The sequence below is a fragment of the Arachis ipaensis genome, chromosome B2, assembly GCF_059453495.1.
Source record: "Arachis ipaensis isolate K30076 ecotype BB chromosome B2, ASM5945349v1, whole genome shotgun sequence".
NCBI lineage: Eukaryota > Viridiplantae > Streptophyta > Magnoliopsida > Fabales > Fabaceae > Arachis > Arachis ipaensis.
The window spans coordinates 96,937,930-96,999,334 of NC_142437.1; the positions used below are offsets into that span (position 1 = coordinate 96,937,930).

General features: G+C 36.8%; 2 protein-coding genes and 2 pseudogenes across 2 annotated transcripts; 2 read left to right on the forward strand and 2 right to left on the reverse strand.

Annotated features, from left to right (window-relative positions):
* Positions 1 to 31,692: 31,692 nt before the first annotated feature.
* LOC148574935 (protein FAR1-RELATED SEQUENCE 5-like) lies at positions 31,693 to 33,580 on the forward strand (annotated as a pseudogene).
* A 4,943-nt stretch (positions 33,581 to 38,523) lies between these two features.
* On the forward strand, positions 38,524 to 40,468 carry LOC148574936 (uncharacterized). Its single transcript, XM_088505990.1, has 9 exons — positions 38,524 to 38,733; positions 38,821 to 38,921; positions 39,008 to 39,089; positions 39,194 to 39,283; positions 39,495 to 39,587; positions 39,666 to 39,810; positions 39,953 to 40,073; positions 40,179 to 40,248; positions 40,331 to 40,468. The coding sequence occupies exons 1-9, from the start codon at positions 38,524 to 38,526 to the stop codon at positions 40,466 to 40,468; spliced, it is 1,050 nt and encodes a 349-aa protein (XP_088362116.1).
* Positions 40,469 to 41,179: 711 nt separating this feature from the next.
* LOC107628414 (vacuolar protein sorting-associated protein 55 homolog) lies at positions 41,180 to 42,701 on the reverse strand (annotated as a pseudogene).
* A 17,328-nt stretch (positions 42,702 to 60,029) lies between these two features.
* Positions 60,030 to 60,596, reverse strand: LOC148574937 (uncharacterized). The gene is made up of 2 exons (XM_088505991.1): positions 60,505 to 60,596; positions 60,030 to 60,393 (listed from the first exon to the last, which is right to left on the reverse strand). Exons 1-2 carry the CDS (start codon positions 60,594 to 60,596, stop codon positions 60,030 to 60,032), a joined length of 456 nt encoding a protein of 151 aa, XP_088362117.1.
* Between the last annotated feature and the right edge of the window lie 809 nt (positions 60,597 to 61,405).

The window sequence follows — 61,405 nt, forward strand, 5'->3', positions numbered from 1 at the left end:
GTTCAACATCCTCAATTATCTATTACATTTCTATATTTCTTCTTTTACATATATTCATCATCAATTTCTTTTATAACCCTCAATAATTCCAGGAACATCCTTAAAAAAATAGCCAAAGAGAACTACAATTGAAGATCTTATATATATATATATATAATATTAAAAAATCTATAATAATAACATCCATAGCACATTTGATTAAATTTGCATAATCTTTTAGAATTATTTTAGATGTTTACTCTAATTATGGTTACGTTTAAAAGTATTTTATTATCATATATTAATAAGTTTAGTATTATACTAGTAGTTTTACCTGTAATACTATTACGGGAATATAAATTTTTTATAATTATGTCGGTCTTGATATTATAAATTATGATACAAAAAATTTTATAGTATTAAACTACATTTAAAAAATGGTCATAAGGGACAAAAGTCTCCGTCAGCTAAGAAGACCAGGGTCTCTGTAAATAAAAATAAAATTAAATAATAAGTTTTTAATTATTATTTTTATATGAAAGAGTTTAATTTTTTACTAATAATTAATTTTAACATTCGTTATCTAAAATTTGAAAGGATTTAACGTGTATATTTTTATGTTTGATTAGGTGTTAAGTTTGTTACACAAATAGAAATAATTAATTTTTATGCTTGCTATTTAAAAATAATATTTTTTCTATATATATAAAAATATAATTAGATATTAGCATAAAAAAGTTTTATATTGATAGTTATAAATTTTTTTTAAAACAATTGAATTTTGATTATAACTTTTAATCATTACATTAGTATTTTTTTCAAATTATATATAATAAATATTTGAAAGAAAAAAATATAGATTAGAAAGATAAGTAGTAAAAATTTAAAAACTAAATAAAAAAATATGTATATAATAATATTTTTTATTTAAATTATATTATATGGCCATGGATTCCTTACTCCTACTTTTATGTAGGAGTATGATTAACCATAGGAAAAATAATTACAAAATATACCCTGTTTTTTTTTTTTTGGAAAAAATTACTAATTGAATTTTGATCCCTCAAATTTTTTGTTTTTTAACTTTTTCTCTTTTCTTTTTGATTTCAGATTAGAAGCATTCAGAGAAGAGAAGCATGTGCTAGGTTTTTCATCCAATTTCAATTTCTGCCTTTCTCTCATCATCTTCCTCTGCTGCAAATCTCATTCGCATATCCTTGCCGCCGCAACACGCCTCAGACGCCGCCGCCGCAACCTGCTGCCGCCATCGCGCAACCTACTACTGCCGTCGCCGCGCAAGACTCTGCCTCAGGTTAGTTAATCATTATGTCTTTTCAATTCATTATTTCGTATGTTTTTTCCTTGTTCTTTGCACTGTTACTTCTTCAATTTCTTTGACCCTCTCTCTGACTTTGACATCCACACACACGCACTTTCTATGTTGTAAATGGTTAACACACGTGGTTGTTGATGGTGGTAGTAATGGTGGTGTTTCTCATGTCAACTCTCTCCATTTGCTACTATATTTATTAGTTTTCCGTGTTTTATTGGCTTATTCATATGGTAGTTGTAACCTTGGCAGAGTAAAACGGAACAAAAACCATGTTTCATTCGGTGAGTGTTCAACAAGAACATGGTCTTGTCCATGATTTTGTATCCCATATTGGTCGATTTGCCTTTGATTCCAGGTTCTTCACCTTTGGCTCTGATAAATGCGCTTTAGCTTTATCAAATTACTTGCACTTCAATGTCACAAAGCAAAGTGTGTGTTCTGCTGCTTCTCTTAGCTTGAAACTTGGAGGCAGAGGGGATTCGAATTTGAATTTCAGGAGGTTTTTTAATGATTTCAACACAGCTATTAGGTTCCACACTCAGAAATTGCCAATTGGATTTGATTCTCTCAGCCTTGATTCTAGGGATAATAATGATGATATTGCTGTGCTACTCAGTAGTTAGGAGGAATGTTGTTGCCATGAAAACAAAACAAAATTGAGTGTAAAGGCCAATCAAATATGAACTTTGAGCATGAGGGGATCACATCCTTGTTGAAACATTCCCTTTTCAACGTCAAAACCTCAGCTAGCAAAGTAGATGATTGAATCAAAGAATTTTATCTTTATAACAATAATGATTGCATGTCTATATAAATTTGTTTCCAATAAAGTTATAATTAAATTCTTGTGCAGATGTGTGAATGTGATTCCATACAAATTGAATTTAACACTATTGAAATTTATATCAATTGCTGCTCTAAAAAAAATTAAGACTGTTGATAAATCACTATTTTATGGTTTATCTTGTACTAATTTGAGTGGTTTTTATCAATTCTTTGCATACTTATTCATACTATTTGCATGATTTTACAAATCCTTCCCAACTTTGTTCTATGGTTGAAAACTTGCTTTCCAAGCCTTTAAATTATGTATTTTTAATTCCCCTTTATACCATTCAATGTCGTGATCTGTGTGTTAAGTATTTTCAGGCTATATAGGGCAGGAATGGCTTAGAGGATGGAGAGGAAGCTTGCAAAAATAGAAGGAACACAAGAAATAACGGAGATAACCAGTGAGGATCGACGCGCACGCATGGCTCACGCGTGCACGTGATTTGAATCTTTTCACAGCGACGCGTACGCGTACCTGACGCGTACGCGTGACACACGAAGAGGACCATCGATGCGTACATGACGTGCGCCACGTGCAGAAAGTGCAGAAGACGCTGGGGGCGATTTTGGGCTGAGTTTGGACCCAGTTTTCGGCCTAGAAACACAGACTAGAGCCAGGGGACAAGCAGAGACTCAACACACATTCACATTTACACAATTTTAGTTTTTAGTTTTGGATCCGAGAGAGAAAATACTACTTCCTCTAGGGTTCTTCACATTCATAGTTTTTTCCAATTTTATGCTTTTGATTGGGATATTGAGAAGAGTTACTACCTCCGTTGAAGTTTCTATCATTCTAGTTTGTTTCCTTATTTCCTTACTCTTTTATCACCCATTTACCCTGTTCAGAGTTACATATGGATATCTTTGATTTTGGAATTTATTAATGCAAGAATTATTTTTATATTTAATTTTATTATTGGCTTGAGTATCATCTTTCCTTAATTTATTATTTCAAAATTAGCTTTTATCAATTTAATTTTAGTTACCATGTCTCTTCTCTATTCTCTTTACATATCTGTGAAATTGGCATCCATGTCAATGGAGTAGGCTCTTAACTTGACCTTGGAATTGATTAATAGGAGACCCTAGAGTTGGAATACTCAAGTGTTAATTTGCAATTGGAAGTTGTTGGCTAATTCTCGAGTCACTAATGCTAATCCTTCCATAGGAGAGGATTAGGACTTGTGAATTAGAGTTGGCTCAATTACTTGATTTTCTTTTATTCGGTAAAGGTTAACTAAGTAAAAACAACAACCTCTTACTATTACACTTGGAAAAATTCAACAAGGATAAAACTTCCGATTAATCTTCTCCTGGTCAAGGATTTTTTCTTTTGATTACACAAAACCTCTTGTTAATTTTCATTGCTTTAATTTATAATCATTTATTTTTCTGTTCTCCAACTCTAAATTTTCTCAGAAAATTTCTGACGAATAAAATAGCACTCTTTTGTCAACTCGTTGGGAGATGACCTGGGAATTCTACTCCCAGTATTTTATTCTTAAATTGTGACAACTCTTTTTAAATTGATAAGCGAAATTTTTGTCGGTTAAGAAATGTACTTGCAACGCTGTTCTTATTATAAATTCTTAATCGGAAATTTTTTGCTCGTCAAATGTTGAAATTAAAGCTTTACCAAATTGAATTTAAGATTTCTGTTATGATTGAATTTGTTTGTTTGCCATGCACAGGGGTGACCACACAGTAAAGATAATTGATTGTGAAACTGGAAGTTGCGTAAAAGTGCTAGGTGGTCATAGAAGGACGCCTTGTGTAAGACCCTGGATTTTCGGAAATTAAATAATAAGTTATTGTATGTTTTAATATATTTACTCAAAATTATTTTTTTCAGAGAATTTTATATACTATATTTTGAATAATTAGATTTTTAACCTTATTCTATAAATAAAAGAAAATTAATTTAATTATCTTCATTGAATTAGTAAATATTTGAAAATAATTTACAAGTTGATAATAAAATGGTATTTTAAAGATAATTTTGTATTTAATTTGGTTTTAGATTTATACTCTATCCCTTAATTTTATTAAAAATCCCAAATTTTACTATTACCCTAATTTCACAAACCCTAATTTACACTCATTAACCTAAACCCTAACACACAATGCCCACCCTCTAACCCTAACTCAGTGCTGCCTTCCCTCACTCTCATCTTCCTCACTATGCGACACACACACACCATGAAAAAGAAAAGAAAGAAAGAAAAAGAGAGATAGAGACCCGAGAGAAAGCAGAGGAGATCAGAGCAGAAGGAAGCGAGGGGGACCTTGCCGCCACCGATCTACTGCCGGACGGCCGCACGTGAGGAGCCTGGTCTGCTGCCGCTATCGCACATGCTCCCATCATCGTCATGGCCGCACGCAAGGAAGCTTCGCGATCACAAAAACCCAAGATGGAGAGGAGAGAGTGCGAGGAGGAGCCGTTTACGTCGGTTGCTACGACCTCGCCGTCAGGATCCCTACCATCGTGCACCGCCATTGTTGTGGAGAAGTCGCCATCAAGCCCATGTCCAGAGGAGAGAGAAAGAGGCTATCGCGAATCAGAGCTGAGGAAAGGGGGAGAACCATCGCGAAAGAGGAGGGGAGGACGCTGTCTCACCGTGCGCCGTCGTTGCAGGAGCCGACCTCGCCGTCGCCACTGCAATCTCCTCCCCCGGCTGTGGTAGTTTTGGTTCTGTTCTAGCCATGGTTTTCGAGGAATACCGCTGTTGTCGTTGAGGTTTTTCCGCTATCATCAGAACCACTACGGATGTTACTGTCGCTCTATTTCTCACGATTTCCCTTTATTACAATAAGCATCTCTATTCCAAAACCCTCACATCTAGTGTATATGTGTTATATTAAGAATTTGGTGAAATTCTGAGATGTTGGTTACGTAGGGTCAGGTTCCGGGTCTTGCATGTTGAGTTTTATGGTTGTCGCATGTAACACCTAGCTACTGCGTCGCCATCGGAGCTCTCTGCCACTGTGCGGATCGTTGGGAGTTGTCACCGGAGTTGCTATAGTTCCATTCTCTTGTTCCTCTGGTAAGGCTAATTTAGTTGTACCTTGTGCCGCTATAATATTTTATTAATTAACTCTGTCCTACCTTGCAAAAATGTTCCTTCACATCCTTGCTCCGAACTCCTTCAATTACTGTTCTGTTATAGATTATTGAGTTTTAGGCAACGATAATATCTCAGGGTGGAGTTACTGTTGTTAGCTGGTGCCTTTGTGGCTGTTGCCGCCGCGAAATCTAGTTGAGGTTGACACCGTTGTTTTCGAGCTGAGGGAAAGGAGTTCAATTGATGCATTAGGTTCGGGTTTCGACTATTTGAGGTAGGAGTTTCTCATAAAATTTATTTACATTACAGAGTTGTTATAAATAGATACTCAGGTGAAAAATATATTTCTATGAGTATGTTTGTCTTTTGAATGTGGCTGTTTGCTGGTTTGAAATACTGATTACTGAGGGTGTGTGTGGTTGATGATGAAAACTTGATTTGTAAAGTCATCTGGTTGAATATTATGAAAGGTAGTTTTCTTTGAGTTTGGAGTTAAGTTAATAATGTAAATGAATCGGTTTTGAGAATGATTTGAGATATGAAATGAATTGATTTTAAAAATAGTTTGATTTTATAAATGATTTAATATTAGAGTTGGTTTAACTTTAGAAGAGATTTATTGATGGGATTGATTCAATTGGAAAATAATTTGATATTAGAATTGGTTGAATTTTGGAAAATGATTAAGATTTGGGAATGGTTGAGGAATGTTTGGATAGGACCCGAAAAGGGTGGCAGTGTCCGAGTTTTAGAGGAGATGCTGCCAAAATTTTTTTAAAATTGAAAGTTTTGTTTGAAGTAATTATCTGAAAAGATTTGGTTTTAAACATTAAACGTTTTAAGATTGATTTATTTACTAAAGAAAGAATTATGCTTTGAATTGGGATTGTTAATGAATAAAATGAGAAGAAGGATGATGAGGATTGACTTTGAAATATGATTTTCGAATGAGTTTGGAAATGAGTTTGGAAATGAGATATGGATTGACAAATGATGATGATATGGAGAATGACTTAGATGTTGATGAATGTTGAATGAATTATTTATATGGCTTATGAATTTGAATTATCTGAGACACGAGTTCCCTGGATAAAGTACCGTGGCTTGCCACCACGTGTACTAGGTTGAAAACTCGATACTCTATTGACCCTACGACGTAAGGGTGACCGGACACTATAAATTCCCGAGAATGTTAACCCCCATTGAGCAATATTGATTATTTGAGAAAAAAGCTATGCATAGACTCTTGGGGATGCACGTCAAGGGACAGTCTAAGGTTTTCGGACTTTTCGGGTTGGCTGGATAACCGACAGATGAGCTCATTAGCCATAGGACAGGCATGCATCATATGCATTTGCATGCTTTGCTTGGGTTTGAACTTGTTTTGGCTTGCCTAATTGTTAAACTGTTCTTAACTGCTACCTGAACTATTTACTGTAACTGCTACCAAAACATGTGCTTTCCTTGTCTGTTTTGCCTGTGTTTGTCCTGGTGTGCTACTTTGGAGAAAGAGCTTTGGTGCTAAATTGATGATTGTGTTAGTTGATTGCGTGTTTGGTTTCTGATTAAGATTTTCTTATAAGAAAAGAAAGGTTTTGAAGTTCTGAAAGATTAAATATTATTTCTTTGAAAAGGTTTTGAATGATGAGCTATTGGTTTTTAAAAGATTCATAAGGCAATGATAATCACTGAGCTTGAAAACAGTTTTCTTATTAAATATTTTCTTATGACAATTCTGAAATTTCGTGGTGAGACCGTGTGGTTAGGTTCTCACCCCCTACAGCTTAACCTTTTCAGGAATCGGATGAAGAAGCCTTATAAAGAGTTATATTGCATTTTGGTTTATATGATATTGTATTAATTAGATAATTTTTCTTCCCTCGTCTCTGTTATTACAATTTTATAAGAGGGATAGGAGTTGTATGTTTTATATGTATACTACATTATACGCTATTATGTAAGAAGTCTGGTATATGAATCTATGCATGTTTTTTTTAAGGTAAAGTATTTATTTCCGGGTTAAAAAGAAATCAGCGATGCAGTGTCGAGTCAAAAGCTCCTATTTTAATGTTAAGTATATAAATTCGTCGTAATACTTCTTGCTATCAGAGTAGCGCAGCCGGAAACGTGACATTCTGATATATATTTTACTATCTTCTTCCCATTCCTTTCCCCATTATATATTTTACTATGAAGCTTACACTAAGTTCTCATTTGTTATTTTTCACTTAGTGAAGGTTTTCCACTAGCAATAAATACATAAAAGTCCAATATTAAAGGGTCCATACCAACCTCATAAAAGGATAGAAGTAAATATTCAATATACTATTTATATACATACAAGAATAAATGCCTAATGACCAATAAGTGCGCGTAAGTAAACTTTGCAGGGTTCTTAAAGGGGAAACATTGTGTTCTTTGGTGGCCGCGAGCGGCGGGGAATTTGTGACATGGGAATAGAAATATAGATAGATTGATAGACAGAGGATATATACTCGTTATTATTTTTTTGTCCTTTGCACCCACCGCATCCATAGCTGGCATTGGCAATTGTTGTGTTTCTGTTTTTACTCTTCTAGTTCCATCATTAGATTTTGGATTCACGCTTCTTCATTTTCCCCCTTAATACAATAAATGAAACTCGTGTCCAATTCCATGATTCCTAAGATTGACACTATTGAATTGTTTTTAATTTTAAAAGATTGTGATTTTTGATGGCTGGTACTCGGTGTGCGGACGATATCAAGTTCAATGGTTCTACTTCTACTGTTACTATTTGGTCTCTATTTTAAAAATATTTATTCTTATCATATTTGGCAATCTATATACAATGTTAAGTTTCATTTTGAAATGTGTATTAGTGTTTAGGAAGTAATGGGTCAGGAATTTTCTCATGAAGAGGTTAGTAGCGAGCATATATCATATGATCAGTATGAGCAGGAGGAAGATATGGAAGAGGAAGTTGACGTGGATTATATGGATGAGGACGACACAAATGTGGAACCAATGTTCGATTATCACGGCTTCGATGAAAGGGTATAACATTGACTCACTCGAAGACATTGGGATGATTGAATCTTGGAACATCAGGGACGAAGATGTATGTCTGGTACACGAAATCGTGATCGCACACTTTTCACACAACTCCGTGCAGCTGACCAGCAAGTGCACTGGTTCGTCCAAGTAATGCCTTACGTGAGTAAGGGTCGATCCCACGGAGATTGTCGGCTTGAAGCAAGCTATGGTCATCTTGTAAATCTCAGTCAGGCAAATTCAAATGGTTATGGAGATTTGATAATTAAAAGATAAATAAAACATAAAAGAGGATAGAGATACTTATGCAATTCATTGGTAGGAAATTCAGATAAGCGTATGAAGATGCTTTGTTCCTCCTGAACTTCTGCTTTCCCATTGCCTTCATCCAATCATTCATACTCCTTTCCATGGCAAGATGTATGTTGGGGGATCACCGTTGTCAATGGCTACCATCCGTCCTTTCAGTGAAAATGGTCCAAAATGTGCTGTCACCACACGGCTAATCATCTGTCGGTTCTCACTCATGTCGGCATAGGATCCATTGATCATTTTGCGTCTGTCACTATGCCCAACACTCGTGAGTTTGAAGCTCGTCACAGTCATCTCATCCCAGATCCTACTCGAAATACCACAAACAAGGTTTAGACTTTCCGGATCTCAAGAATGCTACCAATTGATTCTAGCTTATACCACGAAGACTCTGATCTGAACCAGGAGGCTAAGAGATACACACTTAATCGAAGGTAGAACGGAGGTGGTTGTCAGGCACGTGTTCATAAGGGAGGATGATGATGAGTGTCACGGATCATCATATCCATCAGGTTGAAGTACGATTGAATATCTTAGAACAAGAATAAGCTTGAATTGAATAGAAAAAGAATAGTACTTTGCATTGATTCATGAGGAACAGCAGAGCTCCACACCTTAATCTATGGTGTATAGAAACTCCACCATTAAAAATACATAAGAACAAGGTCCAGGCATGGCCGAATGGCCAGCCCTCAAAACGTGATCAAGAGATCAAAAGATGATCCAAAGATTGAAAATACAATAGTAAAAAGTCCTATTTATAGAGAACTAGTAGCCTAAGGTTTATAGAAATGAGTAAATGATGCAGAAATCCACTTCCGGGACGCACTTGGTGTATGCTTGGGCTGAGCATTGAAGCTTTCACATGTAGAGACTTTTTCTGCAGTTAAACGCCAGCTTTTGTGCCAGTTTGGGCGTTTAACTCCAATTCTGGTGCCAATTCTGGTGTTTTACGCCAGAATTCTTTGGGTTGACATTGAACGCCAGTTTGGGCCATCAAATCTCAGGCAAAGTATGGACTATTATATATTTCTGGAAAGCCCAGTATGTCTACTTTCCAACGCAATTGAGAGCGTGCCAATTGGGCTTCTGTAGCTCCAGAAAATATACTTCGAGTGCAGGGAGGTCAGAATCCAACAGCATCTGCAGTCCTTTTTCAGCCTCTGAATCAGATTTTTGCTCAAGTCCCTCAATTTCAGCCAGAAAATATCTAAAATCACAGAAAAATACACAAACTCATAGTAATGTCCAGAAATGTGATTTTTATTTAAAAACTAATAAAAATTAACTAAAACATAATAAAAATATACTAAAAATAATGCCAAAAAGCGTATAAATTATCCGCTCATCACAACACCAAACTTAAATTGTTGCTTGTCCCCAAGCAACTAAAAATAAAATAGGATAAAAAGAAGAGAATATACAATAAATTCTAAAAACATCTAAGAAGATCAGTCTTAATTAGATGAGCGGGGCTTTTAGCTTTTTGCTTCTGAACAGTTTTGGCATCTCACTTTATCCTTTGAAGTTCAGAATGATTGGCATCTATAGGAACTCAGAATTCAGATAGTGTTATTGATTCTCCTAGTTCAGTATGTTGATTCTTGAACACAGTTACTTTATGAGTCTTGGCCGTGACCCTAAGCATTTTGTTTTCCAGTATTACCACCGGATACATAAATGCCACAGACACATAACTGGGTGAACCTTTTCAGATTGTGACTTAGCTTTGCTAGAGTCTCCAATTAGAGGTGTCCAGAGCTCTTAAGCACACTCTTTTTGCTTTGGACCACGACTTTAACCGTTCAGTCTCAAGCTTTTCACTTGACACCTTCACGCCACAAGCACATGGTTAGGGACAGCTTGGTTTAGCCGCTTAGGCCAGGATATTATTCCTGTGGGCCCTCCTATCCATTAATGCTCAAAGCCTTGGGTCCTTTTTTTACCCTTGCCTTTTGGTTTAAAGGGCTATTGGCTTTTTCTGCTTGCTTTTTCTTTCTCTTTCTCTTTTTTTTTTCTTTTTTTTTCGCAAGCTTTGCTTTTCACTGCTTTTTCTTGCTTCAAGAATCAATTCTATGATTTTTCAGATTATCAATAACATGTCTCCTTTTTCATTATTCTTTCAAGAGCCAACAATTTTAACATTCATAAACAATAAATTAAAAAATATGCACTGTTTAAGCATACATTCAGAGAACAAAAAGTATTGCCACCACATCAAAATAATTAAACTATTTTAAAATTCAAAATTCATGTACTTCTTTTTCTTTTTTTTTTCAATTAAGACATTTTTCATTTAAGAAAGGTGAAGGATTCATAGGACATTCATAACTTTAAGGCATAGACACTTAGACACTAGTGATCATGTAATAAGACACAAACATAAATAAAATATAAAGCATAATTTTCAAAAAACAAAAAAATAGGAACAAGAAAATTAAAGAACGGGTCCACCTTAGTGATGGCGGCTTGTTCTTCCTCTTGAAGATCTTATGGAGTGCTTGAGCTCCTCAATGTCTCTTCCTTGCCTTTGTTGCTCCTCCCTCATGGCTCTTTGGTCTTCTCTAATTTCATGGAGAAGGATGGAATGCTCTTGGTGCTCCACCCTTAGTTCTCCCATATTGGAACTTAATTCTCCTAGGGAGGTGTTAATTTGCTCCCAATAGTTTTGTGAAGGAAAGTGCATCCCTTGAGGCATCTCAGGAATTTCATGATGAGGAATTTCCCCATGCTCTTGTTGAGTTCCATGAGTGGGCTCTCTTGTTTGCTCCATCCTTTTCTTAGTGATGGGCTTGTCCTCATCAATGAGGATGTCTTCCTCTATGTCAATTCCAGCTGAATTGCAGAGGTGACAAATGAGATGAGGGAATGCTAACCTTGCCAAAGTAGAGGACTTGTCCGCCACTTTGTAGAGTTCTAAGGATATAACCTCATGAACTTCTACTTCCTCTCCATTCATGATGCTATGAATCATGATAGCCCGGTCTATAGTAACTTCAGACTGGTTGCTAGTAGGAATGATTGAGCGTTGGATGAACTCCAACCATCCCCTAGCCACTGGCTTGAGGTCAAGCCTTCTTAGTTGAACCGACTTCCCTCTTGAATCTCTCTTTCATTGAGCGCCTTCCACACAAATGTCTATAAGGACTTGGTCCAACCTTTGATCAAAGTTGACCCTTCTAGTGTAGGGGCGTGCATCTTCTTGCATCATTGGCAAGTTGAATGCCAACCTTACATTTTTCGGACTGAAATCTAAGCATTTCTCCCAGACCATTGTAAGCCAATTCTTTGGGTCCGGGTTCACACTTTGATCATGGTTTTTGGTGATCCATCCGTTGGCATAGAACTCTTGAACCATTAAGATTCTGACTTGTTGAATGGGGTTGGTGAGAATCTCATGTCGGACTCCGGATATTCACTCTTTTTGAGCTTAAAGGAGACCTCGGGGATCACCTTCTTCTTGGCCACAACTTCATAGAAGTGGTCTTGATGCACCTTTGAGATAAATCTCTCTATCTCCCATGACTCGAAGGTGGAAGCAATTGCCTTCCCTTTCCTCTTTCTAGAGGTTTCTCCGGCCTTAGGTGCCATTAGTGGTTATAGAAGACAAAAAGCTTTAGCTTTTCCCATACCAAACTTAGAATGGTTGCTCGTCCTCGAGCTAAAGAAGAAAGAAAAGAGTAGAAAAAGAAGAAATGGAGGAGATGGAGGGGGTTTAGTGGTTCGGCCAAGGGAGAGAAGTAGTGTTTGTGATATGTGGAAATGAAGGAGTGAAGAAGGTTTATATAGGAGTGGAGAGAGATGGGTTTCGGCCATGTGTGGGTGGGTTTGGGAAGGAAAGTGGTTTGAATTTGAATGGTGAGGTAGGTGGGGTTTTATGATGGATGGATGTCGGTTGGTGAAGAGATTATGGAGAAGAGGGTATGATTTGATAGGTGAGGGGTTTTTGCGGAAGAGGTATTGAGGTGATTAGTGAAGGGTGTATGGGGAAGAGTGTTATGAAAGGGTGTGAAGAGGAGAGAGAGAGTTGAGGTAGGTGGGGATCTTGTGGGGTCCACAGATCCTGAGGTGTCAAGGACTTCTCATCCCTGCACCATTTCTGGCGTTTAACGCCAGCTTTCCTTCCCTTTATGGCGTTAAGCACCAACTTTTCTCCCATTTCTGGTGTTTAAACGCCAGTTTGTTGCCCTTTTCTGGCGTTAAATGCTCAAAATGGTCCCAGACTGGGCGTTTAATGCCCATTCTGCTACCCTTACTGGCGTTTAAATGCCAGTAAGCTTCTCCTCCAGGGTGTGCTGTTTTTAATGCTATTTTTCATTCTATTTTTGCTTTCTTAGTTGTTTTTGTGACTTCACATGATCATCAACCTAAAGAAAACATAAAATAACAATAGAAAATAGAAATTTAACATAGATAAATAAAAATTGGGTTGCCTCCAAATAAGCGCTTCTTTAATGTCAATAGCTTGACAGTGTGCTCTCATGGAGCCTCACAAATACTCAGAGCATGATGATGGCCTTCCAACACCAAACTTAGAGTTTGAATGTGGGGGCTCTGTTTGACTCTGCATTGAGAAAAGCTTTTCATGCTTCTTCTCCATGGTTACAAAGAGAGATCCTTGTGCCTTAAACACAAGGTAGTCCTCATTTACTTGAAGGACCAACTCTCCTCTGTCAACATCAATCACAGCTTTTGCTGTGGCTAGGAAGGGCCTGTCAAGGATGATGGATTCATCCATACTCTTCCCAGTGTCCAGGATTATGAAGTCAGCAGGGATGTAGTGGTCTTCAACCTTCACCAAAACATCCTCTACAAGTCCATAAGCCTGTTTCCTTGAATTGTCTACCATCTCCAGTGAGATTCTTGCAGCTAGTACCTCAAGGATCCCTAGTTTATACTTGATCCTAAGTCACACAGAGCCTTCTCAAAGGTCATGGTGCCTATGGTACAAGGTATTGAGAACTTTCCAGGGTCCTGCTTCTTCTGAGGTATTCTCTGCCTAGTCAAGTCATCCAGTTCTTTGGTGAGCAAGGGGGTTCATCCTCCCAAGTCTCATTACCAAATAACTTGGCATTTAGCTTCATGATTGCTCCAAGGTACTTAGCAACTTGCTCTTCAGTAACATCTTCATCCTCTTCAGAGGAAGAATACTCATCATAGCTCATGAATGGCAGGAGCAGATTTAATGAAATCTCTATGGTCTCTGTATGAGCCTCAGATTCCCATGGTTCCCCGAAGGGAAACTTCTTTTTGTTCAGAGGACATCCCAGGAGACTTTTCTAACTGGGAATCACGTCCTCCTCACTCTCTCCAGGTTCGGCCATGTTGGTCTTGGTTATGGCCTTGCACTCTCTCTTTGGATTCTCTTTTGTATTGCTTGGGAGAGTACTAGGAGGAGTTTCAGTGATTCTCTTACTCAGCTGACCCACTTGTGCCTCCAAATTTCTAATGGAGTATCTTGTTTCATTCATGAAACTTAGTGTGGTCTTAGATAGATCAGAGACTATGGTTGCTAAGCCAGAACGGCTCTGCTCAAAATTCTCTGTCTGTTGCTGAGAAGATGATGGAAAAGGCTTCCTATTGCTAAACCTATTTCTTCCACCATTATTGTTGTTGAAGCCTTGTTGAGGCTTCTGTTGATCATTCCATGAGAGATTTGGATGATTTCTCCATTAAGGATTATAGGTGTTTCCATAGGGTTCTCCCATGTAATTCACCTCTTCTATTGCTGGGTTCTCAGGATCATAAGCTTCTTCTTCAGAGGAAGCTTCTTTAGTACTGCCTGTTGCTGCTTGCATTCCAAACAGATTCTGAGAAATCATGTTGACTTGCTGAGTCAATATTTTATTCTGAGCCAGTGTGGCATTCAGAGTGTCAATCTCAAGAACTCCTTTCTTCTGAGTTGTCCCATTGTTCACAGGATTCCTCTCAGAAGTGTACATGAACTGGTTGTTTGCAACCATTTTAATGAGTTCCTGAGCTTCTGCAGGCGTCTTCTTCAGATGAAGAGATCCTCCAGCAGAGTTGTCCAATGACATCTTGGACAGTTCAGACAGACCATCATAGAAGATACCTATGATGCTCCATTCTGAAAGCATGTCAGAAGGACACCTTCTGATCAATTGTTTGTATCTTTTCCAAGCTTCATAGAGGGATTCACCTTCCTTCTGTCTGAAGGTTTGGACTTCCACTCTAAGCTTACTCATCTTTTGAGGTGGAAAAAATTTTGCCAAGAAGACATTCACTAGCTTTTCCCAAGAGTTCAGGCTTTCTTTAGGTTGTGAGTCCTACCATGTCCTAGCTCTAACTCTTACAGCAAAGGGAAAAATCATAAGTCTGTAGACCTCGGGATCAACTCTATTGGTCTTGACAGTGTCACATATTTGCAAAAATTCAGCCAAAAACTGATGAGGATCTTCCAATGGAAGTTCATGAAACTTGCAATTCTGTTGCATCAGAGAAACTAATTGAGGCTTAAGCTCAAAGTTGTTTGCTCCAATGGCAGGAATAGAGATGCTTCTCCCATAGAAGTCGGGAGTAGGTGCAGTAAAGTCACCAAGCACCTTCCTTGCATTGTTGGCATTGTTGTTATTTTCGGTTGCCATGTCTTCTTCTTGTTTGAAAATTTCTGTTAGGTCCTCTCCGGAGAGTTGTGTTTTAGCTTCTCTTAGCTTCCTCTTCAAGGTCCTTTCAGGTTCAGGATCAGCTTCAACAAGAATGCCTTTGTCTTTGTTCCTGCTCATATGAAAGAGAAGAGAACAAGAAAGTATGGAATCCTCTATGTCACAGTATAGAGATTGATAAACCATTATTTTATGATTTATATTGTGTTTAATTGAGTGGTTTTATCAAGTCTTTCACCCACTTATTCATATGATTTGCATGTATTCACAATTCCTTCCTAAAATTGTTATATGATTGAAAACTTGCTTCCTAAAGATCTTTTAATTGAATATTTTTTTTATTCTCCTTTATACCATTCGATGCCGTGATCTGTGTGTTAAGTGTTTCAGGCTTCATAGGGCAGGAATGGCTTAGAGAATTGAGAGGAAGCTTGCAAAGATGGAAGGAACACAAGAAATTGAGGAGATGACCAGCGAGAAGTGACGCGGGCGCATGGCTCACGCGACCGCGCGAAATAGAGGAAATCGCAGTGACGCGCTCGCGTTCCTGACGCGAACGCACGGATTGGAAGCTGCATGAGTGACGCGAACGCGTGGACGACGCAGTTGCGTGGCGTGCGCAATCTGCAGAATTTGCAGAATTCACTGGGGGCGATTTTGGGCCATGATTTGACCCAGTTTTTGGCCCAGAAAAGCATATTAGAGCCAGGGAACATGCAGAGACCAGACGACGACATTCATTCTGCATAAATTTTAGTTTTAGATCTGACTTTACTTCTCCTCTAAGTTTTCTCTCTACACATTCATAGTTCTTAGGATTTTGTTTTCATTGCTTTTTGGATTAGGATATTGAGAAGAGTTATTACCTCCGCCAAGACTTCATCAATTCTAGTTTGTTTTCTTTACTTATCACTTACTCTTTCATATCCTTAATTTGTTCAGAATTACTATTGGATTATTTTTAGAATTTATTAATACAAGAACTATTTTTATTTTTAATTGGTCTTTATTATTATTATTTATCATGTCTTCCTTTAATTCCCTTTCTTATTTTGTGAAGTTTACATTCATAATGAGCGAGTAGTTCTCTAACTTGATTGGGAGTTGATTGAGAGGAGAACCTTGAGTTAGAATGCTCAAGAGTAAAATTGTAATTGGGTTTATTGTTGGATAGCTCTCTGGTCACTAACACTAATCCTTCCCAAGGGAGAGGATTAGAACTTGTGAATAGAAGCAGACTTCCAACCTGCTTGACTTTCCTATACCTAGTAAAGGATAACTAAGCAGAACAACTTTCAATTATCAATTAATCTTGGGAGGACTCCAACAAGGATAGAACTTCTGATTAATCTACTCCCGGTCAAGATTTTTCTTTAAATTACATAACTGATTTAGTTTCCTGTTTATCAAACTCAAAACTATTTTGGAAAACATCTGATTAATAAAATAGCGCATCTTTCTGCAACTCGTTGGGAGACGACCTGGGATTCATACTCCCAATATTTTAATTCTAATTTTGTGACAACCCTTCTAAATTGATAAGCGGATTTTTGTTGGTTAAGAACTGTACTTGCAACGTATCTCTTATATTAATTTCTTAATCCGCCAATTTCCGCCACGTCAATTTTTGGCGCCGTTGCCGGGGAGTTGCAATAGAGTGCTGAGTTATTAATTGGAATTTATTTACTTGCATTTTATTTTATTTTGCTACTATGAGTTGCATGTTTCTTTCATTGAATGACGCGTTCACTTCCTAATCCAAGCTTGCCAGTATTTGATCCTGAGATTGAAAGAACTATTTCATGTATAAGGCAAGCTCGGCGTCGATTAGTCCTCTCCGAGGACGAATCTGAAACGTCACTTAAGGAAGACACAAGCTCCCCTTCTACTGACTCAGTTGATTTACGTGCAGGTGACATGGCAGCACCTAGGAGAGTTACTATCAAGGAAGCTGGAGCCCCTGATTTCACAATGCAGCCATATCAAGCGCATCACCCAGCGGTGGCTGTAGATTTTGAACTAAAGACTGCACTACTCAACTTGATGCCTAAGTTTCATGGCTTACCTGCTCAAGAGCCTATCAAGCACCTTAGGGATTTCCAGGCAGCCTGTTCTACTGTCAGGTGTGATGGAGCAGACAAAACTTCTATTTTGTTAAAAGCCTTCCCATTCTCTCTTGAGGGAAAGGTGAGAGAGTGGTACTACACTCAACCCGAAGCAACTGTTTCTAACTGGGATACGCTCAGAAGAGAATTTTTGGAAAAATTCTTTCCAGATGAAGTTACTGATAAACTGAAGAAAGACATTTCCATGATTGTTCATGATGAATCCGAGACTCTCTACGAATACTTGGAGCGCTTCAACAATCTTCTGGAAGCATGCCCCCACCATATGATTGACAAGATAGTGTTGCTCGGCTACGTCACACAGGGAATGAAGCCTCAAGATAAGACCACATTGGAAAATGCTAGCAATAGGTCTATGAAAAAGTACAAGACCACTGATGAGGCATGGCAATTGATCAGTGACTTAGCTGAATCTACTCGGAATCACAGGCAGAAACAAAGCCGGTCAAAAGCTGTTGCAGAGGTATCTTCTAGTAAAGAGACTACTGCTCTGACTCAGAGTATATGTGAAATGATCAACTTACTGAAGCAGATGCAGTTGAGTCAACAACAAGCTCAGCAAGCTCATCCTTCTCCACCACAGCAAAGCCAACAGTTAGTCCCATAGAGAGTATGCGGAATCTGTGCTGATTATAGTCATTATACTGATGAATTCCCGCAGCTCCAATAGGAAGACAATACTGTAGCAGCCACTCATAACTTTTATGACCGCCCGAATCAATGATACAATCAACAAGGAGGCAACTACAACCAAAGTGGGAACTATAACCAGAGTTGGCAGGATAATTCCAACCAGGGCTGGAGGGACAATAATAACAGAGGATGCAGAGACAATCAAGGAAATCAGAGGTGGAATAATAACAACAACAGGCAGCAGAACCAGAACCAGCCTTACAGAGTACCTCACCTGAGGCAATCCCAAGGACCACAGCACAACCAACAACAAGTTCTACAGATCACTTATTCTAATTCCTCTCCGAATGACGAGATGCTTCAATCCCTTGCGCAAGGACAAAAGAACATGGAAAGTTCACTTAACGGTCTAACATCCGCTATACAAGCTCTCATCTCTCAGATGGGATCATCCAATACTTCAAACACTCAACATGCAAGCTCCAGTAGAATTCCTTCTCAACCCTTACCCAATCCAAAGGGTGGCATCAATGCCATCACCCTAAGGTCCGGAACCACACTGCAAGAGAGGAATCAGGAGGAGCCAAACCCACCAGAACACGCCCCAGCTGAAGAGGTGGTGGAGGTAGAAAATGCTGAAAAGGAAGAGGACGTACAAGACATGGTTGAAGAAGAAGAAGCTCAACCACAGAAAGAAGCACCAAAGGATGCAGACGCTGCAGAAAATTCCCTCCCTATTCCATTTCCATAAATTGCAAGGAAGCCCAGAAAGCAGATGGAACTTGATCTCAAAATGGTAGAAATATTCAAAAAGGTTGAGGTAACTGTTCCCCTTTTTTATGTTATTTAGCAGGTACCTAAATACGCAAAGTTTCTAAAAGATTTATGTATACATAAAGACAAAATTAATGAATTAGAAACTATTCCTTTAGGTAGTTCTATATCTGCTTTAATGGGAGGTATACCTGAAAAGTGTAGTGATCCAGGTCCATGTATGGTTAACTGTACCATTGGGGTGTGATATTTTCTGACTGCATGTGTGATTTAGGAGCGTGTGTTAGTATAATGTCTTTGTCTATATGTGATACTTTGAGGCTCCCTCCCTTAAAAAGGTCGGCAGCTCGTTTTGTGTTAGCAGATAAAAGCATTATTACAATGGTTGGAATTGCTGAAGATGTATTAGTGAGCATTAAGGGGCTCACATTTCCCATTGACTTCTATATCCTGGAAATGCCCCCTGATGACTCAGGAAGGCCATCATCAATCCTGCTTGGAAGACCATTCCTGAAGACTTCAAAGTTCAAGTTGGATGCATTTTCAAGAACTTATTCTTTTGAAATAGATGGCAGAATAGTAAAATTCAGTTTAAATGAAGCTATGAAGCACCCTCCGGAAGATCATTCTATCTCCCAGTATGACATCATAGATGAAACTGTGGCTGAAGTTCACCAGGAAGAATTAGAAGAGAAGTACATAGGGCAAGGTCCAAGTGTGGGGACATTTTTAGAGGACAATGAGAGCACTTTACCATTATCACCAGCTCCAGATAATCCAGAGCCTGACCATGAGCAAAAATTAGAATTAAAACCCATCCCTCCACACCTCAAGTATGCTTACCTTGAGGACACGCAGAAGTTTCCAGTTATTATTGCGAGGGAGCTTACTTCCCAACAAGAAGAACAGCTACTCAGTGTACTGAGAAAACATAAGAATGCGATTGGATGGAGCCTGGCGGATATAGTGGGTATCAACCCTCAGGTTTGTGAGCACAGAATATTCCTAGAAGAGGGAGCAAAGCCTGTCCGTCAACCTCAAAGAAGATTGAATCCCACCATCTTAGAAGTTGTCAAGAAAGAAGTGACCAGGCTACTTGAAGCAGATATCATTTACCCCATCTCAGATAGCGAATGGGTCAGTCCAGTACAAGTGGTGCCCAAGAAGTTTGGAATCACAACAGTAAGAAATGAGCATGGAGAGCTTTTAACAACTAGAGTGCAGAATTCATGGAGGGTTTGTATTGACTATAGACATCTTAACCAAGCCACTCGCAAGGATCACTACCCCTTGCCATTCATTGATCAGATGCTTGATCGCCTGTCAGGTAAATCCCATTATCGCTTTTTAGATGGTTATACAGGCTATTTTCAAATTCACATAGCTCCTGAAGATAAGGAAAAGACTACTTTTACATGTCCTTTTGGAACTTATGCTTATAAGAGAATGCCCTTTGGCTTATGCAATGCACCAGCTACTTTCCAAAGGTGCATGATGAGTCTTTTCTCTGACCTTATTGAGAACTGTATGGAGGTTTTTATGGATGATTTTAGCATTTATGGTGATTCATTTAGCCTTTGCTTAGATAGTTTATCTAGAGTATTAGATAGATGTGTTAGTACGAACCTTGTATTGAATTTTGAAAAATGTCACTTTATGGTAAAACAAGGGATTGTACTAGGACATGTTGTGTCTAATACTGGCATTTATATAGATCCAGCAAAGGTGGATGTTATTTCTAGTTTACCTTACCCCTCCTCTGTGAGGGAAGTCCGTTCGTTCGTTGGCCATGCAGGTTTTTACCGAAGATTCATTAAGGACTTCAGTAAGGTAGCACTACCCTTATCCAGACTACTGCAGAAAGATATTGAGTTCGAGTTCAGTGAGGATTGCAAACAAGCGTTTGATAAGCTGAAGACCGCCCTGACTCAAGCTCCAATTGTGAGAGGACCAGACTGGAGCCAGCCATTTGAAATCATGTGCGATGCTTCCAACCATGCAGTAGGAGCAGCGCTGGCTCAACGCGAAGGTAAGGACCCTTTTGTCATTGCTTATGCGTCTAAAACTTTAGACGCTACTCAGTCTAATTACACTACTACTGAAAAAGAGCTCTTAGCTATTGTGTTCGCTCTGGATAAATTCTGAGCCTATTTACTTGGTACTAAAGTAGTAGTGTACTCAGACCACGCAGCTCTAAAGTATTTATTAACTAAGAAGGAGTCCAAACCGAGGCTTATACATTGGATACTGCTACTACAAGAATTTGATTTAGAAATTAAGGATAGGAGTGGTAACCAGAATCTAGTGGTAAACCACTTGAGTCGCCTTGAGCACATTAAGGATACCTCCACTCCTATAAATGATAATTTCCCATTCGACAACTTACAAGCAGTATCTGAAGTAGTCCCTTGGTATGCGCCTGTAGCTAATTATCTAGTCAGCCGCACTTTTCCTCCAAACTTTACTAAGCATCAAAGAGACAAGCTGAAAAGCGAGTCCAAATATTATATATGGGATGACCCATATTTATGGAGATGTGGCGCTGACCAAGTAATTAGACGATGTGTACCTCAATCAGAATTCCAGTCCATTTTAGAGGCCTGCCACTCATCTGAGAGTGGAGGACATTTTGGCCCTCAAAGAACAGCTAGAAAAATTTTAGACTGTGGATTCTGGTGGCCTACTCTTTTTAAAGACACTGCTGAATTTCGTAAATCTTGTTCCCCATGCCAATGGTTTGGTAATATATCCAAGAGGGATGAGATGCCTCAATAGATTTTGCTTTTTTGTGAAATTTTTGATGTGTGGGGCATTGACTTCATGGGTCCATTTCCAAATTCTAATGGTTACTTTTATATATTATTAGCTGTGGATTACGTTTCTAAATGGGTGGAAGCAATTCCTACCCGCACTGATGATACTAACACTATTGTTTACTTTGTTAGAAACCATATTATTTGTCACTTTGGATCACCATGAGCAATTGTGAGCGATCAAGGAACCCATTTTTGTAACAAGAGACTAATAGGATTACTAAAGAAGCATGTGATAATTCATAAAGTGGCAATAGCCTACCATCCCCAGACTAATGGGCAAGCCGAGGTGTCTAACAGAGAGATAAAGCATATATTGCAGAAGATAGTCAAACCTCATAGAAGAGACTGGAGCACCAGACTACAAGATGCACTCTGGGCATACAGAACGGCATACAAGACACCCATTGGGATGAGTCCCTTCCGCTTAGTTTATGGTAAAGCCTGTCACTTCCCAGTTGAAGTAGAGCACAAAGCCTTTTGGGCAGTGAAGGAGTGCAACATGGGATTTGAGAAAGCCGAAGCTGAAAGGAAGTTGCAACTGCAAGAATTAGAAAGCCTTCGCCTAGAAGCTTATGAGAACTCAAGGTTGTACAAGGAAAAGATGAAGGTTGTACATGATAAGCACATCAAGAGGAGAGAGTTCCAACCGGGGGACTTAGTCCTCCTTTACAACTCCAGATTGAGGCTCATGCCAGGCAAGTTGAGATCAAGATGGGACGGCCCGTATAGAGTAGAGAAGGCTGAGCCATACGGAGTTTTCCGCCTGAGTCATCCTTCAAGCTCTGAATTCATCAAAGTCAATGGACATCGCTTAAAGCTTTATCATGGTGAAAAGATGAAGAATAAGAAGGAGCTAGAGATCTTCCTCTTGGAAGATCCACCCACAGCAGAAGACTAAGCTAGTGGAGCGTCCAACTTAAGGACGTTAAAGCAAAGTGCTGGGTGGGAGACAACCCACCATGGTATGATCGTTTTTTTCTTTTTTCTTAGTTTTCTTTTTCAATAACTCTTCTCCGTACTAGTGCATATAGTTTGCATTTTCATATTGCATAAAAAAAAGAAGAAGAAGAAGAGACAGGAGGAAAGCGGCATGTGACGCAACAGCTTCACCGACGCATCCGCGTCGTATTGACCCTAGGAAGAAAAGCAAACTCAACAGAGAGTCACACGAAAGGGCGCCTGGAGGCGTGCCTTTGGCACAACTTGATCTACGCGACCGCGTCCCCGACGCGTCCGCGTCATGTGGGAAAAATGCCTCCCACGCGTGCCCTGAAAATCGACGTAAGAAAGGGTGTATGGCAGAATGTTACGCTGGACCGGGGCTGGAATGATGCTAGTCGCACAAGCCTTACCACGCGAACGGGTGCCCCCACGCGTCCGCGTCATTTTCCAGTCTTGGCCTTTCACGTGATCGCGTTCACCACGCGAACGCGTCACCTTGAAATTTGGCAACAATGAATTTCGAACAGAGAGTTGTGCGAGCGCGAGGCTGCCCTCGCGCCAGTAGCACAGAACGAGTCACGCGTCCGCGTGACCGACGCGTCCGCATCGATTCATATACGCACTTTTCGTGCGAACGCGTTACCCACGCGTCCGCGTCACCTACGCCGCACATCTTATCCAAATCTGCCAAAATATCTTATCTTTTTCTTCCCTGAACCCTACTTTTTCTTTTCCCTTCTTCTTCCCCCTTCCTCTTCCTTCTTCCTTCTTTCTCACTTTCTACTTTCTCTCTCTCACCACCATTATCAAGGTTTTTCTTTTCTTCTCCCCCCTTCCTTTTCTATTCTTCCTCTTATTTTTATGTTCTATTATTCTTTTTCTTTCTACTTTCACTATCCTTGTTTTCTTTTTCTTTCTTCCTCTTTTTATTGGTGTTGGAAATTTATTTGGGTCATTATTTCTTTTATTTTGCTTGTGGATTGTTACAGAATTGTTTGACAATTATATATTAATTTTTAAGGGTTACTTTCATGTCCAATTTAATACTTTTAATAGCTTATTCACCATGCATGCTATGTGTTTGTGAAAACGCCCGTATGGCATTGTGCACTATTTTTAGATTTCTTTTCTTCTAATACTCTAAATGCTTGCTTTTTACAAAACCCTTTTTATATTATATTATTTAAATATAATTGTTCTTACAAACAGGTTATTAATTTGAAAGGCTTGGTAATCTAACTTGGACATTGAATGCTTGATCTACGCTACTCATGCCTTTGCCGGCATGCCAATAAACACCTTGTATTTAACTATCATCATATGCACTTGCTATATTTCCATTGATGATCTTTCACATGTAGTCATGACCATGCGTTAATATCATTCATCTTTAATGTGCCTTGATTACCACCTTTCCCGTTCTCTTCCTTGACCTAACCCTTGAAGTTTTAACATCCTTACTCTTTCCCTTTCAGGATGGCCACCAAGAAAGGAAAAGAGAAAGCTACTCCCAAACCACTAGCAAGAAGAGGAACAAAAAGAGCATTAGTGGCAGAGCCATCTTCAACTGCAGTCAAGCCCTCAACAAAATGAATTAAGAGGATTATAAAGGTCGATGAAAAAGAGAAAGCCTTCCCAGCAAAGGACACTGTGCAATTTCCCAACCGCTACTGTGTGCAGATGTTTCCCATCCTGGCAGCAAGAAATTACAACAACGAATACCTGCTTATCCTCCCGACCCGTATTGTTGAATTTGTTGATCCGCTAATCGAACACAGACACTGGGGATTCCTACAAAGACAGCCACGACAGGTTAATCTCTCATGGGTAGTCGAGTTCTACTCTAATTTCCACTTGCCAACCCTGCAGTCTGTCTATATCCGTCAGAAGCAAATCCCCATTACAGAAGAGGCCATTCAACGAGCTTTGGATCTTCTCCCTACTCCAGAAGAACTGGACGCATTTCAAGAGGTCGCACTCAAGCACCAGACGTACCAATTTGACTGGGACACTGTTCTCAGAGTTATCGCACTACCTGGCAGCATATGGATTTATGGATACCATCGTTCCCGACCTAAGGGAATATCAGCTTCTGCACTTACCTTGGAGGCTCGCGTATGGGCACAAATTATGTCCCACTACGTCTTACTATGGCACTCATGAGTCCTCTTTCACTGCAGACATGGCCGTTTTACTATGGTACATCCTTACAGACCAGCCTCTAAACCTACTAAGACACATTCGGAATGCCATGGGACACATACAGATTGCGGGCAACTTACCTCTTCCCGCCTTGGTCTCAGATCTTGTCTCAGCAGCCGGAGTCTCCTACAGAGCTGGAGACACCAAAGCCATGCTTCCACGGGATGATCAGTACGTCCCTAACGGAAAATATCTCAGGCCACCAACAGCCACTACCAGCCAGCAGAACAAGCTGCAGACATTCCCCCTTCCACACCACAAGCACCTTCAACAAGTCAGCTACTCCATCAAATACTAGAGAGGTTGGACCGACAAGACCAGAAAGCGAAGCTACGAGAGCGCCGCAACCAGCGCTGTTTCAAATACCTCAAGGAGCTACTCACAGGCATCCACAGACCTGAAAAAGACTCAGACACTCCGGACTCCACTTCCTTTACCAGCACAGGGAGCCATGACGGTCCCGACTGTGGAGATACTACTACCAGCCCACCTTTGTTCCTGACAGATGGCACCGAGGACGGTGCAAAGCCTTAAGTGTGGGGAGGTCGGTCAGTACCTGACTTCCGGAGGTAATTTCTCTTCCTTAACACCAATAAAATAGAATATTTAGTTAGTTTTTCAACTTTTTTGTTTTAAAATATGATAGATTGCATAGTAATAGGTTAATTGCATGCATGTTCTACTTGATTGAAAGGATAATAAGTTTCTCCTAAGACCTGAATCTTTCACTAATTTAAATCAAAACCCTTACGTTAAAATTGTTTGAAGTTGTAATTGGAACATGGTTTTTGAGCTAAAGAACACACAACCTGTGAGACTTTGAGCCTAAATACATGGTTACATTATTTAACCATAACTATTTTATTCTTGTGTGTTTATTTCTCTATGATTGCAATTTGAATTTTGTTTTATCCTATATGTCCATTATTTAGTGTATTTACATGCTTGCATATGATCGAGGCCATTATTTGTTTAGCTCACTTATCCCAAATAAGCCTACCCTTTTAATTACCTTTGTTAGCCACTTTGAGCCATTTTAATCCCATTTGTTCTACATTTTACCACATTACTAGTCTTAAACAGAAAAACAATTAAATATCCCTATTGAATCTTTGGTTAGCTTAAGATAGAAATTGTGTGTTAATTGAGTTTGGGAAGATTGTGGGAACAAAGGTTAATAAAGGAATGCGTCATGATAAGATAATGGGAATTTGGGTACCTACTCATGTGAAACTATAAAAGAAAATTGAAAATCTATGTGCATTGATAAGCTATGTTTATTTTTATGTTCAAAAAAATAAAAATAAAAAAATAAAAAAAATTTATAATATTTTAGTAAATAAGGGGACAAAATTACCCCAATGATAAGTTAAAGTACAACAATCAATGCACATGTGATAAAATCAAAATAAAGGTTGATGCATGAGTATGGAATGTGAAAAGGAAATTCTGGGTAGCTAGGTATGAGATTTAAAGTTATATAGAATATACATATATGATCAGGTGAAAGCTTGGGTTAATTAAAAATTCAATTTATAAGCTCACCTAGCCATATATACCCTTACCTTTACCTTAGCCCCATTACAACCTTGAAAAGACCTCATGATGTTTGCATTGGTACATTAAATGTTGATTGGTTAGGTGAAGAACAAAAATTAGAAAGCATGATTAGAGAAGGATAGAGTGATTACCCTATACACTAGAGAGATTAGAGTGCACACACACCATCAGTGAGGGTTCAATGCTCAACTCCATGTCCCCTGCTTTCACAAGCTGTCTTCTTACAAATTTACTTGCTTTTATTGTATGATTTAAAATAGTGAAATCTGCTCTATGTTCTGTCTTAGAAAACTTATTTATTTTAATTAGATAGACAAAATCATATAGTTGCATTCATGTATATAGGTTGCATTGCATTGCATGAGTCTTACATACCCCTATTCATTCATTTTTGCCTCCTTCAACTAAGCATGAGGACATGCTAATGTTTAAGTGTGGGGAGGTTGATAAACCATTATTTTATGATTTATATTGTGTTTAATTGAGTGGTTTTATCAAGTCTTTCACCCACTTATTCATATGATTTGCATGTATTCACAATTCCTTCCTAAAATTGTTCTATGATTGAAAACTTGCTTCCTAAAGATCTTTTAATTGAATATTTTTTTTATTCTCCTTTATACCATTCGATGCCATGATCTGTGTGTTAAGTGTTTCAGGCTTCATAGGGCAGGAATGGCTTAGAGAATGGAGAGGAAGCTTGCAAAGATGGAAGGAACACAAGAAATTGAGGAGATGACCAGCGAGAAGTGACGCGGGTGCATGGCTCACGCGACCGCGCGAAATAGAGGAAATCGCAGTGACGCGCTCGCGTGCCTGACGCGAACGTGCGGATTGGAAGCTGCATGAGTGACGCGAATGCATGGACGACGCGCACACGTGGCACGAAAAATGCTGAGTGACGCGAACGCGTGGACGACGCAGTTGCGTGGCGTGCGCGATCTGCAGAATTTGCAAAATTCGCTGGGGGCGATTTTGGGCCATGATTTGACCCAGTTTTCGGCCCAGAAAAGCAGATTAGAGCCAGGGAACATGCAGAGACCAGACGACGACATTCATTCTGCATAATTTTTAGTTTTAGATCTGACTTTACTTCTCCTCTAGGTTTTCTCTCTACACATTCATAGTTCTTAGGATTTTGTTTTCATTGCTTTTTGGATTAGGATATTGAGAAGAGTTATTACCTCCGCCAAGACTTCATCAATTCTAGTTTGTTTTCCTTACTTGTCACTTACTCTTTCATATCCTTAATTTGTTCAGAATTACTATTGGATTACTTTTAGAATTTATTAATACAAGAACTATTTTTATTTTTAATTGGCCTTTTTGATTATTATTTATCATGTCTTCCTTTACTTCCCTTTCTTATTTTGTGAAGTTTACATTCATAATGAGCGAGTAGTTCTCTAACTTGATTCAGAGTTGATTGAGAGGAGAACCTTGAGTTGGAATGCTCAAGAGTAAAATTGTAATTGGGTTTATTGTTGGATAGCTCTCTAGTCACTGACACTAATCCTTCCCAAGGGAGAGGATTAGAACTTATGAATAGAAGCAGACTTCCAACCAGCTTGACTTTCCTCTACCTAGTAAAGGATAACTAAGCAGAACAACCTTCAATTATCAATTAATCTTGGGAGGACTCCAACAAGAATAGAACTTCCGATTAATCTACTCCCGGTCAAGATTTTTCTTTAAATTACATAAATTCTCTGATTTAGTTTCCTGTTTATCAAACTCAAAACCATTTTGGAAAACATCTGATTAATAAAATAGCACATCTTTCTGCAACTCGTTGGGAGATGACCTGGGATTCATACTCCCAGTATTTTAATTCTAATTTTGTGACAACCCTTCTAAATTGATAAGCAGATTTTTGTTAGTTAAGAACTGTACTTGCAACGTATCTCTTATATTAATTTATTAATCCGCCAATTTCCGCCACGTCAGAGATTCCATGAGGTGTCAGAGGAAAGGAAGAATAGAAAGAGGAGGTAGAGAGGAGAATTCGAACTTATAGAGAGAGAGAGAGTCTGAATTATTAACAGAGGATGAGTGTTACTCCTTAAATAGAAGGAGGTGAGAAGGGGGGAGAGAATTTTTGAAAATAAATTTAAAAAGATTTTGAAATAATTAAAAGGAATTTTGAAAAAGTGGTTAATAGTTTTCGAAAATTAAAATTGAGAAAGTAATTAAGCGATTTTGAAATTAGAAATCAAAAAAATATGATTGAAAATTATTTTGAAAAAGATGTGGTTGAGAAGATATGATTGAAAAACAATTTAAAAAGATTTGATTTTTAAAATTAATGACTTGGCTAACAAGAAATTTAAAAGATATGATTCAAATATTAAACCTTTCTTAACAAGAAAGTAACAAACTTGAAATTTTTGAATCAAATCATTAATTGTTAGCAAGGATTTTCAAAAATAGTGAGAGAAAAATGGAAAAGATTTGATTTTGAAAAGGATATGATTGAAAAGATATGATTTAAAAAAGATTTGATTTGAAAAATTATGAAAATTTGAAAAAGATTTGAATTAAAAACTAACTTACCTCCCTTGTATCTTCCTGGCATTAAACGCCCAGAATGGTATCCATTCTGGCGTTTAACGCCCAAAATACTACCCTTTTGGGCGTTTAACGCCCAGCCAGGTACCCTGGCTGGCGTTTAAACGCCAGTTTTCCTTCCTCACTGGGCGTTTTGAACGCCCAGCTTTTTCTCTGTGATTCCTCTGCTGTATGTTCTGAATCTTCAATTCTCTGTATTATTAGCTTGAAAAGACATAATTTTTTAAAATTTTTTTAATTTTTAATGATGAGAAACAACAAAATGAAACTAATCATGGAAAACTAAGATCAAATAGACAATGCATGCAAGACACCAAACTTATAAATTTTCATATTAGAGACACTAACAAATTGAGAATGCATATGAAAAACAACAAAAGATACTAAACAAGAGAATTTAAAGATGAGACACAAGGAATTCATCAAGAACAACTTGAAGATCATGAAGAACAGTTCCATGCATGTGTTCTTCAAAAATTTTAAGAAAAATAAAAAAAATGCAATTGACACCAAACTTAAAATGTGACACTAGACTTAAGCAAGAAACACAAATTATTTTTTATTTTTATGATTTTATTAAATTTTTTTGGTATTTTTCGAAAATTATTTGGAAAGGGAAAATAAGGAATTCAAAATTCTTAATGAGAATTCCAGGAATCGTGCAATGTTAGTCTAAAACTCCGGTCCAGTAATTAGACATGGCTTATTAGCCAGCCAAGCTTTCAGTAAAAGCTTCGGTCCAAAACACTAGACATGGCCAATGGCCAGCCAAGCTTTAGCAGATCACTACATTCAACAGCAAGATTGATAGAAATCAACAAGCTCTTGTGATGATAAGTTGAAACCTCGGTCCAAAAGTTTAGACATGGCTTTACAGCCAGCCAGACTTCAACAGATAATCATGAAACTGTAGAATTCATTCTTAAAAATTTTGAAGGAGAATATAAATTTTTTTTTTGAATTTTTTGAAATTAAAAATAAAAAGCTTAAACATAAAATAAAATTACCTAATCTAAGCAACAAGATGAACCGTCAGTTGTCCAAACTCGAACAATCCTCGGCAACGGCGCCAAAAACTTGGTACACGAAATCGTGATCGCACACTTTTCACACAACTCCGTGCAGCTGACCAGCAAGTGCATTGGGTCGTCCAAGTAATGCCTTACGTGAGTAAGGGTCGATCCCACGGAGATTGTCGGCTTGAAGCAAGCTATGGTCATCTTGTAAATCTCAGTCAGGCGGATTCAAATGGTTATGGAGATTTGATAATTAAAAGATAAATAAAACATAAAAGAGGATATAGATACTTATGCAATTCATTGGTAGGAAATTCAGATAAGCGAATGAAGATGCTTTGTTCCTCCTGAACTTCTGCTTTTCCATTGCCTTCATCCAATCATTCATACTCCTTTCCATGGCAAGCTGTATGTTGGGGGATCACCGTTGTCAATGGCTACCGTCCGTCCTCTCAGTGAAAATGGTCCAAAATGCGCTGCACCGCACGGCTAATCATCTGTCAGTTCTCACTCATGTCGGAATAGGATCCATTGATCCTTTTGCGTCTGTCACTACGCCCAACACTCGTGAGTTTGAAGCTCGTCACAGTCATCTCATCCCAGATCCTACTCGAAATACCACAAACAAGGTTTAGACTTTCCGGATCTCAAGAATGCTACCAATTGATTCTAGCTTATACCACGAAGACTCTGATCCGAACCAGGAGGCTAAGAGATACACACTTAATCGAAGGTAGAACGGAGGTGGTTGTCAGGCACGCGTTCATAAGGGAGGATGATGATGAGTGTCACAGATCATCATATCCATCAGGTTGAAGTACGATTGAATATCTTAGAACAAGAATAAGCTTGAATTGAATAGAAAAAGAATAGTACTTTGCATTGATTCATGAGGAACAGTAGAGCTCCACACCTTAATCTATGGTGTATAGAAACTCCACCATTAAAAATACATAAGAACAAGGTCCAGGCATGGCCGAATGGCCAGCCCCCAAAACGTGATCAAGAGATCAAAAGATGATCCAAAGATTGAAAATACAATAGTAAAAAGTCCTATTTATAGAGAACTAGTAGCCTAAGGTTTATAGAAATGAGTAAATGATGCAGAAATCCACTTCCGGGACGCACTTGGTATGTGCTTGGGCTGAGCATTGAAGCTTTCACATGTAGAGACTTTTTCTGCAGTTAAACGCCAGCTTTTGTGCCAGTTTGGGCGTTTAACTCCAATTCTGGTGCCAATTCTGGCGTTTTACGCCAGAATTCTTTGGGTTGACATTGAACGCCAGTTTGGGCCATCAAATCTCAGGCAAAGTATGGACTATTATATATTTCTGGAAAGCCCAGTATGTCTACTTTCCAACGCAATTGAGAGCGCGCCAATTGGGCTTCTGTAGCTCCAGAAAATTCACTTCGAGTGCAGGGAGGTCAGAATCCAACAGCATCTGCAGTCCTTTTTCAGCCTCTGAATCAGATTTTTCCTCAAGTCACTCAATTTCAGCCAGAAAATACCTGAAATCACAGAAAAATACACAAACTCATAGTAAAGTCCATAAATGTGATTTTTATTTAAAAACTAATAAAAATATAATAAATATTAACTAAAACATACTAAAAATAATGCCAAAAAGCGTATAAATTATCCGCTCATCAATGTCATTTTCACTTTTCTGATGTCGACATTGCATTTGAATTCTACAATAGATATGCAAGGACAAGACGCTTTAGTGCTCGGAAGAATAGGACTAGGAAGAGTCGTGCGGACGTACTTAAGTTGAAGAATTTTGTATGTCATCGTGAAGGATTTAGACCGCAAAATAATTATGGCATTGGAAACTTTAAGAGAAAATCTACTCCCGAGACAAGGTGTGGTTGCGGTGCAATGATGGAGATTCGTCTAGATGCACCTAGTGGTCGTTGGTTTATTTTTTATTTTTCTGATGAACACAATCATCCGCTTCTAGATCCTCGTTTGACTGGATTGCTTCGTGGGCATAGATTCATGTCCGAGGCTGATATTGGCTACATGATTAACATGAAAAAGGGTGGGATTAGTGTTGGGCAGATATATCGGGCATTAGCAAATCAGGCAGGTGGCTACGAGTATCTCTCTTTCACGCAAAGGGACATGTACAATAAAATAGCAAAGCAGATGCGCCAGTTACCCGGTGATGCATATGCAGCTTTGAAGTATCTAGAAGATCGAGCAACAAATGACCATTTTTCTCTATTTTAATCATCACATGGATGTCGATGGTACTTTACGCAATTTATTTTATGTGATGGTCTCAGTAGGGCAGATTACTTATTATTTGGCGATGTGCTGGCTTTTGATGCTACCTATAAGAGGAATAAATATAGGTGTCCATTGGTTGCATTTTCTGGTGTCAATCAAACAATTATCTTTGCTGCTGCTTTAATTTGCGATGAGAAAAAAGACACATATAGGTGGTTGCTACAACAATTGAAGATGGCAATGAATGTGAAAGCACCTGTTTTGGTTATCACGGATGGTGATCTATCAATGAAGTTCGCCATTGAGAAAGAGTTTCCTAATGCACATCATAGATTATGTGCATGGCATCTGATTCGCAATGCAACAAGTAACATTGGCAAGCCCCAGTTTACCTCCATGTGTTAAAAAGTGTATGCTAGGCGAATTTGAAATTGATGTATTTCGTCAAAAGTGGTTTGAAATGGTTGAGGGATTTGGTGTAGAAAACAAGAATTGGGTCCTAGATATGTATAAAAAGAGACATTCATGGGTAACTGCACATATAAGAGGGAAGTTTTTTGCTGGTTTTTGGACTACTTCTCGGTGCGAGGGATTAAACTCAATCATTGCAAAGTATGTCAATTCAAGGTACAATCTGGTTGAGTTCATTCAACACTTTAATCGATGTGTCGACCATATTCAGTGGAAAGAGGTCCAGGCTGACCTCGTATCTGTGAATGGGAGACCCAATATGCAAACCTATTTTCAACAGTTAGAGAGGAGTGCTGCCAATGTTTACACCCTATCAGTATTTTATATGTTCCAACCAATCCTTGTATGACCTGCATCAATGAAGGTAATAAATATGAGGCAAACTGGCTCTTATGTGATTTACTCTGTCGGTTTGGGCTGAACGCCAAATGAGATGTGGCGTGTATTCTGTTGTGACATTGAGATAGAATTGAATTGTTCATGTATGAGAATGGAATCATTTGGCATACCTTGTGAACACATAGTTTGCGTCTTGGTGCATAAAGATATAAAAGAGTTACCAAGGTCATTAGTCTTGCCTCGATGGACCAAGACTGCCAAATTAGGTTTGCAAAATACAATCGGATTTCATTGGAATTCTTTGATGCTAAGTCAATACGGTTGTTTGATGGATTGGTTTATACAACTAGGCAACTTTGCTTCCCAAGATAACGAGAAATTTATCTTTACACGGGAAATGGCTATAAATTTGTTGAAACAATTTAAGGAGGAAGATGCTACACAAAAAGAGTTGGTCAATGATGTAGATAGTGTAAGAGATTATGTGCAAGTGAATACTTCCGGAGCTGGGCTTGCAACCAATGATCTGGGACATAACATGGCAAGGGACCCAAGAATATGTAGGACAAAAGAGGGGCTTCACAGTCCAATAAAAGAAAACATCGATGTGGACAGTGTGGCATGGAGGGCCACAATTGAACAACTTGTCGTGTTCGTCGTGGCATTTCACAGTTAGAAGGCCGTAGAAATGACACATTTGATAATGATTTGGATGATCACATGAACATTGAAGATGATTCACTAGTAAGTACTTTTACCAATGAGGTATGACAAAGTTTTAATTACTGCTTATTAGCTAGTACTAATGATATTATGTTGTTGATATTATAGGTATATGATGAGAATGCTTCGTACAGTAGCAATGAAGTGCTGTAATAAGGTATAATTAATGGTTTAAGTTTCTGGTATTCTCTAATTTTTATTTTATTTAGGATTGGTGTTTTTTTAATTTATTTTTGTTATATTTAATCTTATTGGAATTCAGCTTTTGCGATGGTTGTAATTGTTCGTGTTTATGATTAAAGGTTGAGGTTTGTACTCTTATTATGGCTTGAGGCTAGTTTATGGCGAATCATTTCATGGTTCTTTTGCCTTTAGGTAGTGATTGCCAAGAAGAGTTCACACAGCTGGCAAAGACTCAAAATTCATCCCAAAAAGACATCGGGTGGAGTGAGGGGCTCATTCGGTAGTGGTAGTGATTGCTAATTCATAGTAGGTAAATCAAATTGGGGACTTTGCTTTGCATTCTCTTTGGTGTATCATTGAATTGACTCTGAGCTGGACCAAAATCCATGTCATTGACACCCATTCTTAGGATAATATTTGCGGTATTACACTTTTTTGGTGGATCCAAAATATTCTAGAAGTTTAATCCTGTTGTCCATTAAATAGAATCATGTAGATTGCATTATCTGGTTTGCATATATTGGGAGTTGCAACATTCTTTGGCTATAGCTAGTCTGCCGGTTTATGGCAGCCAAAGCCTCTATTTGCAGTTCTCTGCTGTCCAATTCTCTATATGCCTTATGTTACCACTAATTTTTGAGTGTCGAGAATATGTTTGAATTAAAGGTAGTTGCAAGTATCCATCACCTTTGGTGTGGCACATAATATTATTATTGCTGAAAGTCAATATCTTTACGTAATTATGTATGAAATGATGTAAATCTAATCCAAAATTCACTTATCAGAAAACATGGGTTCCACAAACTTCTTTTTCCTCAGATTATGGCTAGAGTATGATGCGATTTTGTTGCTGAAATCCTATTAAGAAAAGAAATGTTTATTTTTTGATCCCTCTCTCTAGCTTTGATAGAATTATAGCTTAATCTGTTAAAACTTTACAACCTTTGGAGTTTCAGGTGTTTTGGTTTCATTTGAATCATGCTTAACTATGGCTAGATGTCTTTCTAAATTAACTGATCCAATTCCATGCTTGCTGATTGCAGTAACATTTCCTCTTAAAATTTGTGTGCTGAGAACTAGTGAGGATTCTCTTGAAGTGCCTTCAAATCCCAAATAAGAGGACTAGTGACAAAGGTGCTATTGAGACAAAGCATCAAGTTGAAAGAAAAAAGATTGTTGTGTCAAATAAGAGTGAGCCAAAACAGAATTTGTAGCTAATTGATTTTGCAGCACAGCTCAGAGATCAAGTAGGGAGCAAAAGCCTAGCCCAGCTAATTCTCTTTTTTCCTTTTTAACTTTTAACCTTGGTCTCTCCCACCCTCGCTAATAATTCATGTAAAGCTATGGAATTTGATATAGATTTTGTTGTCGGCTTGATGGTCAGATATCCATGTTGGATGCGATGGACTTTGGTACAAAATGTCCAAGGGAATAGAAGATTGATAAAAAGAGATTCTGTTAAGTGATTTTTTATACACCTTTTTGTGGGATGAATCTTTTTTAGCACCCTTTATGTGCTTGTGATGAAAACTTAGAGCTTAATAGTGATTTAATATTCAGTTTGTGATAGGACTAGGTTTTGTGGTGTGAATGGACCTGGATTCCAAATGAGTCTTTCGACGAGGAGGTAGCTGGGCTGAAATGGCCGAATTGGGAATAATTTGCCGACCCAAATCAGAAACTGAATAATGAGCATGTTTAGTGAATGAATCATTATTATCTAAATTTCAAGATTTCAAGTAATTTTGTTGTTATAGTTGTGAAATACATATTATACAATTTATTTTTTTACTTTAATAAAGAAGAGCTCATCGTAAAAAAATTGAAAAAAAATGAGGTAAATAACACTGATGATTTTGAGTTTTATTCAGAATTATAAGTTCTTAATAGGATAACAAAAAAGTGATACACAATGAGAGAAATAAAAAATTCATAATTAAAAAATTCGTCTATTTTAGTAAGTCTAACAAGAAGACATGAATAATTCTTTCCAATTTCAGTAAAGATGCTATGGGTGTATCATAAGCCACCATAATTGAAACCTCTCGTTAACATCTGTCCGTATCTAATTCCAATCTCCGGTGACGAAATCCAATACTAAATACATTCTACTCCTTTCCTCATGCAGCTGTAATTTATTTTACTAAACGTTAACACATGTATTAGTGTAATTAAAGAGCAAAATTCTCTATGTTAAAAGTTACCTTTGGGGGGACCACATGAGTGAATTCTTGTTGCAAATCCATCCATTGCATAACCCATACAACTGAATCATTGTTGTGTAAAAATGTATCATGTAATACAACATAAGGTCGTCAAAGGCAATATATATATAAAATTAAATAACTAACAATTTGAATAATTACTTATTTGTGCACCTAGGATTACCTATTGCCTTACGGACTTCCCAACCCTCGAAACTCACTATTTCTTGTATACCACACTCTGCATACTTTTCTGAAAATATTATTTCAGAAAGAGCCACTCCCTGTAATCAGAATATTATGCTTTATTATTCGAAGTAATGTTATTATTAGCTTTGTTTCTATAGTAGGAGAACTTACTATATTTCTAATATGATGCTTGTGTGGTTCATCATCTTCAACCTTACAGTGAGAGTCTAAATGATAAAGTATTTTGTCAGGAATGATCATTACCATTAGATACCAGTGATCGTTCTCTTTGATTGGGACATATATCTGTATAACAAATAGGATGTAATATGTATAAGTACAAGTTTGAGTACTTTTTATTATAATAAAAATATTCCAATAATTAATGAGAATTTACAAATTGAAGGTCACAGGTTGGTGGCATATAATGTGCATATTTTTTCAGTAGGTCATGATCCTCCATATGTAACAACACGTTATCCTACGTATGTTTGAGCACAATGGTTATTTATTTTACTTAGTTAAAATGAGCAAATCAAGATTTTGACTTATTGAAAATGATGGTAGACGGGACCAAACATTCTTTAATTTGGTCATACTAATATTTGATGTTATCTTCAATGCCATCAGCTTTATTACTAGTTCAGACACTTGCTTTCCAGGTACGACACAGAACAGATCTTCTCTAGTTACAGTTGTATCGTGAATATGAACCAAATCCTCTCTAACACAAAGCCACCATGTTAGCCACAGAGATAACTAAAACTAAAAATAAAAGATAACAAAAAAAATGCTCACGTTATATCATTATCAGTAGCAAAGATGTACATAGCCATATTAACCAAATCCTCACTCAACCTCATATCTTGTGGTAGTTTGAATGAACAATTAAGATTATGCACAAAACATAGAGGTTATCCACAATATACGTATTTGAATACTATGCCAATAAAATATTTTTAACTAAATAAAATACCTTTGGGATAGAAGTTGACTTGAAAGCCATTATTTTTGTTTCGCAGAGCTCGTTAACCGTGCGTTGTCTGTGGTGAAAGTTAAAGGCCCTTTGCGTACTCTAGTTTCTGCCATCTTGCTTGATAGTTGACCTTTGTGCTCAAGTTTTGGCATTTTAGCTGGTCGTGCAAATGCTATGTTTTGGATAGATGGTGGATTATTGACTCTTGCCAATTTGTCCTTTTGCCTTACAAACGTACTCGGATGTTCTTGCACAGTTTTGAGTTTTGCTATTTCTTTGAAAACCCAATCTTGACTTTGGCTTCGATTTCTCTTCTCCATCCAGCCATGTTTATGTCCCTTTGGAGAACGATGGTGGCAGATTGTGCGAAATCTCAACGTCCTTATTTTCGTCGGATAAATCCGTAAACACACAATCTTCGGACTTTACTTGCAACGGACAAGAGTTCTTCTTTGTTACATCACCATAGGATTTATCCTTCAGCTCATATAGATCCGTATTGTCGAATTTCTCATGATGCTTCTCATCAGTTTTACATTAAAAGGCAGTTAGTTTATCAAGTAAATTTTTCACCATCCACATTGCTTTCTCCATTTCATCAACTCTCTTGGATAAAGACTATATTATAAAAAGAAAATTAGCATTGGTATATATAAATAACATTGTAATTTATCATGAGTTGGATATATTACCTCTATTGCATGTAGTATTTGTTTCAACGAAAAATTTTCAATAATTTCCATCGAAGAAGATCCAATGTGATCGTCTACTACTTTTTCTTCCATTACTCTACTAGATTGTAATTTTAGTTTTAGTAAAGATAGTTAATAGTGTTCTATGCTTAAGTGTTTATATATAAGAATAAGATTATGTTTCACACAACTAATTCTCGTTTAATAATTTAAATATGATAACCAATAATTTATAATTTAACTTTAAATTAAAAATCAAAATTTATCCAAAATTTATCAACTTTCCACGCCCAAAATTACTATCCTTTTCTTTTTGATTAAAATAATAATAAATTTGAGGTTATATTTTAAATATTAGCCTTTTAAAAAACATAAAATTAGATTATTTTATATAATCTTATTATTCTTAACTTCTTTTTATCTTTCTCAAATTAGATAACTTTTTTTTTTTAAAAAAATAGAAATAAAATATTTTAAAATTTGTATTATTTTTATCTTATCTTATCTTTTATAACCAAATTTGCTATATATTCATCCTAAGGGGTTATATGATAAAATACAAGACAAAATACTGAGTGAGTAGTAAAAGATTATTCCAATGAAAACTATGTAGGTCAAAAATATGTTTAACAATCTAACAAAAAGGATAGAAAACTTAGAATCGGTCATTCATGTTCTACACCAAAAGATTGATGTGATCATGGCACAACAGATAACTTCCACAGATAGTAGTTTGATATTGGATCCTACTATAGTTGTGCAATCTTCGAAAAGTACAAAAACTAGTAGCGATCTTACTAGTATCCTGCCAATTCAACCCAAAAAGTTATTCCACTTGGATATTACTCGTGAAGCAACAACTCCACCTAATGGACAACCACATGTTAGAATAGGAGTTGTACTGCCAAAGGTAACCTTTTTTTTCTTCTTTCTTTTACTTTTTTTCTTTTTTCTTTATTTTTTAGTGTAATCTTGAAACTATTTTTTTTAACTACAGTGGTGGACACTTATTGCATTTGAGCCTACACCTTCGATGATGTTAACCAATTCTCAAGCTGATGTTACAGCCTATCTTTTTTCGAATACGTTAGATCCGTACGTATGATTTATGATTATGTGTAATATATAATAGTTTAAAAATTCTATGATTCTCCTAGCTAACCATTTTATGACTTTGGCAATTCTGAAGATTTGGTAATCTCAGATGAAAAAGGTTATAGAAGTACATTTAGATGTCTTGTGTCGGAAAAATGTGTCGAATCACGAGTAAGTATAGAGGTCAATGCATATTATACTTTTTCTTGTAATTATATTTTTAAGCTTCTATTTACCTATAAACATATTTTACATATAAATTTAACATATTGTAGGTTATAAATCTGGTTGCACTTATGATGACACGTGTATTTCGACGTAGGAATGAAGATCCAATTTGCTGGTTTATGCCTGAACATTTTGCAGTAAAGTTATCCCTATAATATTTCTAAATTATTAGTTAATATTTTTGTCTAATAGTTTGAGTGGATATACTAATTTATAAAGAAGTCATTTTTTCTAGACTAAACCATGCCATGTACTCACACGAGCAAAGTTTATAATTAAATTAGCAATTCAAAAGTAGTTGTTAAATTGAAAAGATATTTTCATTTACCAATATGTTTGTGTTTGCAGCGATATGCTTTAAGCGACAAATACAAACCGACCGAGGTTATATGTGATTTCCTTGGAGCTTATATATCACTGGAAGTTAGCCACGTCATTAGGGTACAAGTGACCAATTTGTTTCCCATTAATATACTATTATATTTTTTAATGTTTATAATGGTTTAAGGTTAATTGCAGGTTTTTATCCCTATCTATGAGGAACTACATTGGTATTTGGTTATTGTTGACTTTATGAGCTGTCAATTAATCTTATTGAATTCACTTCCTTGTGTTGGAAAACATCAACAACGCAAAAGGAACGCAATTAAAGTAGTAATTATTTGTTATAAATCAGTACTCAATCATCTAGAATCGCTTAACAATTTAATAATTTAAACAACCGTTTGTTATAACTGGTACTCTTAGTCAATTTAAATCATGTACAATTCACTCTTTTTTTGGGTCATGAATTCACTCTTGTACAGCAACTTATTTAGAAGCGATGTTAGATGATCATATTTTTTATGATTATAAAACTAAAATTGTAGATTGTTCCACTTTTTGGCCTATCACACCTTTTGGCCTACCCACTCAAAAAAATAGATTGTAAGTCTAATATTTAAATTCTTTTTTTTTAAATATCATAACTGGTTCAATAGTTTATATCTTATATGTATATAATAACTATTTGTTGAATGCTTTATATCTTAGGAATGATAGCGGAGTTTGGGTAACCAGTTGGATGAGAGAATGTACTTTACAAGATTACTTCAATATTCAGGTAATATTTATAACAAAGTATTTTTAACATAACTTTTTCAACATACTTCTAATTAGAACTATATTGTTGGTGCTCTAAGCAGATTAACGACTCCACACGAATGAGACTTGCTGTGGATCTGGTTTTAGAGGAGTACAACGATTTGGTTCTCGTAATCCAAGAAAATGGTTGGCAATATAGGAACAAGGTGGAAGCAGAGCATGAAGACATTTGGGAGTGAGGAATTATCCAAGAAAATTCAAATTTCATTAGGTTGGATTTGTGATTTATTTTGGGCTTGAAGATGAGAATTAAATTCTCAAAAGATTTTAAATTCATGTAATTTTTATGTTTTAAAAGTAAGAAAAAAATTTAATTCTCAAGAAAATTCTAATTTTATGCTTTCTAAACACATTCTTAATCTTTATCCTTACTTACACAAAAAAAATCTTTATCCTTACTTCATCCCGCATTAACAAGTTCCTTCATAAACAATTATTAGAATATCAATCCAATTTCTCAATCAAATTCAACGAAAATATCATTAGCCTTAACAATTCTGTAAGAAAAAACTTGGGGCACTGTAATTACGATAAATTGATTAAATTCATTTCCTAAGAGTTTAATTCACGATTGTATTGAAGTGGCAATCCACTATCTAAACAAGTGTAACTCAATTATGATAATAACATTGTTGCCTCATTCTCCAACTGACGGTAAATCACACATACATATACAAAGTACGTCAAGTTCCCGTATGTTTTGTCCGAAAGCTCCCTTACAGTTGCTGAGGTTTGGAAATCATTTTCAGCAACATGGTAATGGCATTCAATTTCAATGGTTTGAAACGGGAAAATGTCTAGGTAAAAGCTTATAAAAGCAAGAGAACCAATAGCGAGCACAAAGAATAAATCCATTTTACACATGAAATTATGCCTAGTAGATTTCCATCTCATATCATACTATAATAGTCATCTTCATCACTCATCCCCATGAAACACAATATGACTAAAACACACACGAAGAACGATGAAAGCTCCATTGCAAAGGCTCCCCAACCAATAACACCAGAATGCTTTAGAATGCTTTAGAATGCTTGGAATGGCAATGCTTCCAATAGTTGAGAATCCAGTTAAGAACTTGGCTAAATTCACCTAGCTGTTCCATCATTCATCAGACCACAAAAAAAAAAGCTAAATGATTAATAACCCTAGCTCGGTATACAATCTTATCTTTTTTTTCTTTTTAAATTGTTTTTCAATTAATGCTTGAATAATAACAGTTTACCTGCTATCAGATTCAGAAAATACAGAAGAACCATTAGACCCCACAAAGAACAGCAGTGGCATTGGGAGTAGCACATATGTTATAGCTGCAAGAAAACAAAACACCAAATGTAATAACAAACCAGGAATGTTCGGTCACATTAACATCTCATTCCCTTAAATCTTCAAGAAAAAAATACAGAGATGCTTTATCTCACCACTTAGCATCGGCCACCAATTATTATACAAAGCACATGCTTGTCACATAACACAGATGCAACTAGGTAAGCAATAATTACTTCGTTACCAATAAGATGTGATGCATTTATTAACAATAAGAAGAATACAGACCAAAATTTGCAAGACAATTCCCCCAGAGACTAAGATTGCCAAAAAGGCAAGTTTTCCCGTGCTCAGGCAAGAACGCAGATATCCTGGTAAGTCTGCTGTAACACCCTACCATACAAAGCTTTACGCTTAAGTCGTAAAACAGAGGTGATATGGTATTATGACCTCTAAAATAAAATGAGTAAATATAATAGCAGAAGAGTTATAATATGCTAGGAGCCTTGAAGAATAAAGGAAATAAAAAATTGCAAAATAAAAGCGCAACGCTCAAGGAACAAGTTGACTTGCGTGCTAAGAAAACCATAACTACTAAACATAAGATGACAGAAGTAGGAATAGAGTGCCAAAGATACCAAATAACAAGCTCCTAACTCAGCCCGCGAAGTTAAAACTGGACAGAGAATATTTACATATATATACATACATATCCAAAACCCAAAGTACATATACATAATCCTGCCTCTCCATAAACCTCTAAGAGGATCAAAAAGAACAAGTTAAGCAGAGGGAAAGCTAAGTACATATTTATATATATTTGTACAACAAAATTACCCAGTAACCCCTCCGCTTTAAGAGTCCAGACGCCTAACGAGATGGCTCCCGACCTGCATCTGAAAAACAACAACATAGTATGGAATGAGAACCGGAGGTTCTCAGTATGGTAAAGGTGCCACCAAATAATATATAAGGTCCTCGGAATGCCAGAGGCAATCCTAGAACGCCGACACTCAGATTATAGAGCTTAAAGTATTAAATAGAAGCCATAAAAGGTGGTTTTCTAAAAAATATTTAAACCTAACTTAATGTAACCTTAAATCTAAGTCCCATACTGCCATTCCTCCATACCTCTAACTTCGTCATGCATTTCCACTGACAAATAAATAGATAAAGGCAAACACAAGAAGGTTACAGTTATTACAGGTAACAAAGTACACATTTAGCATGGCAAATACATATAGGCACACCCAATTAAAGCACAAGCAAGTAGTTCAAGTAATATACATATGGTGCATGCCTGTCCTATGGCTGATGAGGCTCATCTGTCGGTTATCCAGCCAACCCGACAAGTCTGAATTGTACTTAGACTGTCCCCTGACGTGCATCCCCAAGAGTCTATGCATAGTTTTTCTCAAATAATCAATATTGCTCAATGGGGGTAACATTCCCGAGAATTTATATAGTGCCGGGTCACACTTACGTTGTAGGGTCAACAGAGTATCGAGTTTTCAACCTCACGTGGTGGCAAGCCACGGCACTTGATCCAGGGAATCTCGTATCTCAGATTATTCAAATTCATAGGCCATATAAATAATTCAATTATAATTCATCAACATCCACATCATTCTCAATCGCATCTCATTCATCATTATACGTCAATCATATTCAATCCTTATCCTTCATTATCACACCTCCCATTCTGTCCATCAATAGTTCCAATTCAAAACATAATTCATTCTTTTCCAAATGAATCAAACTTAAAACATGCTCATTTTCTTAATAACCCAAAATCAAACCATATAACCTTTGAATCTAAATCTTTTTAAATAATCATATAAACAAAATCTCTAATTTTTTTTATAAAATTTCAGCAGCATCTCCTCTAAAACTCGGACTTTGCCACCCTTTTCGGGTCCAAACCTGCATTCTTTTCAATTCAACATACCCTTCCTCATCATCATAACAATCACCACAATAAATCTACCTCAGATAAGCAATTATACTCATACAATATTCAAATCCAACAGCCAAAATTCAACTAAGAATCATAGTTCACAAATCCTAGGGTTTTAACACAAAATACCTCATTATCACAACAACCTCCACAATAGTTATACCTTAAATCAATAATTCACCAAATCACCAGTTAATCAACAAGCACCAAACCAACCATGTTCATCAACAGGATACTAAGCATTAAATATACACATGCAATCTAACTTATCCTATGGTCATCTAGCCTAAGTTTTCACAGAACATTATATATTAAATGCAAGAAACCTAAACCATACCTTGGCCGATTCCACGTAACGACCAAAGCAAATTATTTAAAACCAAGGCATCCCTTCAAAACTCAACTAATCAGCTTCCTTCAAGTTCCAGTATTCACAATTTCAAGCTCCAATTATTTATTCTCAACCTAATACACATTTATAACACATATATACCCAATTTAATACTCAAAGCTCAAATTCAATGAAATTAAAATAGAATTATCGTATCTTCACCTTACCCAAGCTTCACATAAGCAAGAGTGAACATTTTCCTCAAGCTAATTGAATCCTAAAACATCAAAGAATAAAGAAATTCAATACCTTCACTCAAATTCCCAAAAATTGGGGAAGAAGAGGCTGAGAATAAAGAACGATTTACCTATGAAATTGTTCCAGTAGAAATGTAGAACTCGACGCGGTGAACACGTGGCCGCAAACGGTGCAGCGATCAGAGCTCGGACGGAGAAGTTACAGCGGGTTGAAATTTGCCGTAAGGGTTTGGCACCCTTTTCTCTTCTCTGGAGCTTTCAATGTCGTTTCAGATGAAATGAGAATGAAGAAAGGGCGTGGGTCCATTTAAAGGCTGGCCCGGTTGGGCCCACGGCCTGGTTTGGGCCCGGTTCAACTGGTTTGGCCCGTTCGGTCCAATCTTGGACCGATTTCTTCGAAATTAGTGTCAAAATTCTCGTTTCGATGAGCTCTACCCTAATTTGATATAATATTTGCATTTCTAATCCTCCTTATTAAAAACCAATTTATTGACTAATTATCTACTAATTTAACTGGGGCTTACATCTGCCATCTCCAACTCACCTCATGTTACACAAAAAAAGGGTTGGAGCAAGAAATCTCATTACCATAATGTTATATGGATATTAAATCAGAAGAAAATACTAAATCAAAACCAATTCTAATTTCTAACAAAGTTGTCATAGATAAGATGAAGGTGTAAACCAACCACACTGATATTCAAAAGTTTGGTTTTATTCTATCACAGTGCCTGCTGCATAAGCACAGAGAAAGAAAATCTAGTGATTTAAGATCAGTATCAGGTAAATTAATGACATAACGAAGAGAACAAAGGCCATATTTTTTATGAGATAGCTAAAATGAAATATGATTTCAAACCTAATTCACCTAATAGACATTACATTGTTTCAATCACAATTTGCCATACAAGATATCACTTTTCTTTATTATTGAATAAGTGAATGACATTTCCATACCTTTTCACAAACAAGCCTTTGCATATCTGAAATGGTTTAAATATATAATAGTACCTAAAAGTCAAAAACCCAATCGCACATATTTTTTACCCTAAAATCAACAAGATCAAACTTGCATTAGCCAAATGATTGATTGATACCCAAAATCCATACAACAATCTAGTCTAGATGACAGTATATTCAAATATAACTAAATTCACGGATACAAAAACCCAAAGCTAAAAGCGAGGGCCATGGAAGTAAATCCTATGAACAAGCACAGGAGTAATGGCAATTTTGTTCTCTCAGATAAAAGAGAGCAAGAAACTAACAATCAGCAAAATAGAATCAGAAAAGATGATACACTATAATCCCTAAAATTGAAAGGAGAGGGTTTAGCCTGCAAATAAGTGCATGCAATTGGGAACTACATAAGCAAAGCGGAATCCAATTTGGGAGAACAATAAACTCCGATAAAACCACAAATTGATAAGAGATGTGGAAAAAGGTTGCAGAATAACACAAATTGGGGGGGGGGAGATTAAGAAACTCATACCTGAAGAGTGAAGTGCTTAGAACGAAGTAGAATTTTTGGTTGTAATTGATAGGAGATATATGGATCGGTGCGGTTGATGTATACGGAAGGTTGAATAGCATTCAGGGTTCAGCGGCAACGGCAATGACCTGCCACTCAGACTTAGCTACCAGCCAGCACATCGGTCCAAAATCCCAACACACCCTTCCGCAGATTATAGAATCAGCGACGATACTCGAGAACCCCAGCAGATTAACGCGATAGCGAAGAACAAGAACACAAATCGAACTGAAAGTGCAGTGCGGCGGGAGGATAATAGCTGACATGAGGACATCAAAGGAAAAATTTCTGGCAGAGCCAATTGTGATGATACTGAGTGTAGGAGAGAACCCTAGCAGAGAGCCAGAGACTCTCTTCTTTGAAAGAATGACTAAAAAGGAACGGAGAATTTTGAAAAACTAAAAATATGAAGGGGTAAATGTGTTATTTTTAGTTCTTTCAAAAACAAAAAAATGGGGTTCTATTTGTAAATATTTTTTCTATGGTTAATGATACTCCCACATAAAAGTGGGAGTAAGGAATCCGTTGCCATATTATATTATTAATTTTATTTTTTATTGAATAGAAAGGTAGAGAAAAATAGAGAATAAGAGAAAAGAGAGAGAAAGATAAAGAAGAATAATGAGAGAGGGAGTTTGTTAATTTTGAAAGCTAAGAAAAAATTTTATTTTAATTATAATGAAGAAATATCTCGTGACACATTTTGATTTATCAAAACTAATATAAAATATGAATTATAATTATATATAGAGTGGGAAGGAGAGAGAGAAATAAAAAAAAAAGAGGGAGGTAGATAAGAGAATATAAGAAGGATGTTTACTAATTTTGGAGAAAAATATTTTCTCTAGATTTTAATAAGAAAGTGTCATGTGACACATTGTAATTATTAAATTAGTTAGTAATATATAAAATAATATATAATATATAATATAGCTAGATTTTAATTTTAATATTTTCATTTTAATTTTAATTTAATTTAAATGTAATTATAGAATGTCATGTATATTTTGATTGTCAAATTTATAATTAGTCATTGATAATGATATATAAGAGAGATAGAGCGAGTGAAGGAATAAAAGAGATAGAGAAAGAAAGAGAGAAGAGGGAAGAGCTCTTTAATTTTGAAGGGAAAGATTTAATTTCAATTGCAAAGAGAGAGTGACATATAGCACATTTTGGTTATAAAATTAGTAATATATAATAGATATAACAGATAATAGATATATATTATAATATAATATATAATATAACTATATTTTAATTTCAATTTTAATATTTTAATTTTAATTTTAATACAATTAAAGAATGTTATATTGCACATTTTGATTGTTAAATTTGTAATTAGTCATTGATAATGATATATAAAAGAGATAGAGTAGTTGAAGGAATCCGGGTGATAGATAAAGAGAGAGGGAGGAAGGGAGAACTTTTTAGTTTTGGAGAAAAAGATTTGATTTCAATTGAAATGAAGGAGTAACATGTAGCACATTTTGGTTGTAAAATTAGTAGGGAGGAAGGTAAACCTCTTTAATTTTGAAGGGAAAGATTTGGTTTCAATTGCAATGAGAGAATGACATGTGGCACATTTTAGTTGTAAAATTAGTATAAAAAAAGAAAAAATTCTTTAATTTTAGAAGAAAAGATTTGATTTTAATTACAATAAAAAAATAATACGTGGCACATTTTAATTATAAAATTAATAGAAAAAAATAAAATTTTTAATTTAAAAAAAAAATTGATTTCAATTAAATTGCAATATATAACATATTTTAATTATAAAATTAATAATATATAATAGATATTAACATCACATAACAAATTAAACGCAACATTACATAACATCCAATATTCAAAGATTGTAATATTCAAAAATATTAATAGTAACCTCTAAAACTACTCAATTATATAAAATATGCAATTTATTAGCCCGATATCTAAGTATATAATATTCTTCCAAAGGTATGATGAAATTAGAATTTTAAAATATATATAATGCCATCAAAACTATCACTTAAAAATTTTAGTCAAGTTATACACTAATTTATAATTGTTCTTGTAAAAGTTTACCGATGTATAACTCATCTAGTGATGATTGCTTGTAATCTCCTCGTTTGGATGAGGTATACATCGGTGGTAAAAAAAATATAGGAGTGAATATCTGCAAAAGACACTCCGACGCTTAAGTAAGTAAGTGAGTGGTAAAGATTACTCAAAAAAATCATAAATCAAATGCTCTTCCTACCATTCCTTTATACTCGGGAGATGAAGATATCTGTTATGTTTCCGAGTAATGGTGCTCGGAATGAAGATTAATTGTATATCCGGCATTATGATATTTTGGTTGGTTATCAGTTACGATCAGCTGACCTTTAAGGTCTTTACGCCGAGTTATAACTCATAACCGACGTATAGTGGTCGTATTACAGTCCCCAGACTTGGCCTGATTTTGATGAAACATGTTGAGCTTTTTTGAGTGATGAGTTATAGCTCGGCGTATGGAGCTCCCAGTTGAACTTGGTTCATTAAGAGTGCGTGAGGTTGTTGCATTGAATGTTACGTTTTCTGTATTCAAAGAAAATGGAAAATGAAAAGGTCTTGTCATTGAAAATTGTTCCAATTTCCAATATGGGTTTATTATCGTTGGCGGTTTTGGATGGAATGGTGGGAATCCATCTTGGAACTAAATGTTTTACCAAATGAGTGGTGAGAGTGTTTTGAAGTCCTAGAAGCTTTATTATAGGTATTTCACATTTATTGGAACGGTTTGAAAGATTAAGAGATGAGTAAAAGAGGTTAATGTATTTGTATGTTGTTTTTCTAGTTTTTCCTTTCTGTGTTTTCTTTGTGTGAAGAATGAGTGAGAAAAAAAGAAAAAAGTTGCCAAAGGTTGATGATGATGAGTCTTACGATTGGGTTAATGAAGATGTTAAGATACGGGGTTCTTTGTTTACTGAGAGGAGTGGTGTGGATGAGATAAATGTGTCAAAGATAGTTAGGTCTGGGGTCCGAGTGGAATTGCTGTCATGCAGTAGGGTTGAATGGGTTTTTCATAGGAAAAAAGATTTTGAAAACTTTTGTATGTATAGTTGCGTTCTTGAAGAACTTCATGTGAAATTGCCATTTACAAACTTTGAGTGTGATGTTTTAAAACAACTGAATTCTGTTCCTTCTCAAGTTCACCCAAATGGTTGGGGTTTTTTGAGATATTTTGAGGTTTTGATGAAATTTCTAGAAATTGAACCAGATCTTGAACAGTTTTTCTCTCTGTTCCAAGCTAAAGGAGTTTGGAAGGGGCTTTGGGTGAATCTGAACAGTACCCCAGATTTCGCTGTTTTTAAATTGTATAAGCCTTCTTTTAAGGATTTCAAAGAAATGTTTTTGAAAGTTAAACCGGTGGATGAAGATTTTCCATTTTACTTGGATGAACATTTGGGGGAAATGTTTTCGATGTATTGGTGCTACCAGCCACAGCATATACTTGGTCCCGAGCTTATTATTCCTCGGACCGAGTGTATAATAGGTTATCTTATTGAGATGGTTGATAAGGGAGGATTAATTTCGGGTTATGATTTGCTTCCATGGGAGGAAGATAAATTGTCAGTCTTGAATTATTTTGGTGAGAGTATGTTGAATTGTACTCTTGATAAGTTTCTTTAACATTTGGTTATAATGACACTTGATTTTGTTTTTGCAGTTAGAAAGTATCCGGGGGTGTCAGCCTCGAGCTTAAGAGCTCGGATGAAGACGAAAAATTTTGAAGGGTCGTCATCAAACCCTGAGAAGTTGAATGGGGTGGTGAGGTTAACTAGCCACCTCCTAAGAAGAAAAATTTTGTTCTCAAAAAGAGGAAATAAGACATTATTGATTTGGAAGATCAGAAGGATAAGGGAATTCCTCTGGAAAAATTGTCGAGCTTTGTGAATAAGCAAGAAAAATTGCACATGTTTGCTGAGAAGGGGGATGGCTCCTTAGTGTGAGATAGAAAGTTTCCTTTCAACGTTTTGGCTGATGAGGTTGTTTAGTCGGTGACTGATGTTACCTTGGTTAATGAGGTCAGTGATATTGGTGTTGATTAATTTCTCCAGGTAAGATATTTTTTTTTGAAGATGACTGTGTTGGTGCCGAATTATTTAAGATGTTTAGTTGTATTTTAGGTCGGAGTCAGGAGAAAAGGCACAGAAAGGTGTTGTTAAAAAATGATAAAGATGTGAATTTGAAGGAACAGTTGGATTTGAAAGAAATATTGATTTGGATTTGAAGAAGAAGTTGGCTGATATCGAAGAGGAGTGAAGTTGGAGAAAAATAATCATGAAAAAGATATAGAATTACTGAGGAAGAAGGAGGATGACCTGTCTAATTTGAACAATCAGGTGATCGAGGTTACTGTGAAGTTGAAGAGTATAGAGAGTACCAGTGAAAAAGAGATCCCGGATGGCTTTGCAGAGGGTTTTGAGCATGCTGTGACACATGCTAAATTTTTAGCGCCTGATGGTGATTTCTCGGCGATGGACCCGAGCAAAGTAGTTCGAGATGGGTTGTTGGTGGATGATGAAGACACTGTTGAAGATGGAGATGATAACCTTGCTGACTAATTATAAAGACTATTTATCTTTTCATATAAGATATTTGACTCTTTGTCAATTTTTGTTTCGCCTGTTATTTTGAGGTTTATAATAGCTATCTTTTGAACTGTTTCTTATAAAAGTATGTGGTATCTTTTTAAAGATAATTTCGTTGCTCAATTGTGTTAGAGTAGTTATTTTTTTTCTTTTGAATAGTTATTGTGTTCAGTCCTGGTAATGTCTGAAAGTTGGATCTTGTTTGATAGAGTGGTGGTTGTTTGGAATGAATTAGGTCATCAATGTGCCTAATTTCGTTATCGGTCCCTTTATTGATAAGGGTTTGATTGTTTGGACAAGATTATTTCGTCAAATCACTTGTGTTTGGTGAGTTGTTTGTTTGCACATGTGGAGACAATGCGACTTGGGATAGTTATCTCGATTGGATAATAGTTTTGTTGACTATGGGTAGTCGCAGTTTTGATCGGCGCATAAGCGATTATTATAAGTCGGAAGATAATCAGTAGGATCTTATTGGACATTTTAAAAGAATTAAAATAGGTCGGCATAGGTAGTGAATTCAGAAAAAATAAATATTATTCATCATGCTACATTACCTTTGGGTACAAAGGTGTAGGTAGGCTTGCCTCGTTAAAACCTCTTCGAGCAAAATCCTTTTTGGGAAAAATCTCGGAGTAGAAAAAAGAGTACAAGTCTGTCCCTGTCTTTCAGTTATAATATTGCTTTAAAGATGAAACATTTCAAGAGTTAGGCATTTTGGTACCATCTAACATTTTGAGATGATAAGCTCCTTTGCCGAGGATTTCAAGTACTCGGAACGGGCCTTCCCAAGTTGCGGTGAGCTTTCCATGAGATAGTGGTCTTCTGGCTTGCTCGGCCTTTCTGAGGACCAGGTTGCCGATTTGGCATGATCAGAGGTGGAATTTTCGATTGTGTCTTCGGGCTATATGCTGTTGCAATACTCTGTGGCAAACAGAGGCTATATCTCGGACTTCCTCGATTAGATCAAGCTCGGCTCGCCGTGCTTCGACATGGTCGGTGGCTTGTGTCTTTAGTGAAGATTGAGAGATTTCGATTGGTATCATTGCTTCAGATTCATATACCAGACAGAATGGCGTTCCTTGGTAGAGGAGTGTATAGTTGTGTTATAACCCCACGATATCTCTAGAATAAGCTCGGCCCATAGGCCTTTTGCGTCGTCCAATTTTTTCCTCAGTGCGTGTAAGACGATCTTGTTTGCTACCTCGGCCATTAAAATACTATTTGTACACTAAACTTAGCCATTAAAATTAGTTATTAATGTTTATATATATTATTTTAATTTATTTTTAATGTATATTTATATTCTAACATATACTTTATACTGATAATTAAAGGTTAATTTTAGTGTATACGTAACATAATCAAAAAATAAATATGCCCGCCAAACTTATTTAATTGGCGAGCTTTGACAGGATAAGGTAGACTAACTTGATGGGCTAATGTTTTTTTAGGTAATTAAAAGGGGTCTAAGCCTGAAGAGATTTGATTACTCAGAGGCAATTATGCGAGATATAGAGGCCATTTCAATTAACTTGGTTTGATCGAGTAGTCAACTTACTCGTCCGTTTAAATAAATGTTGGGGTTCGAATTTTATCTTGTATATGGAGCATAGTTATCAGAACCAAACCGGTAATTGACCCGGTCATACGACTAACTCACTGAGTCACTAGTTCAACCGGTGAGTCACTAATTTATCCAGTTGATCCGGTCATAATTAAATAAAAATATAAAGTTATAAAAATAAAATTAAAATTAAAAGTTAAATGCATATTTTTCAAAATATATTAATAACAATTAAATATCAATTCTTAGATATAATTTATACTGCAAAATTAATAAATTAGTCACTAATACAAAATATTTTCTCAATTTAAATGAACAAGAAAAACACAAAAGATAACACAATCAATATCAATATATATTGTATACCATGTGTTGTTACTTATTTGGTATCAATGTGAATTCATGCTTAAAAGGATAAAAAAAAATCAAAATTCATTTATGGTTTGTTTTATATATATATATATATATATATTAGCAAGACAGAAGTTGGCATAGTAGCAAGGGAGAGGCTGTGTGCACAAGCTGCCCATCAAACCAGTTGGTCCGACCCGGTTCTAATAACTATGATATAGAGTAATCCATTAGCCAGTAACAGACTTTGAAACTGATCTCAAATCTATAATAGATTAATCATTGGATGTCAAATCGGGAGATACCATGAAAAACTAAAGAAAAAATAGACCCTATTTATATGATCAATAAGCAAGGGACCTAGATCAACCCAGGAGGGATGTCTAAAACCTTGAACCCTGAATTTTGCTTTTGACTTTGTCTCAATAACCAGTCAGCACACTTGTTTGTCTTTCTAAAAGTGTGTTAAACCTGCACTTTCTAAGGTCTATTCAAATAGTTAAGGATGTTATGATGGAGAGTAAAGATTTTCAATAGTCCAAAGAAGGGGGTTGAATCTATGGCCTCTTTTAATTTTGTACACTTTAAACTTTAAATTAGGATTTAAGACCAAATTGCTATGAAATCTGTGTTGTTGATCATGTAGGAAACAATTTTATCTCTCAACAAATAAAACAGGATCATAACAAAGAAGAGAAATTAACTCTGTGTTGCTGTGACATCAGTAAAATTGATTAAACAGGAGACAAATTCATTTTATCTCATAATGAGCATATCAAAAAGAATAGAGAAGAGAAAATAACACAGCCATATATCCTAGTTCAATCACCATGCGTAATGTGACTTACATTCAGTCTTCAACACAACTGTGGTGAAATTTTTACTATCTTTGTCAAATATTTACAAATATCAATTTCCAAAAATTCTATCCAATCCTATCACGGATAAACCAAATTTCGAACCAAGTTTTATTTGACTAGATTCACTCTCTAAACTCTCAATACTAAGTGCTCATCCAAATTAGCAAAAAAAATTTCTCATGTTCGTAAATACAAAACAGGAATAATAATAAAAAAATTGACATAATTTTTTATTTTTTTTCCAAAATTATTATCTTTGCGTTTGTTTTCAATACTTTTTATTAATACCTCACATATTTGTTTTTTTTTTATTAATTAAAACAAAAAAAGATAAAACTGAAGAATAGAAATTATAATATAAAATCATAAAAAAAAAGATATAGCTAAAGTGCTATGAATATATAAATTCATATCCTAATGATACATATTAGCTAAATTTAAAAATTTAACAAGCACAAGGATCAACTCACCAACTTTTCATTCCAAAAAAAAAAAGGTTTGACTGTTATTTTAAACTTCTATTACAAAGTGAAAAAACATAAATTCGACTCATTTGATGACAAACTTTGGCAAAGTCAGACTAATATAATAGGATGGAACAGTAATACTAAAAAAATAATAATTCAAAATTATTTTATATATATAACTTAAAATTTAATTATTATATGTCTTAAAAATATATATTAAAATTATTATTTATAAATTTATTATTTTAATAAATATACAACATATGAAACGTTAATTTTATATTTTTTTATAAATTTTTTAATTAATAATTTTAACTTATATTTTTAAAATATATGTTAATTAAATTTTTTAATTTAATATTCATAATTTTATGTATGTAATAGTTATAATTATATATTTATTATATTTAATATTATTTAAAATTCTAATAATAATTTATAAATATAAAATAAAATAAAATAAATTTCAACAATTTTTTATTGTTTATCGAATTTTTTTTTTATCGGAGTGAGTCAGCCTATTTTGCTTCTCCTATTAATAGTGGGAGAGGTAACCGGATTAGTAGTTTACAACTAATGATACGTCTTGCATAGGCTGAGGTGTAGTTGATTTAATGGTTCCAACTTCCAACACCGTACCATACAGGCATACACTGTCGAGGAGAGTTCTCCGTACGTGTTGATGTTAAGCTTCACTTTTGTGTTTTGTCCCGTGCCCACTTTTTTTAATACAAATAAATATGGAGAGTTCTATGATTATATATATGGCTTTTTAACTAAGTTGGAGTTGGAGATAGTTTATTGATTAATTTATGAGGAGTGCTACATATACAAGTCATTTAGTTTACAAGTCATACAAATTGAGAGAAATTTAACAAAAAGCACGCTGGCCCATATACAATTTTTATGGCGTGCTTCGCGTTCCTCCTTCTCCTCCTTCTCTTCCTTCTTCTTCTCCTCCTCTTCCTTCTTCTCTTCTTCTCATTTCTCCATGAAAACGAGTTTTTTTGTTAAATTTGTTCAATCTCCTTTGTACGTTCTCTCTTTACCTTTTCATTCGTTGTTTTATCTGCGTTTATCATTGGTATTCTTGCTTCATTTTTTTTTTCGATTTTCATGGTTTCTGAAATCAAGTTTTGAAATCGTTTTGAAGATAATGGAACTTCAAAAATACACCCAAACGATTACAGAAATACACCCAACCGATTACAGAAATACACCCAAACGGTTACAGGAATTCACCCAAACGATTACAGAAATACAACCAAAGGATTACAAAAATACACCCAAAGGATTTAAAAAATACACCCAAAATTCGTTGAAGTACACCTTATGCATAATTCAGAACTCTTCCTCTTTCTCCTCTTCATCTTCTGCTGCTTCTTCTTCTTCTTTATTTTCTTATTTCATATTCTCATAATTCTTTTTGGGAGGAAAAAATCAAACAAAGAAGAAAAAAATACATAATGTTGCAAAATCAAAAGAAGAACGAGGAGGAACACGACGATGAAGATGAAACACTTCAAAAACGAAGAAGACGAAGAAGAAGAAAAAGAGGCACGGAAAAAGAAGAAGAAGGAGAAGAAAAAGAGGAGGCATGGAAAAAGAAAAAAAAAAGAAGAAATAAATAACTTATATGACTTGTATAGAAAAACGCTTATATGTAGAGAATTTTTCTTAATTTATTAGTTTGTTTAAATAACTATTAGGATTTAAATTTTATATTATGTATATATAATAATTTATTGACTAACGATAAACTTTTAAATAGAATAATTCTAATTTAAAAAATTGATAAAATAATAAAGTAAAAATTTATAATTTTTTATAAAATATGTATCGTACTATCTTAATTTAAAAATAATTAATTTTTTATATTAAAATTTTATTAATTTTCTCACTTTAGAGGATCTTAATCGCTTTCTACTCTAACTACAATTACACTCCAATATGGCACTATTGCAATCAATTTCAAATTGTCATTGATCCCTAATATACCCGTCATCAGTAGTATTTAGGTTTAATTATTTTATTAGTTTTTATAATTTTATTAAATTTATAATTAAATTTTTATATTTTAATTAAATATTTATATTATTTTTAGTTAGATTCTTTTTATATTAGAAATATTAAAATTAATAAAATATTTTTTTAAAAAAATATATAATTATTAAGTTAGATTCTTAATTGTATGTATTTTTAATTTGTAAAAAATTATTTTATTAATTTTAATATTTTTTTACTGTTAAAGACTTAATTACAAAACTAAAAATAATATAAAAACTAAACTAAAATAATATATATATATATATATATATATATATATATATATATAAATTTGATAAAACTATAAAAAATTAACTAAACCTAATATTTACAATCAATCCTAAACATATATTATTAGGGAGTACGTATTTATAGAATAGATATTACTACAATTATTTTAATAATATTATTTTTTTTAATTTATGTAAATACACAATGAAAAAATAGATAGTGTCATTATAAAAAATAGAAGTAACGTTCTCTTATGTATTTATAATATCAAAAATGCTATTTGTACATTAAAATTAGTCACTAAAATCAGTCACTAATATATTTATGTATAAATACGTGTGTAGTATAATTTATTTTCAATGTATATTTGTATTTCAACATATATTTTATACTGGTGACTGATTTTAGTGGCTGATTTTGGTGTACACGTAACATAATCTTTATAATATAGGAAACATTTAACATGTGTTCGGTTTCTCGGGTCCGAAGAGGGTCTGGTGTTATAAAGTTCGAAAGCTGGTGAGTGACTGGATGCCTGGTCTGGATGAGCTCCGGCGGGCAAGGTAGTGTGACTCTCCCAAGCTGGCGAGGAGGGGGTTGCCACCTGCAAGGACTCCAACGCTCAAGTTAGCGTCCGTACAAGAGGCAGCAATTTAGGGTAAGGTGAGTGACATACCTGGGGGAGGGGTAGGACACTCCCCTTATATAGTCTGTACTACAGTGGGTCCCACAAGCGCAGACCCCATTTCCTGGAAGTTTCCTTTTCAGCTGTCCAGGTTCACGCGAAGAGGGGGGTGGTGTGTGGGTCACCTTCCTGTTCGGGTACGACGATCTGTCGGGTCGGCTAACCGTCCGGCCGTGGATCCTTGGCTCTTTCGGGCCGGGCCGGAACAGTGCCCTCAACGCGTTAACCATCAAAGTGGTTGGCGCATTAAGATGCCTCGCCTCTTCTCCTGTTGGGCGCCCTGCAGATCGAGAGTCCGCTGGTAAAGGACGCGACATTGTGCACGTGTTTTGACCCCACGCGTAGCTTGGCGTGTCGCTTCGACTTTTGCGCTAAGCATTTAATGCTCATAACGGATGATTTGAAATCCTAGGGGTGAAAGACCATCCTCCTGCCTTTTCGCGCTCCCTCTTTAGACGGTTACCATTCTAGTTTTCTCAACACCACCACCTTTTTCATTTGCTTCATTTTCATTCGCTTTCTGAACTGCTTTTGCTTATCGCTCCCTGCCTCTGCATATCGCTCCACTTCCTGAGGGAAACTCAGTGCGCAGTTCTTGTCTATTACCTCCTTCTTGCATATCTCCCTATAAGTGTTTCACGCTTCTTTCGTTCGTCCCATTGTTTCCTTATTTCATTCTGTGATTACTGCTTTCGTAATGCATGCTCTTTTCCCTTTTCGCTTTGATTCATACTTGCTCGAATGAATATGGTCCATGTTAGATAGTTGCTAGGGGGTACCATTCAAGTACTTATAGTGGATCCAGGCTTTAGGTGTTGGTGTAGGTGCCACAGATTAGTGATATACTTAGTCGTAGATCTATTTTATCTATTTTCCGACTTAGCGGTCTCCCGGGTTAACATGAGTGGTGCCCCCACTGTAGGTATGGCGCAGCCACCGGCTCCAAATGTTATCGACTTCTTTGCTTGGGTAACCTCGGACGTGAAGGATACACCGTCTCGGGTGACCAGAGAGGAGCTCCAGGCTCTCCGAGATGCAGGCTCTTTGTGCGAGGGAAGTCCCGAGGAAGCGCACTATCAGGTCTATGTCCCTAGCGATCGTGAGAGGGTGTGTCATAAAAACATGGCTTCCCCCCGAGTAGTTGACTGGCTATGGGTGTATAAGCCCATGTTCACCACGCTGGGTCTTCATCTCCCATTCTCCCCCTTCGTGATGTCACTACTTAACTGCTGTGATGTTGCCCCGTCGAAGCTTCATCCGAATAGCTGGGCCGCCATCCGGTGCTTCGAGCTAGTGTGCGAGCATTTGGAGATTCCAGCCTCTGTGAACGTCTTCCTCTACCTCTTCCTCCTAACGAACCCTTCCCCTGAAGGAAAAACGAAAAATGGTTATATATCTTTTCGGGCAGTTCAAGGCTGCCGAATATTTGGCCTCTTCGAAGATTCGTTCCATCATTTCAAAAGCGCCCTCTTCAAGGTGAGGCCTGCCCCGGGTCATCACACCTTTTGGCTTACTTTGGAAGGGGAAAGGAGGATCCCGACTTACTGGAGTTTCGGAGCGGGCTCAGATTATTTAATAAAGGAAACTTATGAGGGAATGAGTAAGGAGAACCGTCGGATAGCCGACGTGTTATTGGCGATTTTCAGGTCGAAGAATCTAAATCCGAATCTGGTGATGGGGGATCAGGAGCTCGGTTGGGCCCAAGTGGGTAGGTCATTTCCCTTTTCCTCTCTTTTTTTTGATGATGATGATGATGACCTCGTGCCTTACTTTTTCAGTTGTGTTTATTTTGTAGTTGCCATGGCTGAAGGAAAGACGAACTTGGAGGACCTCGTCGCCCACTTCCTCGGTAGGAGTGACGACGACGATTCCTCGGCAACTCATTCTGAGGTTCCGAGCCCAGATGCCACCGGGGAAAGTAGTGGCCAGGGTACCTCTGAGAACCAAGTTGACGCTCAGCCCGAGAACCCTCCTCATGCTGCCGTAGAGGAGTCGATCTTGGAGGAAGAAGTCGGTGTTGAGGTGGATCCTGAACTGACAATCGTCCTTAACCCATAAAGCGAAAGGCGAATTTTGGGAAAGCCCTAACCGTAATGGAAAGAAGCTTTGATGCTGGAGGCTTCATTGACTCCCACCTTCTTCCAGGAATTGAGGAATTCTTCTTGGACGAGGACCTCGCTTCACAGGCGAAGTAGACTTATTGCAGCCTTCTCCGAGCCGCCGTTATTGCGAGGAAGGTGGAACCTGTCTTAGCTTAGTGCCAGGCCTTAGAGGGGAAGCTTTGCACAGCCCAGAAGGACATCACCGACCTGAAGACTCGGGAAACGTCTTTGAAGACCCAGTTGGACGAGAAAGAGAAAAAGGGGAAAGAGGACGCTGCCGAGATCAATAGTTTGGTAGAACGTGACCTTACTCTTTCCAAGGATTTGAACGTGGCTTAGGGTCAGGTTGTTGCTGCGGAGGCCAATGTTAAGGACTGGGAGAAAAAGCTGAAGGAGCTGGAGGAAAAGCAGGGTGAGACCGAGAGGTCGGCCCAGGCTGCTTAGCAAGAGTTCATCGCTTTGAAGAAAAGGAATAAGGATATCGTGAGGGACGTGAAGAAGGTCGTCAAAGCTACTGAGGAAGGGATCAAGGCCCAAATCGCCGTCCTGGCACCCGATCTTGACACTTCCTTGGTTAGGGCCTTTAAGAAAGTCCAGGATGTCAAGATCGTGGATATTCCGAAGAAAATGGTACCCCCCAAGTAGTTGTAGTCTTGTTTTGTAACTACTTATATTATTAACTTGTTGGGCCGAGGTGTTGCCCTGATTGTATGACTTTTGGACTTACTGGGCCGACGCGTTGCCCTTATTTTGACAATTATGTTTAGGTTGTTCCATTTGCCTTCTACTTTCTAATTTTGTCGTCTGTCCGGTAGGTTTTTATTTGATACGTAGGCCGATTAGTTGCCTTTGGAAAATATTTGAAACTTGCTAGTTCCGATCTTTATCGTTTGGCCGGTAGGCCTGTAATATTGTGTGCAGTATTTCTGCTCTGATCAGGGCCTCCGGGGTGATCAATCCCAGTTAGCCATGTAGTCGGGGGATAACAATATAACGTCACTTAAATGAAATGGCATTTATAATGCGACGACTAGCACTTTAAGTGTAATGCAACACCCATGGTATTTATAATGAAACGGACTAACAATGAAGTATCGAATGGAAAGGCAAAATAACATTACTGAATAAAGAGAAAGGAAAAATCGTTAGGTCGGCGGGTTACTTTTTATGAGTAAAATCTTTTCAAGTTCGCCACATTCCAAGTCCTTGGTACTTCGTTCCTGTTTAACCGTTCCAACTTGTAAGCCCCTTTGCCAAGCACTTCTTTTACTATGTATGGGCCCTCCTAATTGGCTGCTAGCTTGCCTTCTCCCGAGGTCGGTAGTCCAATGTCGTTCATCTGCAACACTAGATCGCCTGGTTCGAAACTTCTTTTCTGCACTTTGGCGTTGTATCTTAAGGCCATCCTTTGCTTTAGCGCCGTTTCAGTCAAGTGGGCCATCTCCCTTGTTTCATCAATTAAGTCTTTTTCTACTGCCTCTTCAACTCCACCAAGGAGCATTCTCGGGCTTGGCTCTCCGATTTCAACCAGAACGATGGCGTCAACTCCGTAGGTAAGCCGAAATAGGGTTTCCTGGTAGAAGATTGAGGCATTGTCCTATATGACCAAAGAACCGAGGCAAGCTTGTCTGCCCATGATCCTTTCTTCTGGTCTAGTCGTTTCTTCAGGCCGTGAAGGATGACCTTAATTGCTGCTTCCACTTGGCCATTTCTCTGGGGGTGTTCGAATAAAAAGAACTTCTGTTTGATTTCCAATCCCAAGAGGAATTCCGCAAAATTCTTATTTGCGAACTGCGTCCCGTTGTCCGAAATGACAACTTCTAGGATTCTAAACCTGGAGACAAGTTGCCTCCACACGAACTTCCGACAGTTCGCTGAGGATATACTGGCTAGTGGTTCCTCCTCAACCCACTTGGTTTAGTAATCTATCGCCACAATTAGGTACCTGACCTGCCCGGGACCCACCAGGAATGGCCCTAACAGGTCAAATCCCCACTGGGCGAAAGGCCGTGACACCAACATCAAATTTAACTCCATCGCTGGGGACCTATGGAAGTTGGCATTCTCTTGGAATTTTTTGCACTTTTCTACAAATTCTTGAGCATTCGTCATCATGGAAGGCCAGTAGTAATCAGTCCTAATGAGCTTCCTGGCTAGGGCTTTCTCCCCGATGTGGTGACCATAGCACCCCTCATGGACTTCGCTTAGGACGTAGTCTGTCTGGTCGGGGGCGCAGGCACTTTAGTAGGGGCTGGTTCAATCCTCGCTTGAACAACTGCCCTTGTATTGTTATGTACTTGGCCGCTTCCCTTCTTATCGTCTTCGTCGTTTTCTCGTCGTTGGGAAGTTTTCCATCCTCCAAGAAGCTAAAGATTAGGTCGATCCATGAGGGGCTATTCGTCGCTTGGGATACACACAGGGTCACCATAGGCTCCTTTATTAGCCCTTGGATCAAAGATCGGTTTCCCGATCCTGGCTTTGTACTTGCTAGCTTTGACAAGAGGCCGGCTCGCGCACTCCTTTCCCTTGTGACGTGTTGCACCACAATCTCCTCGAAGTCTTCACTTAAGTTTTTAACCCTTTCCAAATATTTCTGTAGCATAGAATCCCTGGCTTGGTAGGTCCTATTGATTTGGGAGGTGACAATTTGAGAGTCGCTATTCACCTTAACCTTTGTTGCCCCGACTTCTCTTGCCAAGAGCAGGCCTCCTATCAGGGCCTTATATTCTGCCTGATTGTTCGGGACGCGAAAGTTGAACTTGATGGACTACTCGTACACCACCCCAATTGAGCTCTCAAGAATTATACCTGCTCCCCCGAACGTTTGGTTGGAAGCTCCATCAACA

Bases quoted from the DNA above. Each gene is read 5' to 3' on its own strand.
- LOC148574936 (XM_088505990.1), top strand. From the start codon at position 38,524: ATGGCACAACAGATAACTTCCACAGATAGTAGTTTGATATTGGATCCT. The intron at 40,074-40,178 runs GTAAGTCTAATA...TTTATATCTTAG, and splicing joins CCCACTCAAAAAAATAGATT to GAATGATAGCGGAGTTTGGG. The intron at 40,249-40,330 runs GTAATATTTATA...TGCTCTAAGCAG, and splicing joins AAGATTACTTCAATATTCAG to ATTAACGACTCCACACGAAT.
- LOC148574937 (XM_088505991.1), bottom strand. From the start codon at position 60,596: ATGGAGTTAAATTTGATGTTGGTGTCACGGCCTTTCGCCCAGTGGGGA. The intron at 60,394-60,504 runs GTACCTAATTGT...ACTTGTCTCCAG, and splicing joins GTGGGTCCCGGGCAGGTCAG to GTTTAGAATCCTAGAAGTTG.